Raw genomic sequence first — 60,948 nt, forward strand, 5'->3', positions numbered from 1 at the left:
ATTTCATTCATTTACACTGATGTGGAGTGGCCCATTGAATGAATATTCTGCAGTATACTTATCTATTTTACCATTTATGAATATCTGTATCATTTCTATTTGGAGTTATTATGAATAATTTTGCTATGGACAAATTTATAATCTTCCTATCTTCCTAGTGCCTATGAGCAAGAGTTTTCCAAGAGGACACCTAGGGCTGGAATTATAGGTCAAAGGAGATGAGCAAGTTCAAATTTATTAGGCAATGAATGGCTATGATTTTATGCTGTCCTGGAGTTAGGTCTATATGGGGCAATTGCCATTGCTCATGTATTTTGCAAACATTTATTGAGTTCTTTTTTACACCAAACACTGTGCTAGGTACTAGATTCAGACTGACAAAGATACTGCCTTTGTTCTTTTTTTTTTTTTTTTAAAGAGAAAGTGAGAGAGGAGAGAGAGAGAGAGAGAGAATCTTTAATATTTATTTTTTAGTTTTCGGCGGACACAACATCTTTGTTGGTATGTGGTGCTGAGGATCGAACCCGGGCCGCACGCATGCCAGGCGAGCACGCTACCGCTTGAGCCACATCCCCAGCCCCTGCCTTTGTTCTTAAGAGTTCACAAGTTAGATGGTACAATGGACTGAATGTTTATAGTCCTTCAAAATTCACTTATTGAATTTCTAATCCTAAAGTATATTAGGAGGTAGGGGTTTGGGGAATTGATTAGGTCATGAGGGCAAAGCCCTTATCAATGGAATTAGTGCCCTCAAAAAAGAGATCCCAGAGACTTCCTTGTCCTTTCCACCATGTGGCATAATGGTGAGATGACCACTGGTGAGGAAGCAGACCCTCACCAGACACCAAATCTGCTGGCACCTTGTTCTTGGACTTTCCAGCCTCCAGACTGTGAGAAATAAGTTCCTGTTGTTTATAAGCCACCCAGTCTATGATATTTTGTTATAGCAGCCCAAGCAGACCAAGCCAGATGGGAAAGCCAGATAAGTAAGCAGATTATTATAAAACAGGATTTAGCACATGGTAGAAGAACATCTATGAAGTTTAGGCTGTGGGCAGAATGCCAATCTGCTGTCATGGTTTCTTAATTATAGTTAAAAACCTTCTCCCAGTCAGCTTTGAAAGAAGAGCCTCTTGGACAGTGTCCCCAGGACACAGATTCTCCTTGTATTCTGGAGAGGAACCTTGCTCTCCATGACCCATCTGTAGTATAACCAAAGTGACCAAGTATATCTTGAGTTGACCTGGCTTTCCAAGTGTGAATCATCCCTGACTAGTTGCTTCTTGCCACTTTCTTACACCTCTGCCCACTTGCTCATCTCACCAGTATAGAATGCTTCTCCCCAGAACACTAGCCACAGCTCATAAATTTATCGTGTCCCTGTTGGGGCAGAGTGAAAAAAATCACAGGCCACGGCTGTCTTCTCTTTACTCTGTCACACAGTAGGTGGTGACCTTTGGAAAATCAATTGCCTCTGGCCTCAGCTGTAAATCTAGAACACCAGGCAGGTCCCCATGATCCCTCCCTGTTCTAAAACTCTGGGGGTTTTTACTGCATGTAATTGTATTTCAGGAACTAAATACAACTCAATTATTTCTCAATATGCCAAGTAAATCATGCCACAATAAGGTTCTAATGTAATTCAAAAAAAGATCAAAACTAAAAACATGAAATTACTTGCATTTATTTAGTTCTAGCTGAATTTTCTGCCTCTGAAATTATAGAGAAAGGAGAATTGGAATTTTGATGCTATTTTTTTTTAAAAAAAGGAAGAGTTATTGACAAACAAATCATAACAATTAAAAAGTGCCTGTGTGAATACAGATAGAAATCTACACGCCCTGGCTGTACGTGGTAGCGCACGCCTGTAACCCCGTCTAATTGGGAGGATCACGAGTTCGAGGACAGCATGGGCAGTTTAGCAGAACCCTGTTTCAAAAGTTAAAAATAAATAAAATAAAAAGGACTGGGGATGCAGCTCAGTGGTAAAGCACCCCTAGGTTCAAAAACTTTTAAAAAGTGGAAATCAGATTAGAATTATGCAACAAATTCCAATGCAGCACTGTTTCATAAACCCAAAGGTTCCCAGCTGGGTTGTAATGTAACTGGTTTGGTGAAACTATTTCCCTTTTGGATTGATGAGCCATCTGCAGTTTTTGTTTGTTTGTGTGTTTTAGTTTAGGCTATCCCCACTCCCCCACACACCCCTTTCCTTTCGACCTTTAACAAGAGAATGGAGAATCTCTGTCTTGTGGCTTTGATTTCATTTGAGAAACTAATCACTTACACCTTCAGCTTAAGCTATGAGCTCTAGGCATTTCTTCCCAGGGTGACTGATGCCACCACAAGGAAGCCCCATTCTTGACAGAAAATCAGCATCCAAGACAACTGCAAGAGCTTGGAAAGGAACATAATTTTCAGAGGCCGTTGTGAGTTTTGTTATGTTGGCCTTGCATTTTAAAATAACTGAGCTTGTTTGCTCTGTGAGAAATGTACTCAGTGGCTACTGGTCTATGTGGGCAGAGCTGCTGTGGTGCCCAGGCAAAGGCCCCTCTACCCACCACCTCGCCCTCCACCCCCAGAACCCCCAGCCAAGCACTGTGCACATAGGAGGGGCTCCACCAGCACTGGATAAACTGGGTTAACCTGATAATGGTGGCATGCCACCATGGACCCCACTCTTCATCACTCCTTGTTGGACTTGCCCCTACATTTTGAAAAGCAAGTTAAAAATAAATTCTTTGTGGGTATGTCAGGGCACAAATAGGTGAGCATGATAGGAATGCAAAGTGAAGGAAAAAATTCTGTAAAATGAGTCCATTGTACTGACTCCCCACATACTTTCTTTACCAAAAATCAATCTGCCTGCAGCCCCTGCTGGCCTGAAGGGACAGGAAATGTCACATTCCTCAACAAACTGAGGTAGGTAGGTAATAAATAATGGAGGTTGAGAAGATGAGGGCTGGTTATCAAAGAAAAGACAATGGGCTGCTAACAGCTAACCTCCAGATAGTACTTTCCCAGCTCAACCAGTTGCTAATACCTCTGGAGTTGGGGATCCCACTTCCCAGCATAATTGATTACCCCTGAGCTCCTCCTGCTTGCCCTTAGGCGTGTACAAAGGAGAAGGAAGAAAGGTGGGGGGCGGATTCTGGTGTCTATAAAAGAGCAAGACACACCCCCTCCCACAGGCACCCACTTCTCTCCAGAGAAGTCTGTCTCTTTATTAAATAAAATTTGTTTTCTACACTTGCCTCAGTGTTTGTTTGGGTATTTAATCTTCAACTTTAATTAGGACAACAAGAACCTGATCCTAATCTCCAAGACTGGTATCACTTATTTAGGTATCATGAGTCATTAATTCATTCATTCAACCAATGTTTACCAAGTACCTACCTACCATGTACCACATGCTAGGCTAAGTGTTAAGAATACAAAAGGATTTTCATGCAACACTTAACCTAGATTGCAGAATAGGACAGCTGTGCTATTCATTTTTGTTTCATTCACTCATTCAGTCACCGGGAAATGAGAATATAAAATGAGTAAGACTCTCAAGGAGAAAATGCTAGTCCTCTAAGAATATGAGAGAGCAGGAAATGCAATGGTCATGATAAGAGCAGGAGGCTGCCTTTATTTTTGTTCATCTATGATCCAGAGAAACTGTTTTTTCTAAGTTGTCTGTCCCAGGTGTCCCTTTGGAGGAGATCTATGTTCAAACATTGTCAATCACTTAAATAAAAGTAGAGCCCCACTACCCCTAGTTGAAGTGCAACTCCACCAACTACTGCTTGGCATGCAGAGCTGTCAAGAAAGTAAAACTGGGGCTGGGGATGTGGCTCAAGCGGTAGCGCGCTCGCCTGGTATGCGTGCGGCCCAGGTTCGATCCTCAGCACCACATACCAACAAAGATGTTGTGTCCGCCAAGAACTAAAAAATAAAATATTAAAAAAAAAAAAAGAAAGTAAAACTGCCAGGAGCTAGGGTTGTGGATCAGTAGTAGAGCACTTGCCTAGCACATGTGAGGCACTGGGTTCGATCCTCAGCACCACATAAAAACAAATAAAATATAGGTATTGTGTCCACCTACAAGTAAAAAATACATATGTATGTGTATGTGTTTTTATTTTTAATTTAAATGTTGGGCATGGTATTGCAAGCCTGTAATCCCAGTGGCTTGGGAGGCTAAGACAGGAAGATCTCAAGTTCAAAGCCAGCCTCAGCAAAACGAGGCACTAAGCAACTCAGTGAGACCCTGTGTCTAAACTAAATGCAAAATAGGGACAGGGATGTGGCTTGATGGGCAAGTGCCCCCAGTTCAATCCCTGGTACCCACCCCCCCAAAAAAAAAAACCTGCAAGAAAGTCAGGGAGACCCTGGGAGAAAAGGGCAGGGCTCAGACCTCTCCTCCCCACCCACTAAAACTTCTTGACTTATTGAGATGGTTCCTTCTGATATTCATGGGCAGCAATGGACACAGGACCCTGGTATAGTCTTGATCTCAAACGTCTCCCAAAGTTCCATGGGTTAAAGGGTTGGTCCCCTGCTCAGCGCTATTGGGAGGTAGTAGTATTATGGACCAGGTTATATGGGCAATGACCAAACAGACTCCATTTTACCCTAAGAGTCCTTGTCATATAAGAAGTGCTTTTCCCCAAAACTCCTCCTCTGCCATCCTGATCCTGCCTAGCACACCCTGCTTAGAAAAGCAAATATTTCTGTTCTTCTAATACAAGGTAAAATTGTTCTCTTTTTGGTTCCCATTTTTCTTGGACAATGTACCCTGCCAGAAAATGATTGTCTAGACATTAGTAACCATTCTTTAACTTGTACTCAACTAGGGTCATTTTGATCCCTTCCCCTTCTGCTTACGATTTTAGATCTTATGATGTTTGTTTAGGGTCTTGAATCATAGCAACAGGCACTTATGATTAATGTCTTAACATGCTTTACTTATGGTATAAAAGGTGTACTCAAACCCCTGGAGGGGGTCAAAGGGTGTAGGCTTGTAGCCTGCCCCTTGGCCTGCCAGCTGGTGAATCCAGACTGCCAACTGGTGAATAAAGACGGTTCTGTCTCCTGCTTTAAGATTGATTCAATGATTTCTTGCAATCTCACTGGTTCCTCCAGAATGGCAGAGTTTTCTCATGGGAGAAGCATTTCTTATATAATAAGGAGTCTCAGGATAAAATGGAGTCTGTTTGGTCACTGCCCATATAGCCTGGCCCATAACAATAGAAATTTAAGAGGTGGACGGTGGTCTTCCAGTCACTTGAAACATGCCATTGAAGGGAATAGTGGGAACCCACCCCACCCCACCCCGCCCACGCTTGCGCTCTCTCTCTCTCTCTCTCTCTCTCTCTCTCTTTCTCTCTCTCAATATCCAGGCCCGCCCCCCCCCACCCTCTCTCTATGTCCAGGCCATGTGGTGAGAAGTTTTGTTCCTCTACTCACTCTCTACCATGATGTACCACCTCCACACAGACCCCAAAACAACCAGAGCCAACCAAGTATGATCTGAAACTTCCAAAAATGTGAGCCAAAAATAAACCTTTTCCTTTTATAAGTTGATTATCTCAGGTATTTGTTACAGTAGTGGAAAGCTGACTAACACAAGTGCCAAAGGTGCCACGTGCTCAGACCATTGGGAGGATGATGGTTCAGCCAACTTTTGGCCCTTGTTTTGAACTAAACAGCTAGAATCTCACAGCCATGTTCTTAACATCAGGGTTACAGAGATGAAAAGAATAACTCAGAAAAGGAGCCAAGAGGCTTTGCATACAACCCAAACAGTGATCTCCGAGGAATCTAAGCTTACTCTCAAGAGTAAATAGGAACAAGATCAGTTTTGACCAACGTGGTCTTAAACATCTGGCAAGAGAATATCACTTAAGCACAGTCCTATAAGGACATTTAAAAGGAAAAATAATGCTTTTTTTTTAATGTAACTTAAGATGTACACTTGTGTCAGCCCTACCAAAGTAAGTAAAGCTGGAGGCTCTAAAGGAAGGGCTCTTGTGTAAGAGTGCCTAATAATAATGATCACAAAGGAGTTGCAAGTTTGTCCTGAGTTAATTTGAGCCTGATTTCATAGACTTACAAATCTTTTAACCTCCAACATTAATAAACTTGATCTCTTTTCACAGATATGATTATGATTTACTGTTGTCATGGTTTTTAGAGACTGGCTGAATTACCAATTGCTTTTGTGCTAATTGTTTACCAAAAAGTAATGCTTTGCTGCCTTGTTTATTGTTGGCTTAGCATGATCCCTGCCATACGTATGCCCTGTCCAGTCACCAACATCTGCCACTAAGGACTTCTGGACTTCTCTGATGCTGACTACCCTTAACTGTCCATGCCCTACTTGATGAAGAACAAGCACTTTGGATTACTTCCCCCAACTACACCTCCTTTTAGCGGGAAGTACCTTGGAGATATCATCACCCCTTTTTCCATAGAAAGGGAATATAGAAATTGACAGTGGTCCACTTTATGCTTTGAATATAGCCCTTTCTGCTCAGCCTCTGTGATTTATTTTTAAAACGAACTCTTCCTCTCTCCCTGCTCCTCCCTAATCTGTCCCCATCCCTAATCTCAGGGAACACAGAATTGCCTTTCTTCCCCATTTTAGGCAGAATTGTGTGCCTGAGTACATACCCACTATAGGAATGAAGTAATTCAGACTTTAGGGATGGTACCAGAAGATCTCAGAAATGACTATCTCCCTAATTAACAAGTGAATTATAACTCCAACAAAGAATAAGTGGAATAGCTTTTGAATCATTCCTGTTCCTGCTGATGGGCAGAATCACAGCCTCTGGGACAGGAGTCTCCTGTGCTTCTCCTTTGCTAGCAAAGCAATAATATTCTTTTCCTTTTGCTCAGTAATAATAATAATAATAATAATAACAATAATGACTCAGAGCCCTGCCTGCAAGATGCCTGCTTTCTAGAGCAGTCACCAAAACATAGTGGAGTAGGATTTCAGGTGTTTGTCCTTCCTTATGCTTGAAATTACTATAGTTTTGGTTTGTTTTTACAAATTGCATGCATTATTTATATAATCAGAAAAAGAGGCATCCAACCTGTTTATATTATGATTTCTTTTTAAAAAAGGGGGGGGATACAAAAAATGGTCTGGGATGTAGCTTGGTGGTAGAGCACATGTTTGGCCTGCACAAGAACAGAGGTTCTGTAAAGTCCTTGCTTAACATCTGGATGGCCATCTTAAGTGACAGTGCCATTTTAAGAAAAAGTTTGCTTTCCAGCCCAAGGGCATTTCTGAGAAAGGCTCACCATTCCCTCATACCAACCCCACCCTTAACCAACCTCTTTAATCCCTGAGCCTGCCCCCTAAAAATCCTGATCCCCAAGCCTGTTTTGCCTCCTTCCGTCTATGGAGAGATATGCCTTTATTTGTCAGCTCTGACAAATAAACTCTCATGTCTCTCTCTCTGCCTGGTCTCTGTCTTTCATTTCTTGCTCGCCCATCTTCTGGTTCCTCACTTTCCTTTCAGATTCAATTCCTAGCACCAAAAAATGAAAAAATAAATAAGACAAGGAGGGGGAGGTGGTGTGTGGTGGAGGCAGCCATGGAAACAGAGTCCTGTTCCTCTCACTCCACATAGGTCCCCGCTCCAATCCACCCACCACAGCTCTCTGAGTCGATTTCCCCTTCCTTCATCATACAACAGCTTTTTTGTCTCGAGGCTCACTCTTTTAACAAACCAACAATATAACATATGGTAAACGGCATTAAGAAGTTAAGAGCAAACAAGGGAAATAAAGTAAGAAATGTTTATATCATTAAAAAGTAAACAATATGGGGAAATTTTTAATGGACAAAAGGTAGTACAGGAAATTCAAAGAAGAAGAAATTGAAATAGCCAACAAAATATAAAAGGACTCAACCTTACCAGACATGGTGATGCATACCTTTAATTTCCAGCTACCCTGGAGGCTGAGACAGGAAGATCACTTGAGTCCAGGAGTTTGAGGCCAGCCTGAGCAATGTCTTCAAAGAAAGAAAGAAAGGAGAAAAAAAGAAAGAGGAAAGAAAATATACATACATATATACACACACATATATATGTATATATATACACATACACATATATATACACATATATGTATATGAAACTTTATTGGTAATAAAAATAACATTAAAACTGACAATAAAACAATACTAAGTACTAAGTATATGCAAAGATATGGAACTACTAGAACTCCCCTATCCTGCTTTTGGGGGTACAAATTGGTACAACCAGTTTAGAAAACTTTGGAAGAATTTATTAAAGCTAAAACTAAGCAAACCCCATGATGCAATAATCCACTCCTGAGTAAATATCTAACAGAAATTACACAAAGAAGAATGAAAAGATGTACACATTTCAGTGGGCAACAAGACTTTGAAATATTCCCAAACCTGAAATCAGCCCAAATATTCACCCACCAAAGGATAGAAGGTAAACTGAGGTACAGTCACTCAATGGAATAGTACACAGAGATGAGAATGGACAAACTGCAGCCACACCCAAAAATATGGAGATTCATAGGCTTAATACTGAACAAAATAAGCAAGCACAAAAAAAGACACCTAGTGTATGATCCCACTCACATGATGCTCAAAAGCAAGCAAAACTGAAAAGACAGACGTCAGAACTGTGGGAGGTAAGAGCTAATGGCTGGGAATGGGCAGGAGAGATGCTCAGGAAAAGCTGGGAGGGTTCTCTATTCAGAATTGGCTGGTGGTCATGCAGTAAAAAGTTCACCAAACTGTACCCTCCAGGTACATACACTTCATAATTTGTATGTTATTCTTCAAAAATATCATTACAAATAAAATCAGGAAATCATTAGATCTTCAAAATTTAAAGGATTATGCATTTCCCTGCACACTCAAAATAGTGGATAATGTTAGTTTCACATGTTGCTAGGGGACATATGATCCCCTACAGCTTTTTCAATGGTCAACTTTGTTTTTGTGTTTTTTAAATTTGTTCTAATTAGTTATACATGACAGTAGAATGCATTTGGACACAACATACATAAATGCCGTCTAACTAATCATTATTCTGATTGTCCATGATGTAGAGTTACACAGGTCATGTAATCATATATGCACATAAGGTAATGATATCCAATTCATTCTACTATCCTTCCTTCCCACATACCCCCTCCCCTCCCTTCACTCCCCTCTGTCTAACCCAAAGTACCTCTATTCTTCCCTAGCCTCCCTCTTATTGTGATTTAGCATCTGCATATCAAAGAAAACATTTGGCCTTTGGTTCTTTGGGATTGGCTTATTTCACTTAACATGATATTCTCCAGCTCAATCTAATTACCAGCAAATGCCATAATTTCATTCTTTTCTAAGGCTAAGTAATATTCTATTGTGTATATATATACCACAATTTCTTAATCTATTTATCTGTTGAAGGGCACCCAGCTTAGTTTCATAGTTTAGCTATTGTGAATTGAGCCGCTATAAACATTGATGTGGCTTCGTCACTGCAGTATGCTGATTTTAAGTCTTTGGTTATAAACCTTGGAGTGAGATAACTGGGTCAAATGATGGTTTCCATTCCAGATTGTCTGAGGAATCTCGATACTGCTTTCCATAGTGGTTGCAGTCCAATTTGCATCCTACCAGTAATGTATGAGTGTATCAAAGGTCAACTTTGAATCTCTAAACAATTTAAATGTACATACATTATCAGTCATATTCCTTCTAGGATTTGTTAGTCAGTTGTCCATTATTCTAACAGAATACCTGAGATAATCAATTTAGGAAGAGGAAGGGTTTATTTTTGACTCACTGTTCTGGAAGTTTTAACCCATGATCAATTGGCAACAGCTTTGAGCCTTTGGTGGTACATCATGACAGAACAAGCATTGTAGAATAAACTGTTTGCCTCATGGTGGAGAAATGAAAAAAAAGAGAGAGGAAGAGTCCAGGATGTCCCTATTCCCTTCAAAAGTATGGTCCAATGACCTAACACTTCCTACGAGGTCCCATCTCTTCAAGATTCTACTGCCCAGTCACCTCCAAAGAGTGCCAACCTAAGGACCAGGTCCTCACACATGGACCTTTAGGGGACATTTCAGATCCAACTAAAGCAGAATCTATCACAGAAATAATAGCAGAATGGCTGGGGTTGTGGCTCAGTGAATCTATCACAGAAATAATAGCAGAGTGGCCGGAGTTGTGGCTCAGTGGTAGAGCGCTTGCCTAGCATGAGTGAGGCACTGGGTTCAATCCCCAGCACCACATAGAAAAAATAAACAAATAAAATAAAGGTATTGGGGTCCATCTACAACATATATATATATATATATATATATATATATATATATATATATATATATGTTTATATTTATATATGAAATAATAGCAGAGGTGTGCAAACACAATGCATATGGATGAAAACAGCAGTATTATTTTTTAAGAACAACAACAACAAAAGGAAACAACTTAAATAATCTAAACATTTTTAAAATTAGCCTAGTAAATTGAGAGATTGATAGATTAAGCACAGTTCTTCAATACCCATGCAAAACCAAAGTCAGAGAGAAAATATATTAAAGTAAACTAAGAAGGTCGGCAGCAGCTTATTACTCACATAAACTCACAGCCCAGATGTGGAGAACACCATGCAAGGACACATGGGGGCACATTTGCCAGCAGGGACTGCAGGAGGCAGGTTTTACAGTGACAAGAAGTCCAGGTGACCCTGATTACCATGGGATTAAGTAATTGGCTTGTAGGTTCTGAAGCTGATAAGGAACTTCTCTGTTGGGGGGGGGGGGTGTTTCCTGCTGGGCAGGGGGGCTATCTAGTGAGGCCCAGGGCTATAATATGGATCTTAATTATCCCTCAAAGGCCCTTGTGTTAAAGGCTGAGTGCTATTGGAAGGTGGTGGATCCTTAAAGAGATGGGGCCTAGTGGGAAGTCTAAGGTCATTGCAGATGTGCTCCTAAGGGGGATAATGGGAAGACAGCCCCTTCCTGCTCTGTCCATATCCTGGCCATAAGGTAAGTGGCATTTTGCTCTACCACATACTCTCACCACAATGTGCTACCTCACTACAGGCCCCAAAGCAATGTGGGCAACTGATCATTGGGCCAACCAACCATTGGGCTAAAGCCTCCAAAACTATGAGCCAAAATAAGCCTTTCTTCTTTAGGGAGTTGATTGCCTCAGATGTTTGTTACAGTAATGAACAACTAACTAATACACCCAGGAAATCCAGTTAGGTCTAAGAGGTTTAAAGATGGCAAAGCAGTACATGGAATCATAGGTCTTATAAAATACAGTGGACTGATCGGGAAATCCTGAAATATGAACCACAGAGAAACTGGATGTGTAAGGGAACACCTGGGTAACTGCACAAGAGGAGTCTGCCACACAGCAGTATGGGAAGCTGCAAATCATAACAACAGCTGAGAGAAAAAGGGGGGTTCCTGGGCATTGGGCAAGGTAATGAAGACACATTTGATACAGATAAGGGGACTGGAGGGGCTTTGGGATCCCCAGGAGAAATGGGAATTCTTGCAGCCAGGAGACAGCCCACCAGCACCCCCCACCTGCTCTCACCTCCCACACACATAGCCATTGACCTGAGTTGGGTGCGGTGGCACATGTTTGTTAATCCCAGCATCTCACGAAGCTGAGACAGGAGGATTTCAATTCAAAGCCAGTCTCATTGACTTAGTGAGGCTCTAAGCAACTCAGTGAGACCCTGTCTCAAAATAAAAAGGATTTGGGATATGTCTCAGTAGTTAAGGGCCCCCTGGTTTCAATCCCCCGTACCAAAATTAAAAAAAAAAAATCAGAGAAGTGGAGAACATTTCTGTTAAAGAGAAAGGAAATCACTATAAGCATGGTAAGAGTTCCCTCATGAAGAGAAATGAACATTTACATCCCTCCTAAAACAGAAATGAAAAAGATGCTCAGGATTCCAGGGCATCCAAAAGGACTCCTTTGGCTTTTTTCTTTATATTCTGAGTACTGCCCCCAAATCAAAGGAGAGCCGGGCTTGTCCATTGGCAATAACTCAAAGAAGCTGGGAGAGAGGTTAGACAACCCTGTACTTATGGTATTTTCAATAGCCACCAGCCTTGCCTTGTCTATTATCAGGGTTGTAAATTGACATAGGGATTTATAGCAGTAGCTTCTTGTTGGTGCATGGTACAAATTAGTTCCATACGAGGATAGTGGGTTTTTTTCTTGAAGAGCTTTCTGTTTATATAAGCTCATACAGGGTAAATGAAATTCTTACACTGTTAACTAAATAGCCCTTTGCAAAAAAAAAAAAAAAAAAGCAGCTACTTTGTGAACATTCTGAATGCTTCTAAGTAAATAAAACTGTTTATTAGTTTCTCAAAAACCAATTGCAGCATTATAATGAGGAACAAACAAAATAATGTTTATGAGAGCCCTTTGTAACATGAAAAGCTACACAAGTATGAAAGAATATTATTAATTAAATAGCTGGGCTGTGCAGAGAGAGGGCCAAGTGTGGGGTTCAGCATTCTTTCAACAAGTGTTTTTGAGTGCTTGGCACTGTTCCAGGCACTGAGGATACTGCTATGAGCGAAAGAAACAACAATTTCTGCCTTCATGGGGCTTCCAGTATAGTGAGGGAGAAAAATGATAAACATATACAGACGCACAAAATATACTGTTAAGAGTAATAGGTGTGCTGGGTGAGGTGGAACATGCCTGTAATCCCAGCAGCTCAGGAGGCTGAGGCGAAGGAATGAGAGTTCAAAGCCAGCCTCAGCAACTTAGCAAGACCTTGTCTCTAAATAAAAATACAAAGAAGGGCTGGGAATGTGGCTCAGTGGAGGAGCACCCCTGGGTTCAATCCCAGGTATCCAAAAAAAAAAAAAAGAGTAATAAGTGCAAAGAAGTATATAAGCAGCATCTCAGCTAAAGTAATCAGGGAATACCTGGGATGGACAGACCAGGTGGCTTGTGAGCAGAAGCTCAATGAAATAGCGGAGTAAACTGCATGCTGGCTGGGTGAAGACTATTTTAGAAGAGCAACAGTTGATGCAAAAAAGGCTTTGAGGTGGGGAGCTATCTTGAGGTGCTTGAGGAACAGGCAGAAGACCTGTGAGGCTGCCATAGAGCTCCCTCTCTATGGCAAAGGGAGCTATAGAGAAGGGGCAGCAATGAATTTTGAGAAGTGGGCAAGGACCAGACCTGAACAAGGGGAGAAACTTGGATTTTATTCTAAGTGGTGAAGAATCTCTGGAGGGTTTTGAGCACGGAGGTGACACAGGTTGCCATATAAAGTGACTGCATATGGTTTCATGGAGAAAAGATTGCAGGAGGGCAGGTATTGAAGAAGGCCAGGTAAGACACTATCTCAGAACCACAGAAGACCACAGTGGTTGTGACAGTGCTGGGGAAGGTGGTGAGAAACCATCAAAGTCAAGATTTGGTGACTTGAGACAGATTAGAAAGGAAAAAAGGTGATACCAAGGTGTTTGGCCCAAGTAATATGGAGAATGGTGGGCCATATCCTGATGTGGGGAGCAGAGGAGAAAGTTTGTCTCTAATTGAAGTACATACTAAGCCATCATTCAAAAATATTGAGCAGGCAACTGGACAGGATTGGTTCTCCTTAGGATTCCAGGGCAGGAATTCTTAACCATTTGAGTACGTGCACAGGACCATTTTAGTGGTCTCAGGAAGCCTATGGACCCCTTTCAGGAATAAACATCATGTAAAAAATTACCTGAATGCAATAATATATTCCAGAGACACTCTCAGGCAAGCTATCCCAGAACCACAAAACAGAATGCTTCAAAGACCAAATTACAATGCTGGAATTGAAAGGCTTATTGAATTAGTTTAGAACATCTGATTTAAACCACTTGCAAAAGGAAAACTTGTTAGGATAGATAACATTTACAGGATAAGGTACAGAAAGGTAGAAGAACCATGTGTTCATCTCTGTGGCATCAGCCTGCCCCACTAATGGTGAGATTAGAGGATCACAGCTGAGGATGTTCTTGGTGGCTCAATACAAGGTACTGTGACCAGAGTCCTAGGCCAGACTCTGGGGGTCCCAACAAATCAATCTGGCTATTTTCCCCCAAAACCAAATGGGGACAGAAAAGGGAAAGGGATTTTAATCAACATGGCCATATTGGGAAGGCAAAGTGAGATAAAGCATCTCAATCCTGATTTCGTACTTAGTTTTCATAAACTTCAGTTTTAAGTGCAGGAAGAACTGGGGAAGGGGCTGGAGATATGTATAATTAAGCAGTCTTGGTCAAACTGTGGTCTGGTTCATCATTATTTCAGTTCTGGTTCTACAAAATAGCTCCAGAGAAACTCTTATTATTGAGGGCAATCTCCATTTGCTGCTCAGGATATTTATCTATCAGATCTATGATCTTAAAAAGGGGTGCAATTTGAGACCAGATGATTGCTCTTGCCTAGTGGGCAGTCTCATCATGAGGTAATCTGTCTGCAATGCTCTGCTACCACGTAGGACAATAACGGGAGATATCTAGGCACTGCTCCAGGAGGTCTGGAGGAGGAGAGTTTAAAGGCTGGCAATTGAATGTCCCTGAAAATCTTGAAAATACTCTAATCTTGGTGTACTTAGTCTTAAAGGGGGACAAAAATAGGTTAGGTAAATTTAGGGCAAATAAACTGTATAACCAGTTTTTAGAAGTTCACCTGGCCACAGCTGTAGCTTGCCAACCAGCCTACTGAACAGCCATGGATTTTATCTGCATTTTGGGGACAGAGCATATGGATGACAGAATGGGACCAAAGGATCACCATTTAGAGATGACATAGTTGTCAAAGCAGAGGTGGAATGAACATGTCTTTTGGTTACTCTCTAAGTAAAACTCTTAACATATGTTTCATCATGTATGCTACTTATTCCATTTACCTTCAACACAGCTAACAGGTTACTAACTTTTAGGATTCTACTGGTGTCTCTCAACCTACTTGCCTACTTAACAGCTGTGTCTCTTTGCTTGTTTTTCTTGTTTTCCAAAGCAGAAGTGAACAGTCTAAAATATGGCACGCTCACCATACAATGTATTAAATGAATAAAACAAAAGGCATGGGACTAAAAAAAGAAACTTTGTATTTAAAAAATACAATTCTACATCAAATAATGAGTTCCACAATTTTCAAGTAGTGATTATCTTAATAATTTGAGTTCTCTCTAACTCTAAAGTGGTATGAAAACATCTGTGAAGTGCAGGCGTGGTAGTGCACACCTGAAGTCCTAGCTACTGGGGAGGCTGAAGCGGAAGGATCGCTTGAGCCCAGCGATTCAAGGACGAGTAAAGAGATCGCGGCTCAAAAAGGAAAATCCGCAGTGACTATTGCTACTGTAGCCACCCGTGGCGCTTAGACACGCGGGAACTCAGACCCCCGACACGCCTAGGAAAGTTCGCCCCTCCCGGCCGGCAGGGGGCACTCCCGCCGCTGGCCCCGCCCCTAAGCGCGGGTGCTGGGGGCGTTCCCGCCGCCAGGCATCAGCAATCTATCGGGGAGCGGCGGTGGTCGGCGTGGCGTGCTCGGCAGCGGCTTTGGGAGCCTGAGCGCTTGCGGTGAGCGGACCGGCGCGGGCGGAGTGGTGAAGCGGCTGCAGCGGTGGTGTGTGTCCAAGTTGCGGTGTCTGGTCCCAGAGCCGCAGCTGCACGAGCGAAGGGATGGCCGAGTCTTCGGACAAGCTCTACCGAGTCGAGTACGCCAAAAGCGGGCGCGCCTCTTGCAAGAAATGCACCGAGAGCATCCCCAAGGACTCGCTCAGGATGGCCATCATGGTGCAGGTGCGGGGGTGGGGGGAGGGACGGAGCCGGGCGCTCGGCGCAGCCCGGGGCGTCCCGGGCCGCTTTGTGGGCAGCGGGATGAGGCGCGTGGTCCCACCTGGTTAACTGTGTCGGGGCAGGAAGGACGGAGGACCGTCTGGGAAGGAGCCAGGCCTGTGGCGCTGTCGCCGCCCCCAGTGGCCCTCCCGGTCGACCCTTCCGGGAGATTTTGCTGATCTTGCAAGAAAAGCCCGGGAAATAAGAGTTTTCAGCTAGCGGTACCATTTGCTCTGTAAAACTAAGAAACCACTTCTTTCTGGGTGGCAGAGTTCTTGTGTTATTGCCATTCGCCTCGGGGAAGAAAAAAAATCTGTGCTACTCTGATTATGACCTACCTTCTGGAAGATTTTTGTCCTACATGGGTGGTGTCTACTGGCAGTGAGGATTTTTTTTTTTTCTTAAACCTATTTTTGGCTCTCATTTCAACACCCACACCCTCTCCTTTTTTATTTTAATTATGCAAAACTGCAAGCAGTTTCGTTTCCTTGTAGTGAATTCACTTTGGACCTGATTTGTGATTGAAAAACCTTTTCCTCAAACTTTGCAGGTTCACAAATTCATTGTCCATGCTTTTGCAGCTGTCTGGTTTGAGGAAGAGTGGCTCTTGGGGCTTTCTTATCTAGGTTCTTTTGAAAGATTGGGGAGTCCCCTCTGGTGTTCTCTGAGGCTTCCAAGGTGGTTAGGGAAGTGTCCAGGTGTTGCAGTGAGAGGGTGGGCTAGCAGGCCTTTGCCAGGGCCAGAGGTTCCTGCCTTCTCAGGTTTCCAGTTTGCTGTTGTCTGCCTTTGAAATTCTGGTTCAGTGTTCTCCCATTCCTCCCATCTTCAGCATAAGCTGTTACCCAAGCTCAGTGCTAATGGTCAAGGTAATTGATTTCCCTCTCTGCCCTGGACTGTAATGTGTTTCACGAATGACCTGATATCCCTCAAGGGATTTTTCGGTACTTGGGTAGAGGGCAGGAAAACATTATCCAGTGGGTACCAAGGGCCAACTGTACCTCTGTTATCTCATTTCACAATATGGCAGGGACTGAGGCTGTCATCATGGTATCTTCAGGGCCTTCTGTCTCAGTACCTGGCACAGTACTTTTTCATTCTGTAGACATGTAAGTGCCTCATAAGCTCCAAGCACTGTTAACTAATACCTGTAATTACCATTGGTGACAGAAATCACACATACTGCTAACACACCTTTGCTTTGCTGCTGATATTCAGGATAGAAAAAAAATGATTTTATTTAGAGGTTAGGAAAGACAGATGTAATTTGTTTATTTTTTAACAAAGAGGATACAAGAGAATCAATCCTTCCAAGCTTGGTAAATATTGCTGTACAGGGTGGGTGGTACTTGGTGGAGCTGGGCACTAGGCAGTGTGCCCAGGAGAGAACCCAAGATGTCTTAGCCAAGTGTGGGAGCTTTAGAGTTCTTATTCACAGAAGTAGGGCAGGAAGATGAGACTGGAGAAATAGATAGGGCCTACGATTTGAAGAACAGTGACCACACCCAGGGTCTTTGATCTTCACCCTAAATGTATAGGCCTGCTCTTAAGTTCCCCCTGCTAGTGCCGGGGGGTTCTTAACCTGGGTCTGTGGGTGACTGAATAGAATACAAGAGATCCCCAAATTTAGGTAAGAAAAAATCCACATCTCATCTTTACTAATCTCTAGATTAAGTTCATTATTTTCTCCAGTCATCAATATTAGCAGCAAATCAAAGGTATTTTACCTGGGATTTTTGTCACAACAATAGACATTTTCAAGTCACTTTACAGCTGGGGATTGCTCAGAATAGCATACATAACCGTGACTACTTCAGAATTACCGTTAGTTTCGAGTGGTAAAGCTTATAGATTAATGTACCCCGAAAACGCTTAAAAAAATGTTTTGATAATTATTTCAATATAGTTTCCTGTGTTTATTATGCATTTAAGGTGTTACTCCTAGAAAAGGACTTTCTTAGGCCTCACCTCCTAGGCCTCACCGTTCAGCCAGATGATCCTCTTAGTGGGAAGTATGGGCAGAAACCTAAGTATAGCCAGTGTACTGAGAAAAGAAGAGGGGGAGGAGGAGGAGGAGGCTGCTGCTGCTGGGAATTCCAGGAAGGTTCCTAAGAGGAACCTGAACCTGATAAAATTTAGCATTCTGGGACCTCCTTCCCTTTACTAGATAGTGAAAGAAACTCTTTATTATTCAAAGTTAGCTTGGTTTTCTGTAGTTGTAATTGGAAATTTTAATTCAGAACTTAAAGTTGGCCCTATAGGCTGAGCTGTGGAAGCCAAAAAGAAAGAAGTCATTCTTCTCGGTGCTTGAATTTAAATACCTTCTTTTACATTTGTATGGGGGGATTGTTCTCCAAGCAACCAATACCTGATACTTTTTAGCTATGGTGCCTTGAGGCAGCCTTAGAGGGAGGAGCTGGGCCCTCCGGTGGGGTGTTTTGACTGGGAGGGGTGGTGGGCCTGTGAGTTCCTCAGCCCTGAGCATTCTTGGCACACAGCACAGTCTGTGTCTGTGTAGACAGGCAGGTGGTATGACCTTTTTACACAGAAGAAATAGTGAAGGTTTGGGAAATGGTGGCTGGGTGAGGACTCATCTGTGGTGTGAGCCCTTGGGCAGCGCCTCTCAGATGCTCAGTACTCAACACAGCACCCAAACCAAGTAGCAGAAGGTAGGGTCCCCCAGCACAGCCAGGAAGAAATGCTACAGGCACATGTCCTCTTTGGCGCAAGGGTAGTCCAAGCTTGCTAAGGAGGGGTTGACCAGTGAGGGTTCCAGGTAGATCCAAGTTGAAGCCACTTTTGGTGTCCTTGACAGCCAGATGCTTGGGGATCTGCATGGACTTCCTGGTGATATCTGGTGGAATGAGAACATGGGTTTTCTCTCAGAAATGCTATTTGTCATCTAGTTTTGGGGGCCCATCTTTTCTTTTTTTCTAATAATTATTTTTTAGTTGTAATTGGACACAACACCTTTATTTCACTTGTTTATTTTTGTATGTGGTGCTGAGGATCAAACCCAGGGTCTCGCAAGCGCTCTACCACTGAGCCACAACCCCCGCCTACGGGGCGGGGTGGGGGGGGACATCTTTTCTGCTGTTTCCCATTTTCCCCCCTCTAGATTTAGGGGGAGAAAATTATCTCCTTTTCCTAAAGGAGAGGCAGATCATTCTGTCTCAGGGCCCTCTAGCCCTCAACTGTTATTGCACAGTGCTTCCCTCACAGAAGTTAATTCATTCCATTTATCTGTCTTACTGCTGCAAACTTGACACTTTTTTCTGACACATTTTCTCTGCCTTTCTCATTATCTGGGTCTTGTTCCTCATTATAGGTAACTGCAGAAGCATTTAAAGAGCCGCTTTCTAGGCTGTCCAGGCCCTTTGAGTCCAGAGGTGATTGCTGTGGCTGTCTGGCCTTTCCCAGCAGGTGCAGTGGGGCCAGGACACCAAACGGGTGTCTTGCGCATTTCACTAGTCTGTGCAGCAAATCACTAATGTGGAACAACAAGGGGCTAAAAGGGACACAAGGCAGAGATCTTTGTAGGACACTACCACTTCATGGCAGTAGTCAGCCACAGTTCTCTAAGCTGTTGGGAAAGATTTTGAGGAGGAACATAGGATAGAAGTGTTGTTAATCACTCACATGCAGCTCCTTGTGGGATATGTGGAGGACACAGGCCAGGCCATTTTAGAGAAGGAAACATTCGCTGTGATGCCGTACACTGAGAGCTAGGGTGGTCTGGCAAGCCTGACTCGGGGGTTGACTGCTCACTCACCACCTCTGATTCCTTTCCTTTCAGTCACCCATGTTTGATGGAAAAATCCCACACTGGTACCACTTCTCCTGCTTCTGGAAGGTGGGCCACTCTATCCGGCAGCCTGACCTTGAGATAGACGGGTTCTCTGAGCTGCGCTGGGATGACCAGCAGAAAGTCAAGAAGACTGCGGAGGCTGGAGGAGTGACTGGTGCGTACACAAAGGGAGGGCTTGGGAGTTTGCCCCTGCTTCCCAAAGCTTCCAGAGGGTCTTTTTGGAGGGAGCAAAGATTGTCCCCCATCTTTCCTTCTGTGTCTCACATAGGTGGTTCAGGAGCCCAGTGCCCATGTGTTTTAGCAACAGCTCCTCAACCTGCCTTGCCTGGAGCGTGTTTGGCCTTTTACTTTTCACATGCTTGAGATATAGCCCTTAATGATTATTTAATCTTGTTTATAAGACTTTGTGTTTTTAGAGCAGTTTGAGTTTTCACAGCAAAATTGAGTAAAAGTACAAAAGTAGAATTCCCATTACCATCAGTTTTTCCCCCACCTCAGCGGTACATGTATTACAGTCGGTGAACATACATTGAGACATTATTATCCAGCATTCGTAAATTCACTGCCTTAAAATCTTCTGTGCAAGACTGGGGATGTGGCTCAGTGGAAGAGCACTTGCCTGGCGTGCATAAGTCCCTGGTTTTCATCCCTAGCACCACAAAAAAAAAAGAAGAAGAAGAAGAAATAAACAAAACCCTCTGTGCTATGCCTGTTCATCCCTTCCTTCCCTCTAAGCCCTGGAAATCACAAATCTTTTTTATTGTTTCCATGGTTTCTTCTGATGTCTTAGCCCATGTCATGTCAGGTTACATAGGAAACAAAGCGATTAAATGCCTTATCATGAGATGAAATCCTGAGGCAAGAGAGAGTAAAAAGGGAAGGAGGAAGGTGATATCCATGGTATAATCAAGGGATTGGTTCCAGGATTCCAGATGCTCATGACCATTATATAAAATGTTGTAGTGTTTGCATACAACCTACACCCATTCTCTTGTATACCTGAAGTCATCTCTAGTTTACTGACAGTGCCTGTGTAAATAGTTGTTACACTGTAGTAATTAAGGATAATGAGGAGGAAAAAAGTGTACATGTTTACTATAGAGGCGACCTTCTCCTTGCCTCTTGCCAAAATATTTTTTTTTTTAATCTATAATTGATTGAATCAATGGATGCAAAAATCCACAAAGGGCCAACTATGTATGGCAGCATGTCAGGCTGACCATAGTTTCATAAGAAATAGTCAGTTGCCTCCAAACAGGTCTTCACCACCAAGCTTCAGGAAGGCCCCTTGAAGAGGAAGGAGGATGTGTTATCACCCCTATTGGACCAGGCTCACCTGAGTGCAGTTGTTCCTGTGCACTTTGAGTGTGGTACTCAGCCTCAGAGTAACTGGCAATCAGATCTCACATTAAAGACTTCCTGGATTTGTGGTTGTTTGTTTGTTGTTTTGATTTGGAGGGCTATTTTCTTGTTTGTTTTTTTTTTATACCAGGGATTGTAGCACTTTACCATGGAGCTACATCTCCAGCACTTTTTATTTTTTTATTTTGAGACAGGGTCTCACTAAGTTACTGAGGCTAGCTTTAAATTTGCAATTCTCCTGCCTCATCCTTCCAAGTCACTAGGATTACAGGCATGTGTCTCCTTGCCCAGCAACTCTCTGGGTTTGATGGAGATGGCCCGTTGGTCAGAACTGTGGCCTGACCCTTACCCTGAGATAGTGGCAACCTTAGGGAACAAGGCTGTGGCCCCAGTAGCCATGGCCTCCATGGAGTAAGTAGCCCAAGCCTCGGAAGGGGAATGAGCCCAAGGACGTAGATGAATTGGACCAGGACATGTAGTTTTATGGTTCCTTTTGTTTTTTTCATTTAAACATTTGATCTGTTTGGAATTTGTGCTGGTGTGTGATGTGAGGAATGCCTCCAATTTTACTTTTTCCACTTATTGAATAGTTCATCATCTTCCCCACTGATAAAGAGGACTTGTTATTTATAAAAATTCCTGCGTTTGGGGGTCCTTAAATTTTCTGTTCCAGTGGTCAGTTTGTTCAAGTTTCTGTGTTTATGTACACATATACAGTTTTTTGGGAAACTTTAGTTTACAGCAAAATGGAACAAAGTGCATAGATTTTCCATATACCCTTTGCTTAGTCTTCCATAGCCTCCCCCTCGGCCAACAGCCTGCACCAGAGTAGCACACTTGTTAGAATCAATGAACCTACTTTGCACATCATTATTACCCAAAGTCCATAATTTATGTTAGGGTTCACTTTATTTTATTCATTCATTTATTTATGTGCAGTGCTGAGAATCACACACAAGGCAAGGGCTCTGCCACTGAGCCACAACCGCGTTCCCATTCTGTGGGTTTTGACAAATGTATTTTGAATGTGTTTGCTTTTACAGTGTCATAGATTAGTTTCACTGCTCTAAAAATTCCCTGTGCTCTGCCTGTTCATTGCTCCCTCCTCCCTAACCCATGGCCATCACTGATCTTTTTTTTACTGTCTCCCTTGTTTTGCCTTTTCCTGAAAGAAATGTAGTTAGAATCTTATTACTAGGCTTCTTTCACTTAGTAATAGGCATTGAAGGTTCCTCTCAATCTTTTCTGTTAGCTTGTTTCTTGTTAGTGCTAAGTAATCCTCCATCAAATGGCTGGCTGTACCTTATTTTATCTGTTTACCTGCTGAAGGAGATCTTGATTATTTCTGAGTTTGGGCAGTTATAAACAAAACTGCTATAAATGTCTGCAGATTTTCATGTCAATATGTTTTCGACTCCTTTGTGTAGATGCATGATTGCTATATCTTAGGGTAAAAGTATATTCAGTTTGGTAAGAAACTGCCAAACTATCTTCAAAAATGGCTGACCCGTTCTATAGTCCCAGTAGTTGAATGAGAATTCCTGTCTATCCACATCTCTGCTGGTATTCTGTTTTGAATTTTGGCCATTATGGTAGGTGTATAGTATTTTATTATTGCTTTATGTTTTTCTAGTGCTGTAATAATTTTTCACATGCTTATTTGTCATCTGTATGTCTTTGGTGAGGTGTCTGTTTAGGTCATCAGCCCATTTTTAATTGGGTTGTTTTCTTACCACTAAGCTTTGAATCCTTTTGTATTTTGGGGTGAGGCCTGTGGCTCACTGGTAGAGTACTTGCCTAGCATGCATAAGCCCTGGTTCCATTTCCAACATGGAGGGGGGTGGGTCTTTGTGTACTTATGATAATAGCTTATAATATCTTTTGCAGATACTTTCTCCCAGTATATGACTGGTCTTTTTTTTTTCAATGTCTTTCATAGTACAGAAGTTTTTAAATTTTAGTGAAGTCTTGCTTATCAGTTACTTCTTTCATGGATTTTACCTTTGGGGTTTATCTAAAATGTCAGCACTAGACCTAGAGTCATAACAGGTTTTCTCTTGTTATCTTCTAGTTTTATGTTTTACATTTAGGTCTGAGATCCATTTTGAGTTGTCTTTCATGAACAGTTGAAGATCTGTATCTAGATTCTTGTTTGGCGTGGGGGTGGGGGTTTTTTGTTTTGTTTTGTTGTATGTGAATGTCCGATTTAGCACCATTTGTTGAAAAAACTCTTTTCTCCATTATTACCTTTGCTTCTTTGCCAAAGATCAGTGGACTGTATTTATGTGGGTCTATTTCTGGGCTGTCTGTTCTGTTACTTGTTTATCCTTTAGCTACCCTGTCTTGATTGCAGTAGCTAACTATAAGCCTTTAGTCCAGTAGAGTCTATCCCCCAACGTTGTTCCTCTTCAGTATTGTCTTGGCTATTCTTAACCTTTTTTCCTCTCCATGTAAACTTCAGAAGTCATTTTCAATGTCCACAAACTAACTCGCTGGGTGCCTTTAAATTTTTATTTTTAAAAATTTTTGGTATGCTAGGGATTGAACCCAGGGCCTTGTACCTGTAGACAAGCACTCTACCATTGATCTCCAATGCCCAGCCCCACATTTAAATGATAAGAATCACTTTTCATTGCATTTTGAAGGAAATCATCTGAAACTGCCTCCTAACCTTCTCCCTTCCTAAGTTGGCCCAGTTTAACCTGTTCTCATGACTCCAGGATGTCGCTCCTTTCTTCCCCAGGGAGCTGTTTGTGTCTGTACTAAAGTGTGCTTCCTCTCTTTGCTCAGCCTTCTTGCAGTTGTTGGTATGTGTGGCTCCAAATGTTTTTGTCTGCTGAAAATTGAGAGATCAGTAACACCTCAGAATCTTGAGCAAATTTGCCAAGAATGACTCTACATGTGTCTGTTTTAGCAGAGAATGAATTTATTAAAATTTTTCTTGATCTGTGGCTCTTTTCCCTTTTGAATTCAGGATAACAGAAGTTGCAGACTTAAAGACCTAAATATATTATGTTTAGTTATAATTAAAATATATCAAATTATAATTTTTATAACATGAAAAGGCATATTAATTTTGTTGCAGATATGTTTCATGAAACCATTATAACCATAAAATTAAGATACTACTAATTGCCCAGGGATTTTTTAATCCAAAAGGCCTAACATGCTATTTCTAGGCATAATGAAAAGTTTAATTCAATCTAGACCTTTAATGTAGATTAATATTGTGAAATGTCTTCTTTATAAAATATTGTTTTAGTACTCATTTTCCTTTTGTTGTTGTTGTTTTGTAAAATACATATAAGAAAATTTTTGTCATTTTAACAATTTCAAAATGTACAGTTGATGGCGTTAAATACACTCACATTACCATCACCACCATCCATCTCTAGAATCTTTTGACTTTCTACACTGAAACTCGGTACCCATTAAACAACAGTCCCCATTTTTCACTCTCCTCAGCCCCTGGTAACCACTCTTTTTTCTATCTGAACTGTACTATTCTAGATACCCCTTATGAGTGGAATCATGCAATATTTGTCCTTTTGTGACTGATATCTTCCAGGTTTACTCAATGTTGTAATGTGTCAAAGTTTACTTCCTTAATAATATTTCATTCATTGTATGTATATACCACATTTCGTTTATCCATTCACATGTCATTGAATATTTGGGGTGGTTTTCACATTTGGCTGTTATAAATAATGCTTCCATGAACAGGCATGTACGCATATCAGTGAGAGACTCTGCTTTTACTTCTCTGCTATATATACCAGAATTGAAATCCCTGGGTCATTCAGTAATTCTGTATTTTTTGAGGAGCGTCTATACTGTTGTCCATAGGAGTTATACTATTTTACATTTCCACCAGCAATATGTAAGAGTTCCAAATTCTCCACATTCTTAACTAACCATTTTATTTATTTATTTAAAATAGCCATCTCAATGTGTATGAAGTGATAATCTCATTGTGGTTTTGATTTGCAGTTCGATGATATTGAACTCTGTTACTTTTACATCTTGATATTTACTCTTTTCTTGTTTAAATTACAGATTTTCATCATTAATAAGTAAGATTCATTCATTCAAGTCTTACCAAATTCCATGTACCATTCCAGGCATTTAATATCTGTTCATTTCATTCAGCCCTTGCAGTAGGTCTCAAGGCAGACTAAGGAGTCTCAGGCACAGAGAAGTTAGATAGGCAGCACTCAGTTAATACTGGTGGTAAGTCCTAAACCGAATTCACATCCAGGCTGTGCTGATTTTAAGACCAGAATTATGACCTTTTAGCAAAATTGAAAAATAGAGCTGCTATAAACATCTTATACATCCTGGACATCTGTCCAGTTGTTCCTTCAATCTCAAGAAGTGGAATTACTGCTCAGAGGATGAACAGATTTAAGACCTCCTCATGTACGTGCCAAATTGCCTTCCAGAAAGGTTGCATCATGTATGCTTGTATCAGTAATACTTGATGTACCTATTTCTGTACTTCCACGCCATTCTGAAAGTATTTTCTCTCTCTCTCTTTTTTTTTTTTTTTTTTTTGGTGGGTGTATAACAATATATCAGATATAACAATATATCTATAGATATATTGTTTTGTTGTTGTATCCAAAGTATCTTTTTTATTTCATTCCTAGTGAGGTAGAACATTTTGTCATGTGTTTGCTAGCTTTTTATTATTATTGTTGTTATTAATTTATTTTTTACTTGTAGATGGACACAGTACCTTTATTTATTTACCTGTGGTGCTGAGGATTGAACCCAGGGCCTCACTCATGCTAGGCAAGTGCTGCACCACTGAGCCATAACCTCAGCCTGCTAGCTTTTTTTTTTTTAAGTCCTTGGGTTCAACATCCAGTAATACAAACTTGACATTGAAAATGTTTGAGGATAACAAAATCATGACATTTGCAGGGAAATGGATGGCACTAGAGCAGATTATGCTAAGCGAAGTTAGCCAAGCCCTAAAAAACAAATGCCGAATGTCTTCTCTGAAATAAGGGAGGTGACTCAAAACAGAGTAGGAAAGGAAGGAAGAACATGAGAAGAAAATTACCACGAAACAAGGAAAAGAGGTGGGAGGGAAAGGGAGGGAGAAGGGGAATTGCAGAAGGAGACCCTCATGGGTTCACAAAATACATATACGATGGTGTGAGGGGGAAGGGAAGAAAGAGAGAGATAAGTGTCACAGTAGAATGGGTAGAGAATAGTGAGGGGAGGGGAGGGAGGGATAGGGAGGGCAGCAGATTACAACTGACACTAGGATTGCTGTATGTATACACATGGATGTATAACCAATGTGATCCCGCAATTTGTACACGTGGAAAAATGAGAATTCATACCTTATTTGAATCAAATGTATGATATGTCAAGATCATTGTATTGTCTTGAGCAACTAATAAAAAAAAAGAAAACAAAGTGTTTGAGAAAACATTTCTATACTGAGCATGTATAGAATTTTACTCTTTGTTATTATTCATTCCCTAAACAATGCAGTATAGCAAATATTTACATAGCATTTACATTGTATTATGTATTTCCGTTATCTGGAGATGATTTTGAATATATATAAGAACCCACATAGGTTTATGTGCAGGTACTAGGCCATTTTATAGAAGGGATTTGAGCATCCTTGGATTTAATATTCTTGTGGGCCTAGAAACTGATCCCTCACAGATAGGAACGACTACATTAACCTGTGTCCTTGCTCATTTTTTCTTTTGAGCTATTTTTTCTTATGAATGTCATAACATTTTACAAGTAGTTTTCCAGTTTAATCTTTTTAACTAATATGTGTTTTGCCACATTATAATTTCACTAATGTTCCTGTCTTCTCATTTATAGTATTTGTCTTTGGTATTAATTGTATTTGGAATTTTTAAAATAATTTACACATAGTTATATGTACATATTGCAAGTATGTATTTCAGTTTTTTTCAGCTTAGTTTTGACAAATGAACACCTATCTAATGCATATCCTATCAAATTGTAGAATATTTCTTTAAACACTAAGAAACAATGTTTGAAGAACATCATTTTAGTTTTTAATATTTTTCCATTCACGTTGTTGCAAATGTCAGGGTTTCATTCTTTTTTCATGGTAATGGTATTTTATAATTACGCACTGTATACATGTTTCAAATATTACATAATGGTGCCTCATTACATCTTCTATGTTTGGGTTTTTTTTTTTTTAATTTTTTATAACTTTATTTTTTAATGTGGTTCTCAGGATCGAACCCAGTACCTCACCCATGCTTGACAAGTACTCTACCACTCAGCCCCAGCCCTGTTTTGTACTTTATTTAGTGACAAGGTCTCACTGAGTTGCTTAGCACCTTGCTTTTGCTGAGGCTGGCTTTGAACTCCCAATCCTCCTTTCTCAGCCTCCTGCACTGCGTCCAGCTAATTAAAAATTTTTTAAATTTTAAAGTAAAAGGTGGTCGGGGCTGGGGATGTGGCTCAAGCGGTAGCGCGCTCGCCTCGCATGCGTGCAGCCCGGCTTCGATCCTCAGCACCACATACCAACAAAGATGTTGTGTCCGCCAAGAACTAAAAAATAAATATTTTAAAAAAAAATTAAAAAAAAATAAATAGAAATAAAGTAAAAGGTGGAGGAGGGTTTCTTGTTTGATAAATTGAAAAAAAAATGTAGAACATTTCTGTTGCATCATAAAGTTCCCTCTGTGCCCTTTTCTGGTCATCCTTCCCCTCCCCAGGAAACCATTTGATTTCTTGTGTGTGTTAGGGGCGGGGGTGCTGGGTGTTGAAGCCAGGGCCTTGTTCGTGCAAGGCAAGCCCTCTACCAACTGAGCTATATCCCCAGCCCCCACTGTTTGATTTCTAACCCCATAGATTAATTTTGGTGTGTGTATGGGTTTTTGTTTGTTTGTTTGTTTGTTTGTTTGTTTTGTTTTGTTTTTAGTTTGTACCAGGGATTGAATCCAGGGGCATTCAACCACTGAGCACATCCAGAGCCCTTTTATTTTGAGACTGGGTCTCACTAAGTTGCTTAGAGCCTCACTAAATTGCTGAGGCTGGCTTTGAACTTGTGATCCTCCTGCTTCTGTCTCCCTGAGGTGCTGGAATTACAGGCATGCACCACCGTGCCCAGCCCTCATAGATTGATTTTGCTTGGCTCAGAGTTTCAGGGGGAAAAGCATTTGTGTGCTTCTTGTGTTTCTTTCATTTAGCAAGCAAGATACTCATCTAGGTTATTTCACGTGTCATTAGTCCTTTTTTATTGTAGTCTTTTGTGTCACAATTTATCCAGTTTTCTGTTGGTGACTTTTAGGTTGTTGCCATGAAGATTATTACCAATACAGCTGCATGTGTATACAAGTCTGTGTGTATACTTGTGCTTTCATTTCTTTTGGGTAAATATCTAGGAATGGAATGGGTAATCATGTGATGGATATATGTGCTGCTCATTTGAGAAACTGCCACATAAAGTGCCAGTCATAAATGAGAATTTCAGTCCCTCCACATTGTTACTGACACTTGGTATGGTCACTTTTTTAAAATATTGACCATCCCAATGAGCTGTCTTAATCTAACATTGATGAAGGTTGAACATCCATAATCCAAAAAAATAGGAAACGTTCCAAAATACAAAAGTTTGAGCACAAACACAACACCACAAATGGGACATTCATATGACAGGTCAACATCAAAATGCTGGCATCATAGACATCATGTAAAATTACCTTTAGGCTTTGTGTGTAATGTGTACATAGTATATATAGAACATCAATATCATGCTTAGACTTCTGTCGTATCCCAGAGATATCTCATTGTGTATATGCAAATATTTTTTAAAAAATTTTAAGTCCAAAACAGTTCTGGTCCCTAGTATTTCAGATAAGGGTTACATGACCTATATCATCATGGTTTTAAGTTGTACTTCTCTTTAAGAGTTCTTGGTATATTCTAGATGCACATATTGTGAATACTCTCTCCCTCTCAGTAGCTTGCTTTTTAGTTTAATTCTTGATATTTTTGGAACAGGAGTTTTTGATTTTCATGAAGTGCTAGTTGTCTCATATAAGAAATCTTTGCCTATTCTAAGATCAAAGATATACTTTTTTGTTTTCTTCTAAAAGTTTTGTGAGTTTAACTTTCACATTTGGATTTGTAATCTCTGTTAAATGTATGAAGAAGAGGTCGTTTGGGTTTTTCCCTATGTGGATAGGCTATTCTAATGCCATTTTCTTGAAAAAGCTTGGTTCTCTCATTGAATTGTTGGGTCTATGTCTGGATTCTGTTTGGTTCTGTTGATTTGTCTAGGAGTACCACAGTGTTTTGAGTACTGTAACTTTTTAGTAACTCATGTAATTCCTCCAACTTTGTTCTTTTTCAATATTGTTTTGGCATTTCTAGGTCTTTTGCAATTCCTTGTACACTTAAGCTTATTAATTTCCTCAAAAAAGCCAGCTAGAAACTCGATTGGTATCATATTAAATCTGTGGACCAAATTTCAGATAGTTGACATCTTAACAAGTTTATCTTTGCAATCCATGAACATGATACATTTCTCATTTTATTTAGATTTTGTTTAATTTCAATAAAGGCAGTTTTCAGTGCAGAGATCTGTGTTACTTTTGTTAAACTTATTTCTTTGAGTATGTGTGTCTTAGTGCTATTTAAGTAGCTGTGTGCTCTCATTTTTTTTCAGTGTTTATATCTATTATATAGAAATGTTATATATTTGTAGATTGAGCTTGTGTCCTTTAAATTTGCTAAATTTATTTAATAGTCCTGGTAGTTTTTTTGTATATTCCTATGGATATCCCACAAATGCAGTCATGTCGTTTACAGACAGATGACTTTGCTTATTTTTTTCTAAACTTAACACCTTTCCTTTCTTTTTTTGCTCTAACTATACTAGGATCTCCACTGCAGTGTTAAATGGTAGTACTAAGAGGACAGCCTTGTCTGATTCCTGATCTTCAGAGAGACATTCAGCCTTAGAATTTATTTTTATATAAGCAAAGAATCTAGCTTTTGTCCCATATGGTTGGCCAGTACCATCAAATCACTCATTGAATGATTTAACCTTTCCCCAACAATTTAAAATGATACCTTTAGGGCTGGGGTTGTGGCTCAGTGATAGAGTGCTCGTTTAGCACGTGCGAGGCCCTGGGTTCGATACTCAGCACCACATAAAAATAAATTAAATAAAGGTATTATGCCCAACTACAACTAAAAAATAAATATTTTTTAAAAATAAAATGATACCTTTACCATGTATTTAATTTTTATGTATCTTTATGTTTGATCTGAATCAAGATATTTTCTTTAACCTTGATAAATAAAGTATAATTAAAATTAGAAGGCTGAGTAAGAATATTGCTCCAGGATTTTAAGGTAAATACTTATTACCAAAGCCTGTGTTGGAACTCCAGAGTAAAGGGAGAATGGTGGAAAGCTCTGCAGCTCTCCACCAGCCAATATGATGCTGTTCCTGAGAGCTTGTCTGAGAAAAGTCACATTATCAGAAAAGAAGCTCTGTTAAGCAGCCATAGTAAACAGAGATGAAATAGATAAATTGTAGTTCCTCAAAACACAAAGGTGTCCTGGGGAAAGGTGCTGGGGAGGTGATGAGGGAGGTTTGGGGAGCTGTACTATGAAACTGTTGACACATTGCCGTGTGTTCATTGTTCAGGTAAAGGCCAGGATGGAGTTGGCAGCAAGGCAGAGAAGACACTGGGTGACTTTGCAGCAGAGTATGCCAAGTCCAACAGAAGCACGTGCAAGGGGTGTATGGAGAAAATAGAAAAGGTGAGCACTTTGTGATGCAAATGTCTGTACTTTATGGAATGCTTGCATTGGATAACTTAAGAAAAAAAGAAGCAGCAGGCTTTAGGTGCTACTGAACAAGTAGTGACTAAAAATATAGTGAGGATCCTAGTAGAGACTGGAGATGGCAGTGACTTTTCTTACAGGCATGTTGGGCCCTGCTTACTCACAGTCCAGTCTTCACGTACATAGTGCCTCATCTCTTGGGATACCTGGGAGGGTTTGGAAAGCATTAACACAGGAGGTTCCCCCTGGAATGGGATGGGTCTTGCTTTGTGGCAGATTTAAGTTTAAGAAATAGTTTCCCTCTTATGAGCCTTCACCTTTCTTTTGTTTAATCAGAGAAACTTCATTAACCAAACTTCCCTACCAATTCGAGTCACTAAAGACTAACAGTCCAACAGAATAGATGGCTGGCTGTGGGTGGGGTGGAAGGGAAGGCCTGCACCCTCCAATCTTCTTTCCCTTCTCTGATGTTACATATACTTATTCATTGAAAGTTTCTGCCCCCTCGAGGTATTATACACTGTCTTAGTTAACTTCCTGTTGCTATGATAAAATAATTGAGATAAACCAGCTTAAAAGTAGGAAAAGTTTTATTTTGCCTTACCATTTCAGAGGTTTCAGTCCAGAACTGATGGGGCCTGTGGCACATAGTACATCATGGTGGGAACATACACAAGAGGTGTCTATTTACCTCATGGTGGTCATGAAGCAAAGACAGAGATAGGAAAGGTCTTCCTTATCCTCTCTAGGGCATGCCCCCATGACCTAACGTCTATGAGGCGTCACTTTCCAATAGTGTCACCAAGCCTTCAACATATGTGCCTTTGGGGAATACTTGAGCCAAACTACATCATATAGGAAATTGACAAAAATATGGACATGCTGGATCTTTTCAAGTCCTTCAACTGCCAAAAATTGGAGGCAAAAATTAAGGTTCTCTTCATCTCAAGAAATGCCAGGTGCTATGTGCTGTTGAGTTTTGCTTGGCCTACAATGGAGTTCTGTGTATTTTTAGCAGCCCTTATGGTTTCTCTAGATCTGTGCCTCACAGGCATGAAACTCCCAGGAATGCCATGCCTAACAAGGGCAGGTAGGCAAGATGGGCTCTTGCCTCTGGGTTTATTACTGTTTCTTGGTGGAGGCTTCTATGTGTAGAGACCAGAAAGTACGTGGGAGGATGAAACAAGCAAAAAAGTTCCTCTTGAGGCTGGGGTTGTGGCTCAGTGTTAGCATGCTCACCTAGCATGCGTGAGGCACTGGGTTCGATCCTCAGCACTATGTAAAAATAAAGACAATAAAGTCCATCAACAACTAAAAAATATATATTAAAAAAAAAAAAAGTTCCTCTTGGGACAGGGAGCTGCACTGGGGGGCCAGCCAGATGTTGTGTGAGATCCAAGTTGTACCCAGCACAACACATCAGGTATTCTTATGCCTGCCTTAGGTCAGCATCCTCAGGGAAATGTTCTCAGACCCTTACTGCCCCCATTCAAAATGGGATGCAGATCCTTATGGGTAACATAATCCTTGGTGACATAAGAGCTAAAACTTCACAGTAGTCTTTGAGTTGCTGGCCAGGCCTTGACCCCAAAGCCTTTTGCCCTTGGAACACAGGCTGGCCTTCTGCATGTTCACTGCACTGCTTTGACACTCCCTATACCACATTCTGCTTTTCCCACAGGGCCAGATGCGCCTGTCCAAAAAGATGCTAGACCCAGAGAAGCCACAGCTGGGCATGATTGACCGCTGGTACCACCCAAACTGCTTTGTCAAGAACAGGGAGGAACTGGGCTTCCGGCCTGAGTACAGCGCCAGCCAGCTCAAGGGTTTCAGCCTCCTTTCAGCGGAGGATAAGGAAGCTTTGAAGAAGCAGCTCCCAGGAATTAAGAGTGAAGGGTGGGTGGAGCTTGGTTGCTAGGTGGGGGTATTAAGGGAGGCCTAAAGACCTTATAAATTCTGTACTGTTTCTTGTTTTACTTGGATGACTGTCAGAAATCTAGGGAGATATAGACTAATGCATGGTGACTGCAGGGTTGTGGGAGCGACACATAAAGACCACCACTCTGTATTCCCCTTACCTAGGTTATCGCCATGGTTTCTCTGATCCCCTCACTACCCACCTTCATTGTCTCCTTAGCATTCTGTAGGCATGTGTGTTCCTGTGTAACTGGGTCTCAGGGAATGGTACTGAGGGAATCATGCACATTTGTCAACAGCGACTGGCAGTGGGTAATGAGCTCCCCATCTTGGAGTTGAGAACCTTGAGTCCATAGGCAGCCCCTCTCCTTCCTATTGACCCTTTGCTGGCCCCTCAGTCCCAGAGAGAGTGGCTTGTTAATGAGCACACCAAGGGCAATGTGGCAGTGCTGGTGCGTCATGCTCCTGGGACAGCAGCTGGGCCATGATCATCAAGCAGTCTCATGCATTATTTCGGTTAATAACACACAAGCTCATTACACTGGCACATATGACTCTGGAATGTGTAAGAAAACCAGCAAACCAGGCCCATAAATGAAGTCCTCAGGGTGTTGCACGTGTGGTATGGATGTAGGGGTTCACCAGCCACATTTATGTATGATACCAGAATGCTATACATTTGGTTTGTCAGGCACTGAAGTCCCCTGTAATTGGGCTATTTTATCTGGTTATCATCACAATCACGTAAGGCATTCTCTCCATATTTTGTGGACGAGGAAAATATAAAAGTTTGAACTTAGTTCACTGTTGGCCAGGACAGACTGGTTAGAAGGGCTTTCACCTGTCACTTCTTGTTTAGGTTCTCAGTACAGTCCCATCTCTGGTAATGGTCTCCTGGCCTTGGGAGCAGCCTTGTGTTTTAGCTCCAGAAACTCAGTGATGGCACCTGTATTTGTCTGCAATCCTTGCCTTTCAGCTGTGGTTTATTTCCAGTGGAGTCCCCACCAGAACTTTCCTAGTGATTTTGTACCTAGAGTTTTGAAATCAAATGGGGCCTGAGCTCTGAAACCTGTAACCAGTTCTAAGGCCCCAGAACAAATTTCAGCTCACCTCCTTGGGTAACAGAGTATATTATGAAATGGATAGTCTCCTGCCTTCTTGGTTGCAAATACTGCCTGAGTGTTTGACCAGAAGTTCCTAAGAGCCCTGAGTGGGACACGTTGCAGGTAAGTGACAAGCATGTGTAGGGCCCAATATTAGGAGTTAAAATGATATTGAATTGTGTCATTACACATCATTGGGTGTCTGTTTCAATTACTGGTTCTTTTATATTCCATGTCTCCTTCAGAAAGAGAAAAGGTGATGAGGTGGATGGAGTAGATGAAGTGGCCAAGAAGAAGTCTAAGAAAGACAAAGACAAGGACAGTAAGCTTGAAAAGGCCCTCAAAGTGAGTTCCAAGCTTTGTCTCCTTTCATTGTTCTGTTTCATTCTCCTCGTTCTGGGAAGAAAATTCAAGGAAATATGTCCCACTTACTAGGATAGGATCTTTAAGAATTCTCAGATTGATAACCTTTGTTGATAGCCTAGCTTTCTTCCCAGTTAGATTTCTTCCTCTCAAATATAAAATTTTCATTTGGAGGAGAACCCACAATTTGGCCATAGGTTCCAAGCCTGTATCCAGGCTCAGACAGACAAAGCACTCAATCTTCACTAACCAGACTCGGCTAGGGAGGGAGAATCATGCTTCATCCTAATTGGGCCTTACTATACATTCTGCACCTTTGGGGATACTTGCAAACATAAGAAACCAAGTATTAAATTCAAGGATACTAGAGGTTCACAACATGGACAAGTGTTTTGAAGATTTGAAGAGAGAAAGTTTTTCTACTTTATTTTTTTTGGTACCAGGGATTGAACTCAGGGATTGAACTCAGGGACACTGAGCCACATCCCCAGCCCAACTCTCACTGAGTTGCTTAGCACCTCGCTTTTGCTGAGGCTGGTTTTGAACTTGTGATCCTCCTGTCTCATCCTCCCTAGCCCCTTAGATTACAGTTGTTTGTGCCACTATACCCAACTTCATTTTTTAAATGAAGGTCTCAGCAAGCAAAGAAGTGGAAGGCATGTGATGAAAGAGGAGAGATACTGGGTGTTTGGGAAATTAAAACAGTTGATCTCTTCCTGGGAACATGGTTTGTGTGAGCCATCTGCTTGGGTCTCTTGTGAGAGTGTTCAGATTTTGCTGGTGAGATAAAAATTAGAGCTGAGTATGGTGGTGCACACCTATAATCCTAGCAACTCAGAAGGTTGAGGCAGTAGGATCACAAGTTCAAAACCAGCCGTAGCATTTTAGTGAGGCCCTCAACAACTTAGCAAGACCCTGTCTCAAAATAAATAAATTTTAAAGCATTGGAAGCAATTTCTGATCTGGTTTCAATTGCTTATTAAGAATCACAAATTTGGGGCTGGAGTTGTGGCTCAGCAGTAGAGCACTCTCCTAGCACGTGCGAGGCCCTGAGTTCGATCCTCAGCATCACATAAAAATAAGTAAATAAAGGTATTGTGTCCAACTATAACTAAAAAGTAATATATATATATATATATATATTTTTTTTTTTTAATATTTATTTTTTAGTTCTCGGCGGACACAACATCTTTGTTGGTATGTGGTGCTGAGGATCGAACCCGGGCCGCACGCATGCCAGGCGAGCGCGCTACCGCTTGAGCCACATCCCCAGCCCCGTAAAATATATTTTTTAATTTTTTTTTAAAAGAATCACAAATTTTTTATTGTCTTAAGGCAAAATTTTATTTATTTATTTATTTATTTATTTATTTATTTATTTATTTATGGTGCTGGGAATTAAACTCAAGACACTCAACCACTGGGCCACATCCCTAGCCCTATTAGAGACAGGGTCTCACTGAGTTGCTAACTGCCTTGCTATTGCTGAGGCTGGCTTTGAACTTGTGATCCTCCTGAGTCAACCTTCCAACTGCTAGGATTATAGGCATGCACCACCATACTCAGCAAAAAAAAGAATCTATTGTGTGCCATTCTGAATTTTCCCTTCATTTAGTTTGGTGTTATTCTCTCTATTGTTGCCAGAGATGTAAAGAAAGAAGAATAAATTGCTCCCTTAGCCTTCCCACCCTGGCACCTCTGTTTCTGCTGGCTCCCCTTCCTTGGTTGTGAAGAAAATAGTTCAGATACTTTCATTTAATCCTATGCCCACTACACTTTTTCCTTGCACCTCCTTATCTCCTTGTTTCTTTGTCTCAGCATGTCCCCTGCTATAGGGAGGGTGAGAGTGTTGTTGAGAGTCTTTAAACATGGAACTGGGAAGCAAGCTGAGTGTATGACTGCAGCTTCACCAGAGAAGTTCAGATGCTCACTTGGTGCTGATAGCAACACCATGGTTATGGTAGGGCTGGCATTGTCATCTCCATTTTACAGAGGTGGGATCTGTGACTGAGATGGTGCATAACACCCACCCTCCTAGGAAAGAGGAAGCTCATCCTGGCCTTGACTCTAAAACAAACAGGCTGATACTTGCCTCAGCAAGGTGGTTGTGAGAATAAATGAAATGATATGTGCAGGTGTCTCACAAAGGACATAAACATTAAAGTCAAGATTTAGCCAGGCATAGTGGCACACTTGTAATCTAAGCAACTCAGGAGGGTTAGGCAGGAAGATAATAATTTTAAGGCCAGCTTGGTTGACTTAGGGAAACCCTGTCTCAAAAAAATAAGGAACAACTGGGAAGTAGTTCCATGGAAGAGTGCCCTAGATTCAGTCCCCAGTACTACAATAAAATGAATAAAATTAAGACTAAAATTCCATTTCCAAAAGAGCTTAAATATATTCTTGCATGATTCTGAATACAGTGTAATATTAAGAGAACTAGTGCTTGGAAATCACTGGAAGAATAGCCCATATTTTACCTCCTTTAATTGCTGGATGTTGGCTAGGGTAAATGTGGACCCTGAGTCCAACCTAGAACTTCCCAGGCTCTTCTCTGTATCTCCTGGTATTTGTTTATTAGGGATTGGTTGCAGGGCATCTAGGGACTTGGTTTCAGCCTTCCCCATACCCCAAGTAGTCTCTCCTCCCCACCTTGAAGAGTATTCTTCAAGAGACCACACTTCAGTTTTAATTTAATATCCACATGAGTGTGACTGGGAGTAGAAGTTTGCTAGCCCACCTTGGAGAGGCAACACAGTTGATTCATAAGTGTAGATTTGGAGGCTGAAGGCTGGGGGCAGACTCTTTCAGTTGGCTTCCTCTTTTTGAAAAGAGCTGGTCTCTGACCTGCTGGGTCTTGTCCATAGGCCCAGAATGACCTGATCTGGAACATCAAGGATGAGCTAAAGAAAGTATGTTCAACAAATGACCTGAAAGAACTGCTCATCTTCAACAAGCAGCAAGTGCCTTCCGGGGAGTCTGCGGTGAGCTGCCTTTGTGTTAAGTGGGACGTGCGTGTGAGGTCAACCCTGTCGATTTGGAGTGACTGTCTCATGGAGCATGGGAGGCCCTCCATTTGAACACCTGCTGGTATTAACTGAGAGGAGTAAAACTTCTGTAGTTGTGTTGCACGGTCATCATTGCCATCAAGGTCAGCATTTCCCTGGGACAAATGGCGTGGACTTTCTTAGACCAAACTAAACATTACCATTTGTCATTCTTAGAATTTTGGTGAGGACTAACATGAGACACATATTTACCTTGTGTGTGTTCATGCCACATGCTTTGCACTCTCTGCTGCCTCTGCCCAAACTCCCCAGGATTGCCAAGCCTACAGAAGGCGTAGATTTAAGGAAACATGGGAACTCAGTGGCATGCCCATGTGCCACTAGTTTTTCCCACTTCCTCTTCCCTGCTGTTATGCTCTGGAGCTGAGCTTGGCACAGCAACCTGTGTAGTAGCAGTGGATGCTCTGGACTCTGTCCTGCTTTCTAAGTCCCTGAGGGGAGGAGAGGCTGCAGGATCCCTTGACTTAGAGATAAGGTCTCTGAAAGTTTGAGAACCCACATCTCATTGTTAAGCAGCTGCCCAGGGCTGCTGTGAGCCCCTGTGACAGGCCTCTGCAGTGAGTGAGGTCTGCATAAGGTCTTCCATTGCACATTAGTAACTGTCCTTTATTGGAGTGCTTCCTTTCCTCTCTGACATTTCTTCAATGGCTTCAGATCTTGGACCGAGTCGCTGATGGCATAGCGTTTGGAGCCCTCCTTCCCTGCGAGGAATGCTCTGGCCAGCTGGTCTTCAAGAGCGATGCTTATTACTGTACTGGGGATGTCACTGCCTGGACCAAGTGTGTGGTCAAGACACAGACACCAAATCGAAAGGAATGGGTAACCCCAAAGGTAAGGAGTTGGGAGTGTCTTTATCTCTGCCTTCTGGCCTTGTCTACCCTTGTCCACTAATGACATAGTTCCTATGTTATTAGACTTCTTTATAGCTGGGCCATCCTCATCAGAATACAGAATAAAATTTTATTTATTAGTTCTATACGTTAGCAAACCACGTAGCTATGGAACCAAAGCACCTGTAAGTGTGAAGTTTGAGGTTTGTCTGGCTAGTGTAAAACCTTGCTTGCAAAGACCATGAAATATTTTTACTTTTATTCTCATGTGCCTACTGTGAGCCAGATACGAGGGATATAGGATGAGTAAACAGTAATTCCTGCCTTGGATTGGAGAGTTTTTCTCAAGAGCATATCCTTGCCTTAGTGCTAAAGAATTGGGTCTTGTGTTCACATGGCTCCTCAAATCAAGCATTTTCTTCATTGAAATGGAACTCTATTGAATTCTCAGATATTCAGGACACAGAAAGCCTCAGTTGGAAAGCCTTCTTTGGAGACCTACTGGTGGGGATCTTACAGGATCTCACCTGTTTGCTCAGACTCAGGTCACCTGGTCCCTGCCTCTGTGTGTGGAACATTTGAAACAATGGCATATAGTAAGCTGTTAAGCACCAACTGTTCCACATCTAGAACTGAACTTCCATTTTGGGTTGGTTTTTTGTTTGTTTTGTTTTATCTTGGATTTTGTGGGGGTTTTTGTTTTGTTTGTTTTGTTTTGTTTTTGTGATGCTGGGGTTGAAACCCAGGGCCTTGTGCATGCTGGCAAGCACTCTACCACTGAGCCACATCCCCAGCCCTTTACTTCCATGTTTCTCCTGGCCATTGTCTCACTTGCCTCTCTGTTCACTGCAGTAATTCTCTCCCTCCCAGTCTCTTCTTTTTACCTGAGTGGTCACTCTAAAGCGCTTCTGACCCTGGCACTTTCCTCATCCTTAAAATCTTAATAGTGATTCCTCAACATTCCCAGTTTTTCTAATTTTAAATCTTACAGATTCCTATTTTTGTGTTCCTTTTACTGTCCTTAGTGAGAAAATATTAAGATGGCAATAAGCATAATGAAGTTCTTTGTATTATACATACCAATTACAAAGCATCTATGTACATTTTTAGAAGGTATGTACATGGGACTGGGGTTGTGGCTTAGTGGTAGAGTGCTTGCTTCACATGCATGAGGTTCTGGGTTCCATTCTCAGCACCACATAAAAATAAATAAATAAAATAAAGATACTGTGTCCATCTATAACTTAAAAAAAAAATACTATTTTTTTTAAAAAAGGTATGTGCATATGTGGATTTGTGAGGTCAGTGGCTATTTCTCCCAGGTGCTTTTCTGACAGAATTGAGGTCAGCTCCTTCGTGTCCCCCAGAGTGCTCATGATCTGGCCTGTGGCCCTTCTGCAACCTTTGTGCCTTCCTTCTCCCATGCCCCTCACACTCATGGACACACACTCTTCCCATCTCAGTCTCTCTTTTACACTCCCAGCAATGGGGAATTACCCAGGGTTCCATACAGGCCATCGTTTGTTACTCTGATGTCCCTTCTTAGGCAGTTCCCTGCTTTTTCATCTCCTAGCAGTCTCAGGAGGTTGCTTCCTATAAGTGTCCTCCCAGCATCTCCAATCTTCATCATCTTAGCTTGTCAAGAACTGAGCTCCTGTGATAAAGTTTGCCTATCTATATCTGACTCCTAGAACCAGACTCAACCTCATTCATTCTTGGGGTTGGAAACTGTCTTTAACTTCTCTGCAGTACGTGGCACTTACTGTCAGAAGCTGTCTGTCCATTACCTCAGCTGGCGTTCACTGTGCATGGACTTGGCTGGAAAAGGTGGTTTCACTTGGGTGAAGACTTAGGAACATGGGAACTGGGGTCTTTCCCCAGAGCTTTCTATGTTTGACATTTACCTACCTAGAGCAAGACCCATTGTAAATCACCTGAGATGAAGACTGAACCAATGCTGACAGAAGCATTCACAATAAAGGTTGTAGGGCACTCTGTATCTGTTTGTTTGCTTTCTAAGAAAGGAAGGGACTTGCCTTCATTTCCTGGTGTTTGCAGTCTTATGGGGCTTTCAATCTTGGGATGGGCATTTCATTCCAGAAAGGCCTAGTGATCAAAGGAGGAATTCAAGAATAGGGTTGGAGAGGTTGCAAGTATAGGTCCCTGTGGCAATTTCCCTGGCCTTATTGTCAAAAGATTTTTATCATAAAGTCAGATTGATGCCAGCTGTCTCATGGACATAGAAGTACTAGAAATAAGTATCATAGCAGCAATAAGGTATCTTTCAGTCTGGCAGTTGCACATTTTTCTATTTTATGTTCTTTAGTATAAGAAGGAAAAAGATTGCATAGGCCAAATCCCCTTTGTTATTAGGTGATTATTTCAAAAGATAGCTGGTTTCTTAAAAAACTAAAATTTGTATTCTTTAGGAATTCCGAGAAATCTCTTACCTCAAAAAATTGAAGGTTAAAAAGCAGGACCGGCTATTTCCCCCAGAGACCAGTGCTCCAGTGGCAGTGGCACCCCCACCCTCTTCAGCCTCAACACCTGCTGCTGTGAACTCCTCTGCTCCAGCAGGTACAGCTCTGGGAGCAACTGTGGGCCAAGCCTACCGTAGCTACTCAGGGAGATGAATTTGCCTCCATGCTGCAGGGACAAGGAGTTGGTGAATAGGATTTTCGTGGTGGGGGGGGTCTCTGCTGATAATGTGGGGAAGCCCTTGGGCCCCCTCCCTTACCTGGGACCTCTCCTGGGGCAGGGATAGGGGACATTAACAATATAAAGTCCTCAAAAGCAAATGACTTTCTTACTCTTTTAAGCTTAGAGAGGGGCTCCTGGCCTGTACTCCCTGCAGTGGTGTTTGGTGTGTCCTTCCTGCACTGCGGAGCCTCCTTCCAGGCCTTGATTCCCACCCTGTACCCACCAGCACTTTGGACCCAGTGTTCTACTTGATACCTATTATATACAGAGTTAGAGAAAGTTCTTGATCAGTATTAGACTTGCTTCAAGCCAAGACAGACAGATGAAAGGCAGAAGAGACCCTCTGGTTATTTACTCAGGGATTCGCTCTAATAGTGAAGGCCACAGTGTTGTGGGTGGAGGATGAGTTCCCACCCCAGAATACTGGTCACTGTCATGCACCACCCTGCTGCTTGCAGCCTGGGTTCAGGTGCATATGTGGGAGGAATGTTCCGGTCCCTCTTTTCAGGGTCCCCTCCTTTGCTTTCCCCTCATTTACATCCAAATTGATGATTGTGTTCTCTGTGGAGACCGTGGCCAGTTTTCAGTGAAGTTCTGTCAGTGTCTCTAATATCTGCCTTCTGAGTGAGAGCAGGAAGGACCTCTCCCTACATCTTTTGGTCCAGGCACTGTGTTAACCAACACTTTGTTCCTATATGCAGCAAACAGAAGGCAGCCCCTATCCAGCCCATCTACCCTGGACACTCCAGCACCAGCCTACCTTTTTTTGCTTAGAATGATTTTGCTCAGTTTGATTGTGCTAACCAAAACCTTGAGCAGTTGTCACAGACATGTCTAATTTTTAAATAAGAATTGCAGTTTGTTTTAAATAGGAGGTGGGTTGAGAGAAATCAAAGAAGGTATTAGGAGCTCACATGACTACCCTCTGCCTACTCCACTCTGACCTCCTGGTCCCTCATCCCCAAGTGCATTCGTCTTCTACCCTCAGAGCAGACCAAAGGTCTTCCACCTAACCACCCAGATCACAGCATTTCATGGCTTGTCCCCTGCCCTTCTTGTCCATATTGAGGGGTGCATATGGGTTCTCAGTTGGCAGTCTGCTTTCCCTCTGGTCCTTTATTTCGGTTTTTCATGGGCTTCCCCACCCCTCACCCCCACAAAAAGCTGATAAAAGAGGGATGCTTGCCAGGGATCCTGCAGCCTGGTTTCCCTGGGTACTCGCTGCTTGGTTTTCTGCTCCTCCTCCCCTCTTCCTGGGAGCAGTGCCAGAGTGTCCAAAGTGATGATTCTGTTCTTGCTATCCCAGATAAGCCCTTGTCTAACATGAAGATCCTGACACTTGGGAAACTCTCCCGGAACAAGGATGAAGTGAAGGCCACAATCGAGAAACTCGGGGGCAAGTTGACAGGGACGACCAACAAGGCCTCTCTATGCATCAGTACTAAAAGTGAGTTTAAAGATTAACTTGTAAGGCAGAACAATGTTTCTATCTTGCAAATGTGATGAAGGTTCAGTGAGGAAATTTGTGACAAACATCACTCAAAAACTCATCATCATCACTCAATGTTTTTTTACAAAGGGAAACCAGTATTTGTACTTTGTAGTGCAGTAGCATACATTTGCATGTGTCTTTTTTGCCAACCAGCTATAAACTATTCTCGACTATGTTGCACTGTTTTGCAACACATTGGTGGGATTGCAGGAAAACAAAAGTTCACAACTCAAGTAGGTTTGGAAAATGCAGAGATAAATAGGTTTCTTTTGTTTTTGTTACTGGTGCTGGAGATTGAACCCAGGCCCTCATGCATGCTAAGCAAGCACTCAGTCACTGAGCTATACCCCGGCCCATTCCTTTATGGGGAAATTGGGCCTATGTGCTTGACCTTGTCTGTGGCACCTCCTGACATCTCACCCTATTGAGTAGATTGGAGAGGGCTGCCCTTGAGTTATCACACCTTAAAGCAGATTGGCCGGTAAGACTGTTGTTGGGATGCAGCCAGCTCTGTGAGCCTTAGAATTGAAAGGCAAGGAGAGCTGCAGGTGATGAGGGTGGGGAAGTAGAACTGTAGTCATTGGAGACTTGGTTTTAGTTTAAAGCTTACTGCTTAGGGCTTTTTTCCCTCCAATTTTGAACAGAGGAGGTAGAAAAGATGAATAAGAAGATGGAGGAAGTGAAAGAAGCCAACATTCGTGTTGTGTCTGAAGAGTTCCTTCAGGATGTCTCCGGCTCGACCAAGAGCCTTCAGGAGCTGTTCTCAGCACACATCTTGTCCCCATGGGGCACAGAGGTGAAGGCCGAGCCTGTTGAAGTAGTGGCCCCAAAGGGAAAGTCAGGCACTGCACTCACCAAGAAGAGCAAGGGCTCTACAAAGGAGGAAGGTGAGAGCCCCTAATTGCCCCTTCTTGGGTCCAAGGGCCAGGGAGATCAGTGGCCTCATCTTGCCATGGTTCAGAGACTATCTGTGGTGACTGGTTTGCCTGTGTAGGGCCTCTCCATCTGTGTCCCTGAATGGTCAGCTGAAAGCTGCCTAAAGCAGTGTTTTCAACTCAGTTTTCAGCACCCCCCTTGGCTGGTCGGGGAGGCAATGCAAAGATGCCATGCTGGCAAATCATGCATATGAAAAATACTCATTTGCCTTCTATCTTCCCCTTTCTGGTTTAATTTTGGTTTTCTGTATCTGCTACCAAGGTATCAACAAGTCTGAAAAGAGAATGAAATTAACTCTTAAAGGGGGAGCAGCTGTTGATCCTGACTCAGGTAAGTAAATAGGGAACACGCAAGTCTGTAGGGAACCTCCCTACTGAGGAAGGTGTGGTACATCCATCTAAGTGGGGGTTATCTAGGCTCCTAAGACCCCTCTGCCTGAGAGCACGGGCCTTGGGTGAGAACTGCAGGAGCTTTACCTCTGGGACAGGTCTGGAACACTCTGCACATGTCCTAGAGAAAGGCGGGAAGGTCTTCAGTGCCACCCTTGGCCTGGTGGACATAGTGAAAGGGACCAACTCCTATTACAAGCTGCAGCTTCTTGAGGATGACAAGGAGAGCAGGTAAGCCTGGGGCCACTGTCCAGGGGTAGGCCTGTCCTGTCCACCTTGTGAAACCAAGGTTGCTCCCAGACCAGGGCCTAAGACCTAATCACAAAGAACCAAAATATTTTAAGATCATTCTGTAAAGAGAAGGGAGCCGCTGCTACCAATTGTGTAACTATCCTTGGGCCTACCTCTCCCTGGGTATGGCTTCACATATTCTCCAAAATGGCTTTTCTTCTAGTAACAGAATCAAGATTTAAGATTTTCTCATTGTACCTAGGTTTTTTGTGGGGTTTTTTTTTTCAGTATTTATTTTTTTAGTGTAGATGGAAATAATACCTTTATTTTGTTTTTATGTGATGCTGATGATCTAACCCAGTGCCTCACACATGCAGGAAAAGCATTCTACCTCTGAGCCACAACCTCAGCCCCTGTACTCGTGTTTTTAAGTTCTTGAAGCATACAAAGTTTGGAGAGCATTGAACTTTTTTATTAGTTGTGGCATAGAGAATTAGATCCAGGGCTTGGTACATGTTATGCAGGTTCTCTACCATTGAGTTACATCCCTGAGTTTACTCTTTAATGTTACTTTAAATTACTAAAATGATCATGATCATTTTTCATTTAGAGTTCTCCCTTGGTGCTGGAGATGTAACTCACTGGTAGAACTGGTAGAGCATTTGCTTCACAAGTCCCTGGGTTCTGTCCCCAGCACCCAAAAAATAAATAAAAGTTCTCCCTCCCTAGATGGAAGCTCATCCCCCTCTTTCCCTATTCATAGGTACTGGATATTCAGGTCCTGGGGCCGTGTGGGCACAGTGATTGGTAGTAACAAATTGGAGCAGATGCCATCCAAGGAGGATGCCATTGAACATTTTATGAAATTATATGAAGAAAAAACGGGGAATGCCTGGCACTCCAAAAACTTCACAAAGTATCCCAAAAAGTTCTACCCTTTGGAGATTGACTATGGCCAGGTAATCAATCATTTAATGTTCCTACACTATCTACTCCTAATAAAAGGATGGGATGTCTTATTCTTTAAAAAAACACATTATGGATCAGATAGTGTTATTAGGGAATATTACCCAGTGTTCAGAGAACTAAATCCAAACAAACAAACAAAAAACCTAACATTCTACTACCAAAGATAACAAAAGAAAACTCTGGAGTAATATCTATGAGTATATAGAAGGCTTTTTATCTGAACCCAAGATTCATTGTAGATCATGTGATAGAAATACAATAGCTTGACATGCTCTGCCAAGAATTTGGGATTACTAGGAATAATCCCAAATTATTCCTAATAGCTATATTATATAGTTTGAGAATATTCCTATGTATGTTATTTGACAGCATTTAGTTTTCTTTTGGTTGATACTTTTGTGTTCCTTCAAGGATATAAAGAACAAAGTGTTAACCTTTTTAAAATAAGACTGTATTCACAACTATAGTCCTAACAACTCAGGAGGCTGAGGCAAGAGGATCACAAGTTCAAGGCTAGCCTCAGCAACTTAGACCTTGTCTCAAAATAAGAAAACTGAAGATGTAGTTCAGTGAATTCAATCCCAGTACCCCACCCCTCACTCCACTCCCCAAAAAGAATCTATTACTCTTAATGTGGGAAATACACATTCATTTTATAAAAGGAAGGAGATTTGTAGATGAGTACAGATTTTAATTCCAAATCTTTGAGACTTGGGATGTCAAGGGCAATTTTTTTCTTCATAGGGGATGTCATGAGCTCTCTCACTAAAGTAGGATTTACCTTTTTATTATATAGTATTAGGTGGAGACCTTAAATTGGAGGCACAGAGGCTTGGTCTGACTTAGTAGTGCCCCCTACTGAATTAAATACTTGTTTTAGAAATTTTTGAGAAATAAATACAAAGATACAAAAAATAGAAACCACCCAGAATTAGCCACAGTTAAAGTCATGGTGTATATATCAGTCTAATGTCTTTAAAATTGGATTCCTCCCTTACGTGTTATGTTGCAACCATCCGCCTTCTGCCCTAAGGTTCTGGGAGCATTTCCTCATGCCTTCAAAGTTTTTTGTAGTCACCATTAAAAAAGCAAAAGGAAAACAGTAAAATTAATCTTAGTAATTAACTTAACCCAGTATATGCAAAATATTCTCCTTTTAACATATGATTGAAAACCATTAATCAAATTATTAATGAGAAAATTTTTTCTATATTAAGTCTGAAATTAGTTGTTTATTTTACACTCACAGGACGTAGTTTGGAGAGACCACAATTCAAAACCTTAGTAACTGTATATAACTATATTTCTGAGTAGCTACCATATTAAATTAAACTGCATTGATCTAGAGCATTAGTTGCTAGACCACATAAAATTTCATCCTGTGAGTGGGCCAAAAATCATAATTGATCAAAATAGTTCCCTCACTCCTATTTAGATTACATCTAGGCATTTGCTATATTTACTGCCAATACACATAAATATTTGTGTGCTTCTGTAATTCATTAGAAGTGGAGTTCATAGGTCAGAAGGAATGTGCACTTGATAAAGCTTTTTTTCTTTTTTGGGGGGGTGCTAGGGATTGAATTCATGGCCTTGCTCATGTGAGGCAAGCACTCTACCAACTGAGCTATATCCCCAGCCCCTTGATAAGGCTTTTTAACACATTGATAGTTTGCCTTTCCAGTGAGTTCACATTTAAGACTCAGTATTATAGCATGGAGACAACCTCCACTATGAGAGTAACAACAGCAGCCTTGAGCATTGACAGCACTTGGTTAAGCCAGGCAGGTTACAGGTTCAAAGCCCAAGACCAGTTACCTTCCACCAAACAAATGCCAAACACTGTTAGTGGTTAGGTACTATAGTGTGATATTGACCTAACCTTCAGGAGGCAGGGATAAAGTCACGTGTAGTGTGTTGAGGCAGTATGATTCCAGAGAGCAAGGCTGAGGGGTGGAAAACAAAAGTAGAGGGAGAGGGAAGGCGAATGCTAGCATGTGCTTTTACACTGACAAGCTGGCTGGCAGGAAATGATACTGGGTGCTAGATCTATTGGGACTTCAGAGAAGTCTGTATAAACTTGTTCTTGCAACAGCTCTTGGGAGAGGAGTTTGCCCATAAGTCCTATGTCCCATCTTGGTCCAAGTTTCACCTTCACAACTGCTCAGCACTTCCATGTTGGGCCTTAGAGGGCACTTGAGATTACCATACAGGGTGCTAGCAAGCCCAAGAAGAAACAGCCCATGCAGATTCTTCCATGGTGGCTGGAATAAGGATCTGGAGCAGCCAGGAGAACATGAGAGTGCATAGGAATTATGTGCCCATGTGCAAAGCCACATGTACTCCTGACCTGTCGCCCAGAAAAAAGTAGCTCTTAGCTGTTTTTTGCTTATGCCACTCCATCCTGTGTCCTAATTGCCATGTCCCCCAATAGCAATACCACCTTGCCTGTGCTGTCAGTTTGGTTCTCTTATTGATTTTCTTTCTACTTTAAGGATGAAGAAGCGGTGAAGAAGCTGACAGTAAACCCTGGCACCAAGTCTAAGCTCCCCAAACCAGTGCAGGAACTCATTAGGATGATCTTTGATGTGGAAAGTATGAAGAAAGCCATGGTGGAGTATGAGGTTGGTGCCTTTGATGATTTGTGAGCATTTGCTAAGAGTGATGATTAAGTGTTGAGCTAAAGACAAACTTTTTGGTGGTTCTTGTTTTTTCTTGTGTGCTTCTCAAAAATAGAAAACACAGGACGGCAGCTTCTTGTACCTGCCCTTCCTCAGAGAGTGTGAATATGGAATCCTGAAGCCCTTGCCTTTTTGCCAAATATCATTTGATTGTTTTGAAACATGTAGTATGTTGTAGAGAACTGTCCCCATGTCCCCAATCCCCTTTGTACTTTTTCCCCTCCTAGGTGCCGTGATAGCATGGGTAGGTCTATTCTTTGGGGGCCCAAGTAAACTGGCCAACTAGACTTGTCATGAAAAGTCTGAAACAGTCTGCTTGAAGAAAAAGCGAACTGTTAGTTTACTATCACTCTGACAAAATACCTGAGAAAATCAACTTATGAGGGAGAAAATGGTTATTTTGGCTCACAGTTTCAGAGATTTCAGTCCATGGTAGCTTGGCCCTGTCACTTCAGGCATCTGTTAGCATAGTACCTCGTGACAGAAGCACATAGGGGATGAAGCATGTCACCTCACGGTAGCCAGGGAGCAGAATAGATACGAAGGGGCCAGGATTGCCAGGCCCCCCTCAAGGGCACACCTCCAGTGACCTCATTTCCTTCCACTAGGCCCCCACCTACTAAAGGTTCTACCACCTTCAGTAACACCGAAGGCTAGCCACCAAGCCTTCAGCATATGAGCCTTTTGGGGACATTTAAAATCCAAACCATAGCACTGTCAGAAGGCACAGAGAGCCTCTGACTCTTGCTTCCTCTGATAGGACACATACTAGCTATTTTTAACAAAGGGATGGAATGGTGGTTGGTTGAGTCCAGCACTATAGGTGGAGGCCAAGCACTTTATGTGCATTCTGCACCTCGCCTTCACTCTTCCCCAGGAAACAAGTACAGAAGGGCTTCTCATTTCTTGTTGCTGCCTGTCTAGCAAACACAGCCTCTCCCTTCCCCAGCCACTGAGCCCAGAGGCTTCAGGGTGCTCTGGAAAACAAGCAGCTTCCTGTGCCCTGGGCTCCTAGGAACCCAATGCAGAGGGTAAGATTCTTGGATTAATCGGCCATTCTGTTCCTTCTCCAAGAGGCTGCTTACTCACCCTCATGTTCTATGACTTCCCATGTTCTTCAACCCCATAGACATCAGGACCAACCCAGCATCTCCCTAGCAAGAGCTCCTCGTAGCAGGACTGCTCTGCCCCCACTGCTGTTACAGAGCAGCGTTGAATTACATCCTCTGATGAGTTTGGAAAAGGCCAGGGCCCATTTTCACAGAAACATAACCTGACTTCTGTCTGCAAGAATGACTAGTTTAAACAACTTACGGCATACCAAGATGTAGGTGCATGCAAGAGAAGAGAGGAGTTGCTGGGGTAAGGGGAGAAGAAAAGGATTAATGTCTCATTCATGTTCTGAGGTCCGTGCATCATTTCTAGCCTTTTGTACTCTGGTTTGTCTGTGATTCATAGATGTTCTCAACTATCCTCAGACCCAACTCTTCCTGTGAAATGATGTTTTTATGTTGATTTTTTTATTTAGCTGGTTAATTAAATAGCAGGAAGAGAAAGGCCAGGGCCTCTGCTGCTGAGACACCAGAAGGCAGCCTGTGGGAAGTGTGAGGAAAGCAGGTGCCTACCTTGAAACTGAGTGAAGGAGCCCACATGGGATTGAGGTCAATAAGCAGACATGGTGACCCTGGGGAGGGGGAGGACAGGGGTTGTGGCTCAGCAGTAGAGTGCTTGCCTAGCACGTGTGGGGCGCTCGGTTTGATCCTTAGCACCACATAAAAATAAATAAATAAAATAAAGGCATGTGATCATCTACAACCAAAAAATTTTTTAAAGGGGTAGTGGGGAGGGGAATCCAGACTGCAGCTCTAGGAGCCACTTCTGGCTGCAGCTATGGCTCTAGGGTTCTAGCATTGATTAAAGTATGTGTTATTTTTCAAAAACAAAAACTTTCTACCACTTGAAAATTCTTGTCTTTTGTTTCTGGTCTAGAGCCCAGGGTCTGTAGGCATTGCTCCCACTTCTCCCTAAACTGGGCTGCTATGAATCTGGCACTCCAGGCTGTATGTCCAGTGCTACGCCTGAGTTTCTTTTCCAGAATGGGGGAGGGAGTTGTATTTTTTGAGTTCTTTCATCCTGCTGGCCTGTGTGTACATTTTGAGGGGTTTAAAATTAGGGCAACTAGGTGTTTTTTGTTTTGTTTTATATAAACACCAGAATTATACGCTTGGGGACTATTTGCTTCTCCTGGACGTCTGCTCTTGCTCTGGTCACCCTGTACTTAATGGAAACATCTCTTTTAAGAGTTCCTTCTTTAGAACTGCTTTTAAAGTCAATTGATAATCCACACTAAAGTCACTCTGCTTTTCTGTTGTACCATGTTCTTCTTCCCCAGACTTGGCTCAACTATTTAACTATTGCCTAAAATCAGATCTTCCCCCTCAGGGTAGAAGGTATATGTATTTCCTGTGCAGAGAAGCATGCATGCCAGGGCTTGTGGCTGTTAAATTAGAAGCTATTGTCACTGGCCCCTGATTGCTGCCTAGTGAGCTGAGTATCTTTAACATCCTCTTATTTAATTTTATCACCATAGCAATCACATTTCTAAAATTCTTGTTCAGCTCTGTCTTGTTCCAGGGTACTCCAAGAGGTGCTGGAAGACCAAAGATGGTTAAGGCACATTCTCAACTCCCAGGAACTCTGCCTTCTTGTCAATGTCTATTGGGAAAGGCCAGGTGACAAATGCCTTAGGATATAGAGTGTGGGGACCACTGATAGCTAGATGTCTCAACCTGGGGACCAAGTAACTAACACAATCAGGGTCTCTCACAGGATGGAGTTAAGTCTGTCTTTCAAGGAAGGTGGCCCCATTTTACAAACAGGGAACCAAGGTTGGCTGAAAGCAGCTGCCTTCCTAGCTAATGTGATTGATCAATCAGGCCTTCTGCCTGCAAGTCCCATGCTTTTCTGCTTTAGCATGCAGCCTGCCTGCCTTAAGGGTCACTCCCATTATAGTACAAGCAGTGGCAATAGTGTTGGAACCAGTGTCTAACCTTTTGGAGTGACTGATTTGAATGAGGCAGCAGTGATTAAAGTATGTGTTCTTTTTCAAAAACAAAAACCTTCTATCTCTTGAAGATTCTTGTCTTTTGTTTCTGGTCTGGAGCCCAGGGTCTGCTGCCTTGGCTCTGGGATCCTGGGAAAGTGGCCTGAGGTGGGGAATCATGACCAATGGGCCCTAATTCTCACTTTGAAATTGGATTGGGGATTATGCCATACTCTCTTCTAGAAGTGATTAGGCTTTTTGAGAATAAGGATGGGGCACTGGCTTATCCCAGCCATGAATGAAGTGAGCAGAAATCTTCCAGACAAACCCTAGCTTCCAAGGTGGGGAGGGGCTGTGTCCTCTGTTGAGTTGGGTGACTGGGTCTCCCCAGGAAAGCCAGGCAGGCCTCTGGCTGCCTCCATTGGGGGCCCAAGAGGTCTACAGCAGGTAGATGACTGGTCCAGCCCTTCTGTCATCACACTGCAGTATGCTCAGCTTTCAAAGGGCACTCACCCTGTCTCCTCAGATTGACCTTCAGAAGATGCCCTTGGGGAAGCTGAGCAAAAGGCAGATCCAGGCTGCATACTCCATCCTCAGTGAAGTCCAGCAGGTGAGCAGGGGGCTGCCTGGGTATGTCATTTTCCATTCTAGTTTTAACAAAACTGAAGTACCAAACCATAATTCATGAGGATGTGGATTTTTTTCAATTCAGAATCTCTATTAAAGTGCCTGTCGCTGGCCAAAATTATCATAAAACTTACGAACAGCACTTTTCAGATATGTAATAAACTTCCTATAAACTTGACCCAGATTTTCGTCGTCCTGTCTCTTAAAAACACTGATTTTATTTTGTGTATCTGTAAGAGTTAGGCTGTTTGTTTTGCAGTTACTAGGAAGTCTTCAAATAGAAGACATTTTCTTTCATTTATGCTTATTCAGCATTTATTTAGTATGTACCAAGGTTCTCTGGTCCTCAGAACCTTCAGGCTACATCCTAGAGGATTTGGAATATTCTTCTTATATTTGGGAATTGAGTACACTCTGTGAAGAAACAGAAGTACCCAGGAAGGGTACTGCCTGGCTACTGGAGAAAAGGCCCTGAAACAAAGCAGTTAAATCAGTTACAGCCCAACATAGTGGGACATTCCTGTAGTCTCAGCTTCTCAACAGGCTGAGGCAGGAGGATCACAAGTTCAAGGCCAGCCTTAGCAACTTAGTGAGATCCTGTCTCAAAAAAGAAAAAAGGGCTGGGGATGGCTTAGTGATTAAGAATTAACTGGGTTCATTCCCTAGTGCATGCCCCCCCCCTAAAAAAAAAATCCAGTTACAGCTGGCCCAGAGCAATCAGTTCTTTTCCTGTTATCCACTAGCTGATAATATTCAAGGCTTTTCTTAGTGCAATCTTTCCCTATTCCAGAAGCACTGGATGTGAGGGCTGGAATAGCTTCCTTTCCCATCATACAGAGCAAGCCTCCAGCACATAGAATTTTGCAGCCTGGAAAAGTGAACACCAGAATGAGAAGTAGATCTGCAGGGTACTAGCTTGTTACCCCATGACCATTCTGTGATCACATAGACTGTTTGCCAAATATGCAGTAACCCAGTGGTCCGGCTTTTCATGCATTTATTTAGCATTCTCTGCATATGGGCACTAAATGACATTATGTCAGTAGGGATTGCTTAGCTTCTCTGTGCCTGGCCACCTGGACCTTCAAGAACAATAAACAAATTCCCCACCTCAAAGGTGGGGTCAGTAGATAAAAGGACTTGACTGAATTTTATAACAGTGGGAGGGCCTGGGGTAGCTCAGTGGTAGAGTACTCAACTAGCATGCATATGGCACTGGGTTCAGTCCTCACCACCACATAAAAACAAAATAATGTGGCCACCTAAAACTAAAGATACATAAATAAATAAATATTTTTTTAAAAATGGGAAACCCCCAACTTGAAAAATCTTCCAACAAAGTTAAAGAAATTTTTACAGCAGTAGCTATGAGCCCACTTGTCTAAATTTTACAATTGATATAATAGCATAGTTCTTTGTACAAAATGAATTGTCACATGAGAAGCCCATTGTGTTGAGCTGTCCTGTTAGAAAGTAGGAGATCCTACCCCTACCTAGTGCTGTCATTCCAGTAGAAACATGGTCTTCTGATCATTTCCCCACACGTCCTGGCTCAATGGCTCATGCTTACAGCAGACTACCTATAGATTTGGCTGAAACACTCATCCTCTAAAGGAGAAAGTCTAGCTAAATGCTGGAACTCGGAACTACTGCCTCTCAGTCTTACATTTTTTTCCTCCCTCTTTTCCAGGCGGTGTCCCAGGGTAGCAGCGACTCCCAGATCCTGGATCTCTCAAATCGCTTCTACACTCTGATCCCCCATGACTTTGGAATGAAGAAGCCCCCGCTCCTGAACAATGCAGATAGTGTGCAGGTAGTGCTGAGGCTTGGGAGGAATACCAGGCTACTGGGCTAAGCCTTGCTCCTTTGCAGCTAACCAGTTCCTCATGGTCTGTGGGGGCAGAACCACCTCCATTACCTCATTTTGAAATGAAGTTTCTACCCATATTGGTGGAAACAGAGCCATAGGGGATAAATGCTTGTTTTTCTTGCCTTTGCTCTACCAAGTCAATTTGGGAGGAGCCACTGGGCAAGGAGATCTTTACTTGCTCAGAAGGAGCCTATGAGAGTTCCTGACTGAGTTATGGCTTTGTACATCCTTAGTGTAAGTTCCCACCTACCATCAGTGGGCAAATGGAAAGGCAGTTCTTACTGCCACTTAACAACTCCTCCAGGCAGTGAAGCTTCATTGGTACTCCAGGAAATGCTGTGAGTGACGATAATAGGCTAACCCTGTTCTTCCCTCCCACTGTGTTGGACAATGTCTGCACTCCATTTGTGTGCCAAAGGTGTAGAGAATCTGTCTCCCTCAATTGGCTCTTAACTCTGCGTCGGTCTTTTGTTCCCCCAGGCCAAGGTAGAAATGCTGGACAACCTCCTGGACATTGAGGTGGCCTACAGTTTGCTTAGGGGTGGATCTGATGACAGTAGCAAGGACCCCATTGATGTTAACTATGAGAAGCTCAAAACTGACATTAAGGTAAGAGGGCCTGCCCTTCCCCAAACATCTTAAGCACTTATCCCAAGAGTAGTGGTTCTAAACTTGAATATGCACCAGAATCTCCTGGAGAGCTCATTGAAACACAGATTGCTATAAGTGTGCTTTTCTAATAAATTCTCAGATGTCACTGGAGGTCCTTTGAGACCATCTGGACATTTAACCTATAGACAGGCACCTAGTTTGCAAGGCAGACTTCCAAGCTAGCACCTTAGCTAGTGTGGAGACTCATTTTTGAGAACTCTTGTCAAAAAATTCTCTCTTCTCTCTTTTCTTCTCTTCTTCCTCTCCTCTCCCCCACTCCCCTCTCCCTTCTCTACCTCTCTTCGCCTCCTTCTCCTTCCCCCTTTCCTTTCTGTTGCCCTTCCCTCCCTTTGTATCTCCCTTCCTCTCTTTCAAAGCAAACCAGAGGGTGGCATAAACCTTGTAATTTTAGGTTCCCACTTAGAAGTGAAATGCCCAATGACAAATATAAGGAAAATATGTGCCTGAGCTTTCTTTTTCCCTGCGGCCAAAATAGCCCAGATTTGGCACACACGTTGTCCTGAACGTAAGTACGTTGGACACTCATACAGAAATCGCCCTGCCTGGGCCAACCAGAGGAAGAATCTGTGCCTTATCTCCTAACTTGTCCTGAGTTTGGCTTTGTTGCCTGTGCGCCTTGATTTCCTCAGCCGCTGCTTCCCTGTTTGTGGCATGGCAGGGGCTCAAGTGCACTATAGTGTTGAGACAGAGCCAATTTTCCTTGCTTAGGACAAAGCACAGGTCTAGGGTCCAAGCAGGGTTAGACACCAAATGTCCCTTCTTTTCCCTTCTTTTTATTTATTTATTTATTTTTTTTAAAGAGGAGAGAGAGAATTTTAATATTTATTTTTTAGTTTTCAGCGGACACAACATCTTTGTTTGTATGTGGTGCTGGGGATCGAACCCTGTACATGCCGCACACATGCCAGGCGAGCGCGCTACCACTTGAGCCACTTCCTCAGCCCCTTCTTTTCCCTTCTTGATGGGAAAGCTGTGGGTTCTTAGTGAAAGGGTTCTTATTATTTCTGTTTATAATTTTTAAGATTTTAGTTAAGAGACAGCAGGGAGCCAGGTAGAGTGGCACACGCCTATAATCCCAGTTACTCTCCAGAGACTGAGGCAAAAGGATCACAAGTTTGAGGCCAGCCTGGGTAGCTTAATGAGACCTTGTATTTAAAAATAAGACATAAATAAAAGGGTGATGTGGCACAGGCCTGTAATTCTAGCAACTTAGGACGCAGAGACAGGGGATCATAAGTTCAAGGCTGTCTCAGCAACTTAGCAAGACTCTATCTCAAATTTTAAAAAATAAAAAGGAATAGGAATGTAACTGAGTGGTAAAGTGCCCCAGGTTCATTGCCCAGTATCTAAAAAAAACATGCTGTGCACTGTGGCACATACCTGTAATCCCAGTGGCTTGGGAGGCTGAGACAGGAGGATCATGAGTTCAAAGCCAGCCTTGGCAAAAACAAGGCCCTAAGCAACACAGTGAGACTCTGTCTCTAAATAAAATACAAAATAGGGCTGGGGATGTGGCTCAGTGTTCAAGTGCCCCTGAGTTCAGTCCCTGGTACCAAAAAAAAGAAAAAACATTGAGAAAGATCAGAATTTCTATATTTTCCAAACTTTAAATAAGAGTATAGAAACATAAGACACACATAGCCTCCTTCATGATAGATTCAGATTTGTTTAGTGTAGATTACATTATTAAGGATGTGCTCTGAGCCAGACATAATATGGGTGGCTGTGAAGATTAACGACTGAGCATTTGTCCTTAAAACCCCAAGAGTTGATCAGACTTTTAATTTCAAGGCATCATCTTATCAGTGAGCTAGACTGCTTTTTCCTGGGAGTTGGTTCATAATTCTGGGTTCCCTCCCTTTACTGACATTGAGCCCCATATTTCTAGCTTTACTGGTACCAAAATTCACAGGATTTTAAGGGAATCCTGGAAATCCTATCTGTCCAGCTAGATGAAGAGCTGGCACTGTGGGCCCAAGGTCTGTGAATTGCTTTGACCCACAGGCGGTTGGTCCTAAGGTCTGTTGAGCTTGTATATTATTATCTTCCTGCTTTCCTCTGGTCTCCCATGCTCTAATCCCAAAATGCCTATCTTGTAGGTAGTTGACAAAGACTCTGAAGAAGCAGAGATCATCAGGAAGTATGTTAAGAACACCCACGCAACCACACACAACGCCTATGATCTGGAAGTTGTGGATGTAAGAACCCTTCTCCCCACCCCCTTATGTCCTGCCAGCTTCCCTGCCCACTCCTCTGACCTGGCCCTGGGTAGAAAAGATCAGTCTCCTTATCTTTAAATTATCAGAGGAAGTGATTCATTTGTCTGTTGAACAGAAAAACTAGTAGTCTTATAGTTGGGGGTGGCTTTTTATTCTGTTTTAAAAGGACATTTCCATTTTCCAGACCTGATTTTAGAATCAGAAAGTGTGATTGATTATCAGAGGTTCAAGATAAAGTCCTACAGTGTCTATCTACTTCATTATAGTGCTAATTTTCATAGATAGTCCTTGCTGAGTGGGATCTTGATGACTTGTGTCACTCTGAGCCTGGTGGAAAACATCTTCCTTATTGCAACAGACCTTTTAATTTTAGCTATAGAGACAGGTGATCAGCGCTCCATATCCAGCCAGAACTTTCACTTAACCAGATTAACAACTGCTTTTATTTCTCCCCTTTGTTGAATACCCACCCAGATCTTTAAGATAGCGCGTGAAGGGGAGAGCCAACGCTACAAACCCTTTAAGCAGCTTCACAATCGAAGGTTGCTGTGGCACGGGTCCAGGACCACCAACTTTGCTGGGATCCTCTCCCAGGGTCTTCGGATAGCCCCGCCTGAAGCACCTGTGGTATGTGCCTGGCCTGGGGAGGTGTGGGGAGCATAGGGTAAATGACACCTGTTTCCACAAAGAGCTTGCAGGTACTTGGGTTAGAGTGCGTGTGTCCCCTGTGAACAAGGGGCCTTATTTAAAGATGTGGTGTTGGCTTGGCTGTGACTGCTCAAGTGGACTTTTTTTTTTTTCTCCAGCCCCACAGCTATAGCCCCAGTAGTGCCTTCACCTTTATCCTCCAGGTCCCAGCCCTGTCACAGGTGCAGCTGCACGGGCAACAACTGTAGTTTTTGGAACAAAAGCAGTAAACTGTCCAGGCCAGGGATGCTATGAATGCTAATTGGGTGTGTTGACAAGCAAAGAATGGGCTTTGACCACAGGCCAATCTGAGTCCAGATCTGCCCCTACCACTTCCCAGCTAGCAGCTTCCATGAACTTGTCTTTTTATCATCAATAAAGTGGATAATAACTGAGTAAATCCTTACCCAGACACAAGGGATCTGGATTATTAGAATGGACCGTCTGGACAGGACCTTGGAGATGGCCTTCCAGGCCTCACTTTACCATTGTAAAAAGTGAGGCGTGAGTAAGTGTAATGACTCGCTAGTATTGTGTAGTCTGACCAAACACTAAACCCTGTGTTTCACTTATATAGAAGGGAATAGAAATAATAGCCAGTATTCTTGGGTGTGTACATGTGCCTGGCACTAATCTAAGCTAAAATTTATGATTGCATTTAATCTTTACATTAGCTTCATGGGATTATTTTCCCCAGTGAAGGAAAGAGAAAAGTGGAATCCGAAAGATTAAATAACTTCTTGCAGCCCCTCAGCATCCAGCAGCTTGTGGATCCGACAGCCCGGGTAGTCTCTGGGCTCCAGCTTATTAAAAGTGATGGATCATAGCCCTTAGCTGGGTGCCAAGCTAAAGTCAAAACTCAGTAACTAGCCTAACTTCCCATTAGGTTTTCAGCTGTCCCTTTTCCTTTCTTGCAGACAGGGTACATGTTTGGCAAAGGGATCTATTTTGCTGACATGGTCTCAAAGAGTGCTAACTACTGCCACACATCTCAGGGAGACCCGATAGGATTAATCCTGTTGGGAGAAGTTGCCCTTGGAAACATGTAAGTAGACCTGGCTTTGAGGCCAGAAACACTTAATGGGAACAGATAGAGTAGACTGAGGAAAAGAGAATCTCTTTGGCTGGGGGGTGACCAGGAAAATTCTCTACCAGTTATGACTCTTCGCTTAAAAGAATCAGAAACCAATTCAAAGCAAGGGAACAAGGGAGATACAGAAATGCCTCAGAAAATGCAAGGACAGGAATAACTAGGCCTCAGGAACCAGCAGTATCTGTTCTCCCTGTGGACTGGGAAGCAGAGGTTAAGTCACAAAAATGTGATCACCCCATAACTCCCTTCTGCCTCTCACGTATTTAGATTTTCTGAGATTAGCAAGGATGGTACTGGAGTCTTAATCTCAGTTCCAAATTCTCCACAGAGAAAATCTGATTAGTCTAGCTTGGTTTAGGCATCCGCCGTGATCCCATCAGCTGTAACCCAAAGAGGGAGGTCCAGGGATTGTTACCTCAGATAAAACCTCCAGAGCTGCTGGCCACAGCTCCAAACAGGACCTTTCCTTGAAAGTGGCTTCCTAGTAGTGATCATTAAACAATGAGGTTCAGGAAGAGTTACACCTGCAAGTTCTGGAGCAGTGCCAGAAACTTGGGAGGGAGTTCCAAGAGGTGCTGGGTTCTCTGGGTCTTTAGCTCATCTAACATTGTTCTGCTAATTAATCTATTGGTTTTGAGAGCCAGTGTCTTGGGGGATCTTCTGAGACTGTCCTGTCTTGATTAGGTATGAACTGAAGCATGCTTCTCATATCAGCAAGTTACCCAAGGGCAAGCACAGTGTCAAAGGTAATGTGTTGCCAGAGCTGCTGCTACATCTGGGGGCCCTAGGTTGGCGGGATGGGCGGTGCTTCCTCCAAAAGCTAGTGTTCTTGGGTTTGGGTATTAAACATCCATTCATTTCAAATTAAAAAGAAATTTCCCTCTCTGTAGGTACAGCTAGTATCACAAGTGCCATAGGTCATTCTCAGTGTGAGCACCAGTAATCAGGGGCATTCACTGGCTTAACCTAACTCTTCTAGCCATAGCAGACAAGAAGGGGGCCTCAGGTGACAGTGGCACCTGCAGCATCTTAGATTTCTGGAGTTGGTAGCATATGATGATTCAGGACTCTGAATCAGGTGTAAGTGACTGCTGTGCATTTCTGTTCATCAGTGTCACCCCTTAGGGGTCAGCTGTCAATCTTCTCACACAGAACCAGTTATGATTGATACTATAATAGGATCACCAATTTATAGACTTCTGACAAAGCATGGGGTATGGAATTTGTGTGCTTAAAATGAGAACCTGTACCCAGCCTAAAGTAGCTGTCACACCCCCAGGACATTTTTACATCCATTCCCAATTCCTATCACTTGCACCTTCTGTTTTTCAGGTTTGGGCAAAACTACCCCTGACCCTTCAGCCAGTATCACTCTGGAGGGTGTAGAGGTTCCACTCGGGACCGGGATCTCATCAGGAGTTAACGACACCTGCCTACTATATAATGAGTATCCTTTTGTGAGTGTGCTGTGTGTGAGCACAGAGGAATGCTTTGGAGTCATAACATGGCTTACATATGCACAGATCACCCAGGGCAGACTGTGATTAGATGTCCTATAGTGGGTCTTATGGTGACTGTGGCCCCTGCATAGTCTCCCTGTATGGAGTGAAAAGTCTGACTCTGGTTGGCTCACAGGGCACAAGCCTTTCCCCATTTCCAGAGGATTGGCTTTTTGTCTGCCTAGGAGGCCCTCAACTCAGTCCCACAGAGAAGCCCCAAGGATGACTTGCTCATAGCACTGAGCATCCTATCTTCTTTGAGAAGAGGCAGGACACAAACTCAGCACTGTTGGCTCCTTGACATACTTCCCTCCAGGTACATTGTCTATGATATTGCTCAGGTAAATCTGAAGTATCTGCTGAAACTGAAATTCAACTTTAAGACATCCCTGTGGTAAATTGGGAGGTGTGAGTCGCACCCTGGTAACTCTGGTATGAATTCACCAAGAGTGCTCATGCACCAACACACCCAGCAGAAACCTCAACTAAGTTGCCAATGGATGTTACCTTTACTAAATCTCCTTAGAAAAGTGTTTTTATATGAACAAGTTAAAAGGTTTTTCCCAACTTTTCAAATCCCTTGTTTTATGTTGCATTGGGGGTTGGGAGATTTTATCCAGCCAGGAACAGCCCTGATAGATACAGCTAACAGTAGAAGGAAAGTTGGGGAGAGGTTTTTGTTTTGTTTTGTTTGCTTAGACTAGTTCCTGTGGAAAAAACCAAGCCACGTTACAGCATCTGCCTTACTGGTTTCCCAGGGGATCTTTAGTGTTCATCTTTAGTTTTAATTTTGACAAAATGTGAAGCATTTATTTTGAGCTAAAAATAAAAACTAATTTCACACTATTTAGATTTTCTTTTTTATCTTGTACTTGTTATTCTCATTTTAAGTTTGTATTATTTGGATTTTTGTTGATGGATGTGGGGAGACCCAAAGGAGGAACTTTAGTTTCTGTTAGAAACAAAAAGAAATTTTTCTAGAAATACTTGAACATGGAATATCTCAGAATATGTAGTATAGTAAATAAAAGTTTCATTTGGAATTTTTGACTTCCCTATCAGCAATTTTGTCTTCCAAATTAAAATCATCTATAATCACCAATATAGCTACTCAAGGGCTAATAGTCATTCTTGATTAAAATGCAAATGGCTTCTATACTCTTGTGTCTGGTCTCATTCTGACTACGGATATGGTTAATCTTCACAGTAAAGGGTCTGCAGAGACTATGGGATGTTTCTACCTCTGTCTCTGAAATCTCAGAATACCAGGCATCTCCCAATTGGGAATACCCCACCTGAGTGGCAGAAAATCAAACACAAAGCTTAGGAAAATCTCATTTTTCTTTAATTGATCGGGTACATTTCGGTGAGAAAGCTCGTGTTATTCTGGCCTCTGAAAGACTTATATAAAACCTCCTTGCCTCATAGAATTGTCTTTTGTTTAAGAATGATACTTATGGGCTGGGGATGTGGCTCAAGCCGTAGTGCGCTCGCCTGGCATGCGTGCGGCCCGGGTTGGATCCTCAGCACCACGTACCAACAAAGATGTTGTGTCCGCCGAGAACTAAAAAATAAATATTAAAAATTCTCTCTCTCTCTCTCTCTCTCTCTCTCTCTCCAAAAAAAAAAAAAAAAAAAGAATGATACTTATGTTTGCATTTGTGTTCTCTGAAAGTCAGGCTGCATCTTAAATGTCACTTCTGACCTTTTACAGAAGGTGA

The 60,948-nt window shown here is 42.3% G+C and overlaps 1 protein-coding gene across 1 annotated transcript; it reads left to right on the forward strand.

The window, feature by feature from the left end:
- The first annotated feature begins 15,514 nt into the window (after positions 1-15,514).
- Positions 15,515-60,073, forward strand: PARP1 (poly(ADP-ribose) polymerase 1). The gene is made up of 23 exons (XM_081296997.1): positions 15,515-15,819; positions 19,649-19,814; positions 30,699-30,814; positions 32,520-32,734; positions 34,104-34,203; positions 37,089-37,205; positions 37,944-38,120; positions 40,549-40,696; positions 42,126-42,266; positions 42,956-43,198; positions 43,509-43,577; positions 43,735-43,867; positions 44,631-44,826; positions 47,332-47,460; positions 51,087-51,170; positions 52,878-53,000; positions 53,538-53,666; positions 55,829-55,927; positions 56,423-56,575; positions 57,553-57,680; positions 58,413-58,474; positions 59,061-59,175; positions 59,544-60,073. The coding sequence occupies exons 1-23, from the start codon at positions 15,700-15,702 to the stop codon at positions 59,623-59,625; spliced, it is 3,045 nt and encodes a 1,014-aa protein (XP_081153123.1). The 5' UTR covers positions 15,515-15,699; the 3' UTR covers positions 59,626-60,073.
- Positions 60,074-60,948: the final 875 nt, after the last annotated feature.

This window comes from Spermophilus citellus, assembly GCF_964194105.1.
Source record: "Spermophilus citellus genome assembly, chromosome: 6".
Classification (NCBI taxonomy): domain Eukaryota; kingdom Metazoa; phylum Chordata; class Mammalia; order Rodentia; family Sciuridae; genus Spermophilus; species Spermophilus citellus.

Coding starts and splice junctions, on each gene's coding strand:
- PARP1 (XM_081296997.1), top strand. CDS start 15,700: ATGGCCGAGTCTTCGGACAAGCTCTACCGAGTCGAGTACGCCAAAAGC. Junction 19,815..30,698: donor GGAGGCTGGAGGAGTGACTG/GTGCGTACACAA, acceptor TTCATTGTTCAG/GTAAAGGCCAGGATGGAGTT. Junction 30,815..32,519: donor GTATGGAGAAAATAGAAAAG/GTGAGCACTTTG, acceptor CTTTTCCCACAG/GGCCAGATGCGCCTGTCCAA.